We start from the raw sequence: 72,089 nt of genomic DNA on the forward strand, positions 1-72,089 counted from the left end.
ACGGGATTTCTAATGGTATTGACATAAGCTCTCACACCTGCCTGCTCAGAATGTGAATACATATGCCTCAGTCCTCGTTCACTTTCAGAAGTGACAGTGTTGTTTGGTGTCTCAGATGTTAACTGAGTTCTACTAGCTCTGCTGTCTCTCTGAGAATATGCTCCAGAATGAACTTGTCCTACTTCAAGATTGAAGGGTATGGTTGGATATATTTCCCTCATTCCCCAAGATTCACCACTGCTGGTTGAATCTGGAGAATTTTCTCCATGAACGGCATTCCTTGTTCTAGAAGTTTCAATAAGACCGCTATTTTGCAACTCAAATCCAGTCATTTGCTGTGTCAATATTTCTTGGTGCTCAGTTCTAGAAAATCTCGCATTCTCACTTAGCAGAGGCTGCTCAAAATTCTGAGAGGGTATACTATGATTAAGTCTTTGTACAATTTCCCTAAGTGAACGTGGAGGCGACCAACTTTCAATTCTTGCTCTGGTTCTCCGATACTCTGGGCTCCTACTTCTTGCTCTTCTCTGACTTGTGGTAGGTGGGAATTCCATTAATGTTTCAGTTGTATCTTGTTCAGACATAGATGGTCTTGTAAATATTGATTCAGATTGTGGACTTTCCACTTGCCTTTGGCGGTCTTCCATATTTTCTCTTCTGGGAAGTCTTGCAGACGCTACATATTCATTCTCTGGATTTAGACTCCCATTATCAAGGTTAGCATTTATTTCTAAACTGAATATGAACTGATCACTTTTAAGATTAATTTGGCTCTCTTCTCTCCAAGATGGGTTTTCTCTTTGTCCACTTGTCATATTTTCAGTTTGTCCAGAACAGTTAAGCCAGTCTATTAGAGAGTCACCACTAGACACGTCATCTGAAGAGTCTCCTCTGTCTGTTCACAAAAAAAATGGGGAGGGTGTATAAAAGAACCACCAAAATTAGAACCATCATAAAATAGCACTCTGAAACTTTGTTTCAAAAACAAACAAAAAATGAGAACTTAAATACTCAGGTGTTTTCAACTGATTTCACATTTATAGAGTTAATATTTTATAAACTGCACTGTGTAGATTTATAAGTAAAGGTAGAAAAGTTTCGATTCCATCCAAAAAGAGTGAGCTAATCCTAGATAAACTTAGAGAATTTTTTAAAAAGGGAATCCGGAGGAAGTCTATTTTTCAGTATTTCATCATATACACAGCCCTGTGTACCACTGTCGGAGGAATGTCAAGAGACTTTTTTTTCAGTCCACTGTCAAAACACTAATGCAATTAAACAAGGTAAACACCAGTTAAGGTGCAATGCTAGTAGTTTAGTTCAATTTACATTATTGTCTAATTTTCATTAGTCTCCAACATGACTACTTGTAGGCTCTTCACTTATGTGCTTTTGATAATAGATAAGCTGTTTTAAAATATAAGGTTATTGCCCAAACATAAACAAGTTTTATAGGTTTAAAAGTGTTTGCATTTTGAATACTTCTTAATGTTACCAAGATTTTTAATTGACATTAAATTGAAGGTCAGATCAAATGAATAGACTGAACCTAGCATGGTACATATAAGACCATATTCAAGAGCCAAAGTATTATAGTATCCTCTTCATTAGACAGCAAAATCCTCTACTTCACACTGGGAGGGAGGACACCAGACCTGAGGTCCGAGCAGGGTTTCTCAGCCTTAGCTCTACTGACATTTTGGTGCTGGACAATTCTTTGTTTTGGGGAGCTATCCTTGTGCATTGTGGGATCTTTGGCAGCATCCCTGGCCTCTGCCCACTAGATGCTAGTAACACCCATGCCTCCCCTGTGACAACCAAACATATCTCTAGCCATTGTCAAATGTCCCCAGGTGTTGAAGAGAGCACAACTGTCCCCAGTGGAGAATATTTCTGTTTGCTTTTTTTACATGTCTATGTAGAAAAAATAATTCAGGAAGTAGGAGGGACTTTCAGTTGAGGTCGAAAACCAAGAAAAATACAAATAGGCTAGTTTGCACTGTTTCCCAATTAAAACAACCCAAATGTGAATCAGGAAAACAAACAAACATACCTTGACATGCTCACCAAAAATCAAGTAAATGCCAGTTCTTTTTATGAGAAGTTACTTACCAAATTAATGTAAGTCACTTCTGTATAATTTACTCTTTACTATTATGAAGTTACTATTTCCTATTATGAAGTTCCTTATTCATCCCATCCGATTCCCTCCAAAAGCAAAATATACCTGTATTTTCATCTGAGTCTTGTGGTGCGTTTTCTTTAATTAGCTGAAGTCTTCTCAGCAACTCTTCTTCCGTACTTTCACCTGGAATGCCTAGAAGATTGTTGTCTCTCATAAGTTCGTAATCTTCTTCACTCAGATTATTTACGAACCTGGAGAAATCTTCTTCCCGAACCAATCGGTCCGTTTGACTTATGTGTTGGGCCGAAACTCCATCTCCTTCATCGTTGGAATCCGAGTTTTCCACCTTAATAAACAAGTGGAAAATTATCTGAAATTCACGACGTGGTGTTGAAATTCACCAATGGTCGTTTCGTTTTCTTCGCTTTCTACTTCCTGCCAGAGTGTCCGGTTCCGACTCAGTCGGATGACCCTCCGCACAGATTCCTCCCTTCTCCCTTCCCGACTCAGTTCTGTGGCCCCTGGTGACGCAAGAGTTGGGAGCCGCCTCTAGCCCAGAACTTGCTAGACGTTGCCTAGGCACCCATTATCTTCCCCGCTGTTACCGAGTAGGGACTGGATTCAGGTTAGGTTTCATTTCATTCAAAACCAGCCAATGTTACTGAGGGTTTATAGTGTACCAAGCACCGTGCTTCACCTCGTTTCACCCACAGGAGCCTATTCTCAGGTTTTCAGGCTCTGATATGCTCTATTTATTCGTTACATTCCATATGACTGCCTTCTTCAAAATGCCATGCCAAAGTCAGCCTAGTTCAATGCAGCAATTCTCATTTTCAGGTGCCCAGGGACCTCCGCCTTTTCTCCTCATGAATTTCTCAAATCCTAGACTCTCACTAAGAAAGCCCACAATTTTTGATAATTTACCAGGGCCCTGGCTGAGTCTCTTTAGTGTGTCCTCTCCCTTTTAACTGTTAATGGCTTCATCTTGCATTATATGGTCCTTCAGTCTTGTTTCAAACAAACAAGAAACACCAAAACTTTGGCAGCCTTTTCTGCTCAGCCAGGGAATTCCTTCTCCACAAAAGCATCAGGTTCATTTTTGTCCTCCTTTCTCATAAATATTATAAATAGTACTTAAGCAAAACTAGCCAGAACATCACAGGAACTTTTAGGACAGATACATAATAGTTACTTTGTCTGCCACAGTGAGTACTGACTTTGCTGATTTTGTCGCATGTATCACCTGAAAGGCTTGGTGAAAATAAAATAACGCTCATTTGCAATGCTATCTGGAGGAGACCTCTAATTCACTCTCAGTACACAGCTTAGAAGTTGAAGGAGCTGTGTAAATTCACAGTTGTTGTTTTGTTCACGGTCCACAGCAGGCTTTCTTCTTTGTTCTCAAGGAGATGGAAGGATGGTAACTTTACTGGTGTGACGGTGAAGAATCTAAGTCTATGTCCTGCTTTTGACATTTGTTCCATGCCTTGTTTAACTTAAGCTAGAAAAATCAATCTTTCCCCTCTGAATCAAATCTCAGCAAGACTTTGCATGAGAACAGAATCCCCTAGACTACCCTGCCTCCTTTATGGACTTCTGAGTGTATTTGTTATTTTTCACTGAAGTTATTCTTTTCACAGGGGAACTCTGTTGTAAACTTGTTTGCTGTGCCTCAATCAAAACTAGCAGTATTATGAAAATTCAGCGTGATTTGTACTCTTGATGCAGGAAACCCTCACAATCGTTAGTGTTCTTGAGAGTGATTGATTCAGTTTAATTCACTTCAATCAATTCAAGTGTCAAGTATGTTTAGCGTTTGTTAAATGTCAGTCATATTATCGGATATTAAGATACAAAGATGAGTATATTTAAGAATCTGTTGTCATTAGAGTATAACAAACAATTGAGCTACACAGAGGTAAAATTACAGTTTTGAGGAGAAAGTGATTTGAGTGAGAGAGAAAATCGGTTTCACTGCATTTGGGGTTTAAAGGATGAACAGGAGTTTTCTAAGTGAATGAAAGGGGGAAATATTTTCAAAAGTGAGAACAGCCACTGCTAACACTCATAAAACAACAAGGATAGTAGATTTTAATTACTAAAAAAAGACATTAGTTAAATTGGCAGAGCAAGGCCAAAAAATGGAGATCTTTATGACATGTTTAGAAGTTGGACTTTATCATTAGTGCAATGGAAAGATGTTGAAGTCTTTAGACAGTTGATGGTCAAATTTGCAATTTAGAAATAATATTGATAGTAGTGTTGAGGATGAATATGATGGGCAACAGTTCAGATGGGAGGGTCAGAAATAGATAGCGGGCAGCCTAGGCTAGTGATGACAAGGATCTGAATCAGGGCAAAGGAATATGATTAAAATGAAGGACTTTAACAGATCTCTAGGCAGCAGAACTGATTAAACCTAGTAATATGTGGGAAAGAGGGAAAAGTGGGGAGGGGGAATATATGAGGGAAAGGCAGGGGTCAGGATTACTTCTGTATTTCTGTCTTTGCTTAGTGGACAGTGGTACCAATAAGAAGTAACACCTGATTCTGAAGTTGTATGGTTTAGCTTAAGAGGGAGCATGATTGCTTATGATTAGAATAGTATGCAAGTTACCTGAAGATTCAGAAAGTCTTACAGTCTTTCCAAATTTAGGTACAGAAGCACATGAACTATTAATAGCCCCGGATGTTTGGTGTTCCCTGTAGTTGGCTCTCAGTGTCAATGACTCTAGCTTCCTGAACTATTTGTTCCTGGTTATGTCCCAATTCTGGTGCAAGTAACAGGGTATAGGGATCATCATCCCAGAGACCTACTTATTGACCTTGATTATTTAAATAGAAGCCACCAATATAGCTGTGCTTTACACTTAGTTCTCTCATGTCTTGACTTTCCTTCTGAGTATTGCAGTGTAGGTTCAGTAGTTTTTCCTCTGGATGGCAATATTGCTGCTTTGGCCTTTGTTCTATCCCTTGTCTTGATATCAGAAGTCTTCTGAAGATGTTTTTTCTTCACTTCTCATTTCAGAGATGGGAGGTGCATCAGGAAGTCCGGAGGTTGACTAAGCATCACTCGAAGTTGAGTTGGAGGGGAAGAGGTTGAAGATGGAAAGCTGCTTACTTTCAAACAGAGTCAAGCACTTAAAAATTTGGCCAATCCATTGTTTATGATGTGGTGAAAAAATGGGGTGTGTGTGAGCAGATTTGGCTGTTCTTTTATCCTGGTTGTAATAATGGAGTTTTGTAATCAAGAGTTTTCTTTTACTGACTCTGTCCAAGGAAGCTTCTGAACAGATTCTATGACTCAAAGGGAGACTGAAAATAAGCAAGAGATAGCATTCTCCCTGAAAATGGGTAAAAGGAGTTCCGTGGCTTTAGAACTGTAAGAAATGATCAAGACATATATTCCAGATACCTATTGCAGTATAACAGACCATTCCAAAACGCAGTGGTAGATACAATAGAAACCATGCTGTTATAGTCAGGACTTTGTGAGCTAAGAATAAAGATAAAGAATACTGGGGATGGCTCATCTCTGCTCCATCATGACTGGGCCTCAGCTGTGGTGGCTTGAATGATTGGAGATAGATTAGATAACTTGACTGGTGTCATATGTCTGGGGCCTTGGTTCTGGCTAAGTTTTCTTTGAGTCACATCTTTTGGTGCTGAAATGTCCAACCAAGATGGCATCTTCATTCACAAATCTGGGGCTTGAGTTGGGCTGCACAGGCTGAAAAGTCTGGGGCTGGTTTTCTCTCTGTCTCTGTCTTTCTCCATGAAATTTCTCGGTGTAGTTTAGGAGTCTTAGCAACCTGGATATCTCAAAGTAGTTGAACTCTTACATAGTGAGTGGCTTCACCCAAAGTAAACATCTCAAGAGACTTGGCTGGAATCTGTAAGTCTTCCTATGACTTAACCTCACAAGTGCAAGAACACCTTTTCTCTTGCATTCTGTTGATTGAATAAGCCAGTGTATCAGCCCATATTCAAGAAGTGGGACACCACATTCTACCTTTCAATAGAGAGGTAACAAAGATTTTATGGTTGTATTTAATGTACTATAGCACATGATGAAAAAAATCTTATAATGATGACTTTTCAGTTTAAGTAGAAATTAATCTCTCCCTCTGTTTTCTGAATTGCATTATTCTCTGGGTAAAAATAAAAAAAGGGAGGACATAAAATCTGAAGTTCTTTGCATTCAGCTTGATTTTAAAGATACCCGATTAAGGATCTTTTTATTATGTAATAGTTTTCCCACATCAGAGACCATTGGTAATATTAAGAGCTATTTACTGAGCAACTGTAATTGCTAGACACTCTGCTTGTGTTTTAACTTATTTGATCTCAAGCCCCATGCAAGATAGGTATTACTATTCTCAGAGATAAAGGCATTGAGGCTGATGCAAATTAAGTGATTTTCTCAAAGTTACAGTAATAGATAATATGTTTAGATTCAAACAAGGTCTATAGGATGACTCTCCCTGTTTCGCTCTACTCCACTATGTTTAATGAAAACACAATTTTAGACATCATTACACAAACGTAGTAAAATCTCAGTTAAATGAGATGCTTGAATCATGTTTGATCATTTTCGTGTGCCATTTCAATTCTGCTTTGGAGTTAGTCTAGAATATCTTCGTTTTAACTTAATAAATAGTAATTTTAAATCAAGAAGTAAACATAATTAAAGCTTGATAAGATATTTCATATTTATGTCTTTTTCTTTCCTACCAGAAGGATGGGTTAAAAGCTTAAAAGCATTGATGCAGAAAAATGAATATAAATATGCATGTCTCATGGAATCTACTGGAATTGGTTCTTTGACACAAATACTTGTTTTGAATCTAAACACGAAATTCTTGTTAATTGAAATCACACCCTTTCCACTTACATAGGCTTGACACTAGGAATTAGTTTCATCTCTTCCTTATTCTTACCTCTAATTATGGAAATAAAAATGTATTTATTTAGCAAGGTCTCATCCCTCTTATGATTTCCTTTCTTCCTGGTTCTGCTCAGATTTAGACTTTTTTTTTTTTTTGCGGTACATGGACCTCTCACTGTTGTGGCCTCTCCCACTGTGGAGCACAGGCTCCAGACGTGCAGGCTCAGCAGCCATGGCTCACAGGCCTAGCCGCTCCACGGCATGTGGGATCTTCCCAGACCGGGGTACGAACCCATGTCCCCTGCATCGGCAGGCGGACTCTCAACCACTGCGCCACCAGGGAAGCCCAGATTTAGACTTTTGATAGCTTTTCTATTAGTGCCGTGTCAGTGGTTAGTTTGCTTCTATGCTTTCTCTAGTTTTGAGCCATTTTACACACTTTCTCTGAGGCATGCTCCAGGTCTGTTATTCACAAGCAAGTTAGTTCATACTTCTGCACATTTGTTTATTTGTAAAGTCTTACCTCCTAGATTATTGTAATAAATAAATAAACTTACATATACATAAATAATATTCTGTTTGTTTGAAAAGCACTCTGACTTTTTGTGAAAGAGACTCACTTCCCAATTTTACAGCATTAATCTGAGGAACAGGGGCCTGCTGGAATACTCCCCAGGGACAGAGGCTGGCAGGTGCCATCTTCCTGCTCTCTCTCTGCCTTGATAAAACTGAAAGGTGCCATCTTTTTTCCCCTTTTTCCTTTCCTGCAGGTGACAACTTTGTGCTCCAGCCAGCTGGCTCCTTCTTCCCTGCTCTTCCTCTGTCTTGCTCTATATATATTTTTTCTTCTTCTTTTTCTTTTTTTCTTTTCCCTCTTTCCCTTTATTCAAATGGTGTCATCTTTGCACTCTTCCCACCGCCTCACTCAGCCAGTAAGCATCATCTTCACACTTTCCTTTTGATGTGCTCCAGAGACCCAGAATCTCCAAGACAGGAGATCCCATTTTTGTGGCCTCCACTCAGGGGATGCTCCTTGATCACCTGGCTCTGGAGGCCAGGAGGGATTTCTTTTCTGGGTCCCATGGGACTGTAACAATTGGAGAGACAGTTCTTGGCAGGATACCACCCCCAGGATGTACCACTACACATCAGACTGAGACACAGCCCCAGTCTTTACATGAAAAAAGCCTATTTGCTAGTAGGGACAAGACTTAAGAGCAGACTTCAGGTTCAGCACACATCTAGAGGCTACGGATGTGCTCTCGGGGAAGGTAGGCTGGGGGTGCCATCTCTCCACCCTTACTCTGCCTTACTACAGTTCACTGGTATCTCCCAGAATGGAGCTTGTACACTTATGTGAAGCACTGTTTTCTTGTGACTGCTCCCCAGGGAACACCTTCAGATTGCTTGCTTCTGGGGCGCAGCAGGGCTTACACTTGCAATCTCACAAGGCTAAATATATTTGCATTCTTTAAAAGCTGTTACCAAATTTTCTGGCTTCCTATCAACCTGAATCTAGGTACTGCCTGAGATCCTCCACTTTGGGTTGCTCATTTGTCTTGGCACACCCTCAACTGCTGGGATGGTGTGCCAGGTCTATTAAAAATAAACTGCTTAGACAATCACAAAGATTTGAGAGGCAACCAAGAGTAGACAGGGTTAAATGACAAGGTTCATCTGTCACACAGCTCTTCAAGACTGGGAGATGTGGCTATTTCACTTAATGCATAGAAACCAACACAGAGAGTCAAGCAAAATGAAGAAAGAGAGGACTATACTCCAAAAAAAGAACAAAATAAAACCTCAGGGAAAAATCTTAATGAAATGAACATAAGTAATTTACTTGATAAAGAGTTCAAAGTTATGGTCATAAAAATGCTCACTGAACTCAGAAGGAAAATGGATGAAAACAGTGAGAACTTCAACGAAGAAACAGAAGATATAAGAAAGTTCCAAATAGAAGTCACAGAACTGGAGAATGCAATAATTGAACTTAGAAATACAGTAGATGAAGCACAAGAAAGAATAGGTGAACTCAAAGACAGGTCAGAGGAACTCATCCAATCAGAGAATAAGGAAGAAAAAAGAATGAAAATAATGAATATAGCTTAAGGGATTTATGGCACATCAAATGGAATAACATTCACCTTATAGGAACTCCAGAAGGAGAAGAGAAAAGGGGGCAGAAAACATTTGTAGAAATAATATCTGAAAACTTTTCCTAACCTGGGGAAAGAAACAGACATCCAGATACAGGAAGCCCAGAGAGCTCCAAAGCAGGTCAACCTAAAGAGATCCATACCAAGAAATATGAAAATTAAAATGTCAACGTTAAAGATAACAAGGGAATCTTAAAATCACCAAGAGAAATACAACTTGTTATATACAACTTGTTATATAACTACATCAACCTAAAAAGCTTCTACACAGAACAATAAACAATCAACAAAATGAAAGGGCGAGCTACAGAATGGGAGAAAATATTTGCACATCATGTATGTGATAAGGTGTTAATATCCAAAATATATGAGGAACTCATACAATGGCTGTATATATATATATAGATAGATAGATAGATAGATATAGATTCTCAAACAATTCAGTTAAAACTTGGGCAGAAGAATTGAATAAAAATTTTTCCAATGAAGGCATCCAAATCACCAACAGGTTCATGAAAAGATGCTCTACATCACTAATCACCAGGGAAATGCAAATCAAAACTACAACGAGCTATCACCTCAAAGAGACTAAGAGGTAACAAATGTTGACAAGGATGCAGAAAAGGAAACCCTTGTGCACTGTTGGTGGGAATGTAAATTGGTACAGCCGCTATGGTAAACAATATGGAGTCTCCTCAAAAAATTAAAAAGAAAACTACCATACATTAGCAATCCTGCTTTGGGTCTATATATATCCAAAGAAAATGAAATCACTATTTCAAAGAGATATCTGCACTCACACGTTCATTGCAGCATTATTCACAATTGCCGAGAAATGGAAACAACCAAAGTGTCCATACATGGGTAAATGGATATAGAAGATTTGGTACGTACATAGATGGAATATTATTCAGCCATGAAAAAGAAGAAAATCCTGCCACTTGCAACAACATTTATGGATCCTTGGGGCATTATGATGAGTGAAATAAGTCAGAGAGAGAAAAATAAATACTGCATGATGTAACTAAATTGTAGACTCTAAAACAGCCAAACCCAGAGAAACAGAGAATAGAATGGTTGTTGCCAGGGGTTGGGGTTGGGGGAAATGGGGAGATGTTGACCAAAGGGTAAAATATCCAGTTAGCACATGAATTTCTGGGAATCTAATCTACAGCATGGTGACTGAGGTTAACAGAACTGTATTATATACTTTAAAGTTGCTAAGAGAGTAGATCTTACATGTTCTCACCGAAAAAAAAATGTTATTTATGCGAGGTAACGGAGTTGTGTTAACTAGCTCTGCTGTGGTAATCATTTCACAACATGTAACATACCAACAGGTTGTACACCTTAAACTTACACAATGCTATATGTCAATTACATCTCAATAAAGTTAGAAAAATACAGAAAACAGACTGTTGCACAACATTCAAGCAAAAATACTAGTTTTGGGCTGCTTTTTCTTGAATTTAGTCATTGTTCCTTCTTGAATCTGTTTTGTATCACATGATAGCAGACTCATACAGGCAGCTTACTTCTGATCAGGTGCAGCCAAAAAGAAGCAACTGATGGTATATGGGAGTTTAGGGATAAGCTACGAGATTTCTCCCTTTCTTCCTCTACTTTGTGAAGATTCTCCAGCAGCAACTTTGTAACTTCCATGGCTCCAACTCCAATGAGACAGAACTGGTATGGTCTGACATTGATGATCATTTAACCTGGCCCTGGACTCCTTTACAACCCTCTGCTTAACTCTGCCTTTCCAGCATAGGGGTAAAAGTAAATTCCTGTTCCTACTAATCACTCCATTATCTAGGTGGCCCTTCTTTACTTCTCAGAAGTTTCATCACTGGTGTTCTTAATACCCTGTATTAAATTTATTTGCAAAGACTTGAAACAATTTCTATTTTATTTGTTATGGGCAAATACAGTATAATAAAATTTCCAAGTATTAAAAAAAAATTAGAAGAGACATGAAATCTCAAAATGGGGAAATGTTAGCCACGTTTAGGAAGAAAATGTACTAATATTATTGGAGGAGAGAATTCAGGAATTGGAAGAGAACACTAATGAGTTTGGAAGGTATAAGACTGTGGAGAAGTTTGAATGGTGGGCTTCATGCCACAGGAAATAGGGAGTGATTCAAAGTTCTATAAAGATTGTGCTCACTTCAGCAGCACATATACAAAGTTTTATAAGATTAATCTGAAAGTGGTAGGCAGTTTGGAGTATGTGATGGAGTGATGTCAAAGAAAAATTGCACCAGATGGTTACACAGGCAAGGAGTACTTTACTCAAGATGATTCTGTAATAGGGGAGAGAGACTGAACTCCGTTCTGCTGAAACAAAAGGCATGGAAGTTTTTAGATGCCAGGATGAGCTGTAGGAAAAATAGTAGAGGATGCTGGAGAAGAGGTTGGTCAATATAATTAGACCATCTCTGTTTGCTTTGGCTCTTATCAAAGTTAGGCTCCTATACTCCCCACAGAGACTGGGAAGTAGGGGCAATACCTTTCTTGAAGGTTATATTTCAAAGAGCTGACTCCCAGGTCCTTGAGAAAGACATTTCTGGGTTGGAAAAGTATCAAGTGACTAGGAGAAAATTTACATCTCAAAGGGGCAGAGAAAGAATTTACAATTTCAAGTTTCTTAAAGTAAATGTTTTCAGAAAAGGGAGGTTAAGGGCCTATGGTAAAGAAAAAACCTGTCTGAAGTTGAGCCAAACTGAGGGACACATTAAGGCCATCTTGATCAGTAGTTAAAATTAGCATTACCTTCAGGAAGGTTATTTTATAAAGAAAAGCAATGCTTTAGAAACTTTCTCAGAAGAATCAAAAGTAACTGTCTGCTAGTTAGATACAGGTCAGGAATAATGAGAAAGGGCAGTTACAAAGTTAACTCAACTAATGTTCTCTGTGTTGTAGCTTTAATAAAGATGAAATAAGTAGAAAAAAAATAATCCATTGGTACACGGTGAGAGCCAATTGGATGGATTGCCCAATTAGAAATACTTCTTTATTTTCTAGTCATTATCAGTCAAGGATTAACAAACCTACTTTTATTAGATATACTTCTGTCTAGGGATTGAGAAATATCAATTATTTAAACTTAATCACTACTTTATTTCTGTGAGATTTTTAAAAGTATACTTTGGGGAAAAGTAATGGAAGAGTGATATAGCACTAAAACATTGAAGTGAATGACATAATAAGATCCTATCTTTCTCAACTTAAGGAGAAAAAAAGGGAGGGCAAAAGAAATGGGCAGAAAGTAAGTTTACCTACCAGTCATTGTGTCAAGTGTTTTCATATATTTATCTAATTTAATACTCACAAAACAATGAGACATAAGATATTTATCCCATTCCGTAGATGAAACTCTGTTTACAAAGTAATATATCAACCAATTGTAGAGCTGACCCTTGAATTTAAGGCCTTACGTCTGTTGAAATGCAAGAGCCAAACCCTGCTAATACAAGGTGCTTAGAATAGGTAGACTTCAGTGAGCAGGAAAATTAGAGCATGCGTGAACTGATGACAAGTTTTGCTGATCTAGTAGCTTTGTGAGATTTGTCTAGATCCAAAGACCCTTGCTCTACTAAACCATCAAATTAGAGGTGGTCTCCTTCTTAAACAACCAATATTTGCAGAGCTATTCAGACTTTGGGTCATGGTATTTTTTCAAGGATTAACTATTATCACTGGCTTTTCAAATTTTAACTTTAGGAAGTCCTTGCTTTTGTTGGAAGCAATGTTAAATTTTGATGCAGTTGTTTGCAGGGATGAAACTTGGTCGCCCTCTGGAGGCTATTCTCAGGTCCGACTAGCATACCTTAATTTTGAGAAAGAAGTCAGGTCTCAACAATTTAACAACTCATTTTAAATGTGTGGAAATTATGTATATACATTATACTTTTTTAGAAGTTACAAAACATTGAGTTCAAAATGCTCAAAATATTTTAAAATGCTGAATTAAACGTTTTATGGCATAGCATGTTTGGAATTCCTGTTCTCCCTTTGGAAATGGAGATGGTCATCATTCTCCTTTTATCATGCAATATCTATACTGGGATTAAAACCGTTATTTTTTCCTCCCCTATTATAAGAACACATGGGCAATTAGTTCTATAAATTGAATGATAAAACACATGACAATACAATACACTCGATTACTACCAAGATCTTTCATTTTAAGTTTAAAAAAAAATCTCTAAATTTCCAATTAAAAAAAAATTTTTTTCTTTCTCTCAGATATAAAACATCAGAGCTTACAAGAACCCTTAAAAACAGAATGGCTCAAAGGATAAAAATGTTTTGCTCCCTAGTTCATTCTTGTTCAGTTTTCTTGTAGAAGGTGTATTATACCAGTTAGTGTAAATTATACAAGCAAAGTTCTTGCCATATATTGGTGACAGCATTTCTACATAAAGTAAGCATTTATGGGGCTTCCCTGGTGGCACAGTGGTTAAGAATCCACCTGCCGATGCAGGGGACACGGGTTCCAGCCCTGGTTCCCGAAGATCCCACATGCCGCGGAGCAACTAAGCCCATGTGCTGCAACTACTGAGCCTGCGCTCTAGAGTCCGTGTGCCACAACTATTGAGCCTGCGCTCTAGAGCCCATGCGCCACAACCACTGAAGCCCGCGCACCTAGAGCCCATGCTCCGCAACGAGAAGCCACCGTGATGAGAAGCCCACGCACTGCAACAAAGAGTAGCCCCCACTCTCCGCAACTAGAGAAAGCTCGCGTGCAGCAACGAAGACCCAACACAGAGCCAAAATAATAAATAAATAAATAAAATTTTAAAAGTAAGCAGTTATGAGCTGCTATAAGCCTACTGTTTCTTTACTTGATTTAAATGAATTTAATTCTTTAAATAACTGAGCAGGTAGAGAATTTAGACTCAGCCATTATTAGAGGTACCTTATACAGCCAAAGTGGTATAAAAACCCTGTAACATGAAAGTGTTGTGGAGGTCCTTCTGGTCTTCTGAGGCCGGGACACCTGTACCTTTATGTCCCATTTATAAATGTTCCTGTATAATGTTTGGGATGTTGAAATATTTGATGAGATAGATACCTCATGCCTATTACATGCCTTCCCTATATCTCTCTCAACTACATCCCTCTAATGAGTTGGTGCAGCTCCAAGGCTCTATCCAGTAAAAAGGTAGTGTCAGGCAGTGCTTGTTGTACTCAATGGCTTTTAATCCTCCAACTGCCTTGTAATCTCCTCCTTCACACCTTGATGCTTAGAAATGGCATATTTCCTGAGGAAGAGGTTTCTAGGGAGTCCTGGATACTTGCTTGAAATGGGGACAGGAGGATGGAGGAACAGAAGGGAAGATATAGGGAAGATGAACGGATTTTTTAATATATATATTTTTTAATTTATTAATTTATTTATTTATGGCTGTGTTGGGTCTTCGTTTCCATGCGAGGGCTTTCTCTAGTTGCGGCAGGTGGGGCCCACTCTTCATCACGGTGCGCAGGCCTCTCACTGTTGCGGCCGCTGTTGTTGCGGAGCACAGGCTCCAGATGCACAGGGTCAGTAATTGTGGCTCACGGACCTAGTTGCTCCGCGGCATGTGGGATCTTCCCAGACAAGGGCTCGAACCCGTGTCCCCTGCATTGGCAGGCAGATTCTCAACCACTGCACCACCAGGGAACTCCGGATTTTTTTTTATATAAATTTTTCTGCCATAAAAACTATAGGTACCAAGCAAAGCAATCAGGGAAATTTATAGTCATGCATTAATTTACCACTTACAATGATGAGTAGATAGAGGACATTAGATAGATTAAGGAAGTATCTAGGAGGTAAAATGGATAAGATTGATAATGGATAGGATATAGTGGCTGATGCGAGAGGGTGAACTCAAGGATTATTGTTAGGTGCCTGGTTTATACAACTGGGTGAATGGTGTCACTACACACTAAGACAAGTGAAAATGAAGGAGGAGAGATTCGGCAGTTTAGGGAGACCATGAGTATTTAGCTTTATGTATATTTTAAATGAACAGATTTAGATGTTAAATAAGCAACTGGATTTACAGAATTCAGATTAGAGGTCTCAGGTACACAAATGTCCAAACTTTATGGAGTTGGTAACTGAAGCTGTGTGTTTCTGTGAAATCATATTATGAGTTCTAGAGTGAGAGGACATAATGGCCTAGAACTGAATTTTGCAGAATTTCAACATTTAATGTCTGAGGAGAAGGATACGTACCTGCAAAGAAGATAGAGAATGAACTGCCGCAGAGATTAAAGGAAAACCAGAAGAGTTTTTGGGTCAAGGAAAATCAAGTCTCAAAGACAGAAGCAAATCCTACTTACAGGTCAAGTAAGTAGGAGATAAAATTTTCACATCGCATCCATGGATTTGGAAATAACTTATGAAGTACCTTTTTATTGGAGTAATAAAAGATGGATTCTATTGGGAGTGGGTTGAAGCATGAGAAGGAAGTAATAAAGTGAAGATATCAAATATAGAGAAACATTTTTAAACAGCTTTATGGAGGTACAACTGATGCACAAAAAATGGCACATGTTTAATGCATACTATTTGATGAGTTTGGACATATGCATAAACCCATGAGACAATTAACACAATCAAGGTAATAGACATATCTGTCCCCTCCAAAAGCTTCCTTGTGTCCCATTTTTTCTGTGTGTGGTAAGAACACTTAACATGAAATTGACCCTCTTAACTAATTTTAAGTGCTTAACACTATTGTTAACTACAGACACTATTTGTACAGCAGGTTTCTTGAATTTACTCATCTTGTATAACTGAAAATTCATACCTGTTGAACAACAGCTCCCCATTTCTCCCTTTCCCCAGCCCCTGGCAACCAACATTCTATTCTCTGCTTCCATGAAGTCTGATTATTTTAGATACCTCATATAAATGGAATTATGCAGTATGTGCCCTTCTGTGACTGGCTTATTTACTTAGCATATTGTCCTCCAGGTTCATCCCTGTTGCCACAATGGTAGAACAACCTTCTTCTTTTAAAGTTGAAAATATTCCATTGTAAATATATACTACATGTTTTGAACCATTCATCTGTCGATGGACATTTTGGGAAAACCTTCTTGACATTGATCTTGGCAATGATTTATTGGCTATGACACCAAAAGCACAGACCACAGAAGCAAAAATAGACAAGTAGAACTACATCAAAATAAAAAGCTCCTGCACAACAAAGGAAACAACCAACAGAATGGAAAGGTAACCAATGGAATGGGAGAAAATATTTGAAAATCATATATCTGGTAAGGGGTAAATATCCAAAATTTATAAGGAATTCCCACAACTAAGTAGCAAATAAACCAAATAACTCGATTAAGAAATGGGCAAATAACTTGAATATATATTTTCCAAAGAACACATATGAATGGCCAAAATGTATATGAAAAGGTACTCAGCATCGCTAATCATCAGGGCAATGCAAATCAAAATCACAAAGAGATATCACCTCACACCTGTTAGGATGCTTAGTTTCAAAAATACAGAGGTAACAAGTACTGGGGAGAATATGGAGAAATTGGATCTCTTGTACACTGCTGGTGGGAATACAAAATGGTATATAGTCACTATGGAAAACAGTATGGAGGCTTCTCGAAAAATTAAAAATAGAACTATCATATGATTTAGCAATCCCACTTCTGAATGGATATATGTATATATATATATGTAGATATATGTGTGTGTGTTTATATATATATATATATGTATAAGAGAACTGAGATCAGATCTCAAAAAGATTGCACTCTCATGTTCATTGAAGCATTATTCACAATTGCCAAGATATAGAAAAACATTTTCAAGAATTATTTTAAAAACTGTGCCTTTGAAGAAGAGATAGTGTGGTAATTAGTAATAGAAGTCAGGTGGAGAAAGGTGAGTTTGGTTTTGCTTTTCTTTTTTGCTTTACTCTTCTTTATTATTTTTCCCAATTTGGAAGATTTTAGAATGTTTAAAAAAGATAGTGGAAAAGATCCAGATTAGAGAAGGTATTGAACAAAATAAGGATCCTTAGAGAGTACAAGGTGATGCAATCCAAATCAGGAGTAAGGGAATTGGGTTTAGTAGGAATAGAGCTTCTGTTCTGTTAAATTACCAAAGGAGATAAAGATGGCAGCAGATGTAGTAACTCTATTATGTTAATTAACAGGAAAGTTCTCCTAATGTTTTTTTTCTTTTCTGTGAATTAAAAGAGATTATCTCCTGATATTATAGCAAATGGTGGGGACATGCCATTTAAGAATAGTGCAATAGCTGAATCACTTTGTTATACAGCAGAAACTAACACAACATTGTAAAGCAATTATACTCCAATAAAGATTTTTTTAAAAAAACAAAGAATAGTGCAGAAAGAGAGAACAAAGTGTAAAGAGTGGGAAATGATGGGTCCAGATTAATGTAGCAGAATTAAAGGGCAATATTAAAGGACCTTTTAGGTTAGTGATCATGAATTTATAAAGGAAACAATCTAAACTATTACACACTTTACTTGGGAAGACTTTGAAAGCTGGAGATCAAGAAAAGAGAAAGCAATGGTTTGGGTTGATCCAGCATAATTAAAAGACACTGGAACAGGGCTAGGGACAAACACACTATTAGATAATGGACATTGGAATGTAAGAGAGTAAGGAGAGATACAAAGGCAGTATCAGGAGAAAGCAAGGGAGTAAACAGACTTGCGTCAAAGTACTATCATAGTGGTGGGGTATTTGAACAAGTGAACTGGAATGTGAGAAGTTATCGTAAAGGGATGGCATATTTGTGTGAATAATTTTTAAAGACTATTTCTCTTTTTCCAGCTCTGATTTTTATTTTAGAGGACTGACTCCTGAAAACTCGGTTTCCCAGGATTCATTGGCAACTAGCTTCCAATTAATTTTGAGTAAAGGAAGGACTGGTGAGAGTTTGGAAGAAGGGGATAGGGGAGAACCCAGAATGCCCTCTTTCTTTGAGTTGTACATACAACTGAGGCTTCGTCTCCCTCATGCGTCCAATTCCTGCTCAAGGGCTTCTCCCTCCATGTCCCCAGCACCCACCAGCAGTCTCTACATTCATTCCAGTTCTGCTTAGGGGATTCAGTCTTTCCAAACTCTAGGTTGCCTTCCTATTTCATTTGACTCCAGATTTTATAACTTTTGAAACAAGCTCCTTTTATTAAAATCTACTTTCTAAACTTCCTGAAGCAGATTTCCTGTCCTGCATGAGTAATCCCAGGAAAAAGATGCTCAAGATGGGACTCTGGAATAAGGTTTTGAGCTTGAATGTAGTAGTGACTCCATTGCCAATGCAAAGACAAGTACTTCTTCCGAGTAGTGGAAGCCATAAATAAATTACCAGCAATATTTGCTTTGAACATATTGCCAGTTGAAGACAATACTTTTACATGTCAAGCGGCAGCTGATTTTGTCTATTACAGCAGTAATAACTACAAGCACCACGGGGACCATTAGCTGCTTCTTATAGCACCAGAGAGCTTACAAAATGAAAATGTTTACACTTAATGTTAAAAGATGTTAGGTGTTTAAACTCTCAGATCGAGGCATGGGAAGACACAGAGAGCCACACTGAGGGCCTTAAAATTTTCTCACGTCTTATAGCCACACAGCAGACATGGCTGAGGATCAAGTTTCAAATCTAAAAGTGTGAGTTGCAGAATTAAAATGCAAGTTCAAGGTACATCTGTGCTAAGTCTCACAGATTAATATCAGGACATTGATCAGGAAGAGCTGGGTATTAAGATAAGGATATATTGAGTATTTAGGATAAGTGCAGGTAGGCAGACTCAGATTAATATGAAAATTTTTAACCCAAATCTTCCTGTGGTTTCCTCGCCAAAGGAAGCCACCCTTCTTCCTCCCCATTTGAGGAAACTAACCTTCCCTTACTTAACATATCTCTAAAGACCTCATCTAAATAGGTTAGTTTTCAAGGAAATTGCTACTTTTCTCAAGACCCATCCACATCAGCACTTACTGCATCCTAAAAACTACAGTCAGATTCCACCAGGCCCCAGGAGGCAAGTATAATGTCCACCCTGGTAGGAGTTAGCATATATATCAAAACAAATGCTATATCCTGCTAATGTGTATCAGCAGAAACCTGTAGAATGTGTGTGTGGCATATGGTTTTTTGGGTTTTTTTGTTTGTTGTTTTGCAGTACGCGGGGCTCTCACTTTTGTGGCCTCTCCCGTTGCAGAGCACAGGCTCCGGATGCGCAGGCTCAGTGGCCATGGCTCACGGGCCCAGCCACTCCGTGGCATGTGGGATCCTCCTGGACCGGGGCACGAACCCGTGTCCCCTGCATCGGCAGGTGGACTCTCAACCACTGTGCCACCAGGGAAGCCCTGGCATATGTTTTACAAGTGCTAGACTGAGAAAGATGGAATATAAAGTTGGAAGGGGTTGAATTTATTATAAAAACATACCTGAGATTCAAAGTATTAGCTCTAGCTGATGGAATTGGCTCTAATCACTGGCTTGTTTGGCTGACTGATACATAGATTCAATAGTCAGCAACATTCAAAGAGGGCAAGATGCCATAATTATCTGACAGAATGTGGACAAAGGAATCCATGCACTTAAAATGAGAATGTTGGAGTGGATTAATTATGTAAAACCCACTCAACTATCCCACAGTTATGCCCCCACAGAGGTCATCGATAACATTCTTCTTCAAGACATTAAGACATTCTTTGATGAGAGAAATACAAGCATCCTTGAAAACCTCTGTGGAATCTGTCTTCTGGGGGCTAATGATGACAATGCGGGATAGCACCAATGAAATGGCCCCCGTGCTTTTAACAGGAATATGGGGTTACAGAGTAGCAGAGGTTAAGTGGTAGCATTTAATATGAGAAACAAGGTGAGTGCAATTATCATAAAGGTCAGCAGGGCAGAGTGGCACTATTTTCACCCAAAATGACTTCCAGCAGTAACAGATTAATCACATTTACACTGGGAATTACATTGATGAGCAGGCTTGACTGTATAAATGAAAATAAAATTCAAGCACAATGAGCAGAAACCTGCATTGATTTTCCAGGAATGAAAATTACAGCCTCGCCCAGACCTAAACCAGAGATCAGGTGGCTACAATAGCTTCAGAAACTTTGCTGCAAAACTGTCAAAAGTATAGAGTGTGATTTTTTTTTCTCCAGGTCTACCTCAAAGGGGTTTACAATTTTCCAGGGGGAATGTTTAGAAAGAAAAGTGGAAAACTCAGAATTTTTCAGAGGTTATTAAGATAAATTTACACACCTGAGGTTCCAAAACATCACTGTGGTCTTCAGGTCATAATAGGGCTTATGGAAGCCATGTGATAATTGAAATTTTGACACAAGTTCACCTCACTAGAAATCTTGTGCAGTGACCTACACTATATTTCCCCATATCTGAATGTATTTTTGGAGTACACATACTTGGAAAATGACAGAACTCTCAAACAAGGTAAGTGCTATTAAGAACGGCTACTGCCTGACACCCATAAGGATAGCTATTATTAAAAACAATAATAAATAACAAGTATTGGCATGGATGTGTAGAAATCTGAACCCTTCTCCATTGCAGTTCCTCAAAAAATTAAACAGAATTACCATACGATCTAGCTATTCTACTTCAGAGTATATATCCAAAGGAATTAAAAGCAGGGACTTGAACAGATGTTTGTAATTTCATGTTCTTAGCAGCACTATTCACAATAGCCAAAAGATGGAAACAACCTAAATGTCCATCAACAGAGGAATGGATAAACAAAATGTAGTATATACATACAATGGAATATTAATGACCCTTAAAAGATAAAAAATTCTGACACACACTGCGATACGGATGAACTTTGAAGACATTATGCTAAATGAAATAAGCCAGAACCAAAAACACAAATACTGTGATTCCAGTCATATGAGGTACTAGAGTAATCAAATTTATATAGACAGATAATAGAATGGTGATTGCCAGGGTCTGGGTGCAGTGATGAATGGAGAGGTTTTGTTTAATGGGTACAGAGTTTCAGTTTGGGAAGATGAACAAAGTCCGGGAGATGAATGGTAATGATGGTTGCACAACAACGTGAATGTACTTGATGCCACTAAATGGTACACCTAAACATGGTTAAGATGGTGTCTTTTATGTCATGCATATTTTGCCACAACTGGAAAAAAAATACATAGGAAGGGCCAAGTGGAAGCTCCTGGAACTGTCCCTACATGAAAACAATACCAAAAATTAGCAATAGCACATATCTGGGGAATTTGCAGAGACTAAAATAACCATGCAGATGGTAATCTCCATCACCTGCCCCATTTAAATAATCTGTTTGGCCTGTAAAAAAGGCAAATAAGTCATGGACAATGATTGTTCATTATCATAAGATAATGAGGTACTAATTCTAATCAGAGCTGCTGGATTTTATGGGCCTTTTTTTCCTGGAACAAATCAAAACATCTCTAACTCCTGATATACAGCTATTGATCTGGCGAATAGTTGTCTCCACATCAAACAGCAAAGGTAATGGAGCAGTTCACTTCTACCTGACAGAGACAGAAGTACACTCAAACTCTGTCTTACCTGAGTCCTATGCCAAGTCTCCCGATGTCTATAATATTATAGTCCATAGGGAGATTAGTCATCTGGATATCACAAAAGCATTATGATAGTCCCTTGTATTGATGAGTTTATGGTGATTGGACATGAGAAAAAGTAGGAAGTACTCAAGTTGTGTCAGTAAGATACATAGATGTCAGAGTGGGAAATAAACTCCATGAAAATTTAGGATGTCAAATATATCACAGCCTAGGTATGATAATGCACACAAACAGAAACCAACCTGCAGAAAGCACTGAAGATCATGTTGATTTGTTTTAAAGATGGAGGCAGCACACAGCTAGGATTCCGAACGATTTTTTACACACTCCCTTTCCTAAATCCCATTCCTGATAGTGACTGCTCTTTCCTTTTACCTCTTCTCTCCTGTCCTCACCCTTCCTTTATTGTTCCCTATCCTTCTTACCCCTCTTCCCTCTTTCATTCTTCCTCATAGAGAATAGCCTGGGCTATTATTTGTATTCTTTACATTCTTTGTATCTCTCTCCCGTCCACCCCCCACCTCAACAAAGGCCTTGTACCAATTAAGAAAGTAAACATTTCAAGTCTTCAGAGTATTGAGTGGAGAAAGGTTATGGGGAAATAGCAAATCCTGACAATTTAACTATTCTCTATGTATCACGTAAGTATATTTATCGTAAATAAATTCATACATGCAATAATAGTACAAACAGAAAATATTCACAAGCTACCAGACTGCCAAATTCTGAATGAGATACAAAATCACATACCTATACTATCTGCTTTTCAATTTATAATTAAAACCACGTTACCTCAGAATTTTAAAAATAGCATTTTGATAATTATAAAAAAATTATAACTACATTAAAATTTTAAATTTCTGCACTTTTAAAGACACCATTAGAAAATGAAAGGGCAAGCCACAGATTAGAGAAAATATTCATGAGATATAGATATAGATATAGATATATACATAACATAGACTGGCATCCAGGATATGTAAGATGATCTTACAACTCAATAGTGAAGTAGTATTCGGGGGAAATACTACTTCAGAATTATAAGAAACAAATATTTGTGTTTAAGCCACCCAGCCTATAGTATTTTTTATTGAGATATAGTTGAAATATAACATTATGTAAGTGCAAGGTGTACACTTGTTGGTTTGATACATTTGTATATTGCAGTATGATTACCAACAGTAGCATTAGCTAACACCTCTATCATGTCACGCAATTATCATTTCTTTTTTTGTGGTGAGAATAATTATGATCTAGTCTCTTAGCAACTTTGAAGTTTATAGTACAGTATTGCTGACTGTAATCACTATGTTGTGCATTAAATCTCCAGGGCTTATTTACCTATCACTACCAGTTGCAAGTTTATATCATTTGACCAACATTTTTCCAATTTCCCCACTCCCAGCCCCTGGACCACCATTCTACTCTTTGCTTTTATGACTTTGGCTTTTTTAGATTCCATATATAAGTGATATAAGACAGAAAAAGACAGTCTATGGTATTTTTGTCATAGCAGACCAAACAAAGGAGTATTTGGGAGATGCCATATCATGTAAGCTTTTTAGTCAATGGTGAGAAATATTGATTTTATTCAATTACAATAGGATAGTGCAATGCAGAGTTGGGTTTGGAGGCTTAAACATGGGAGAAAAATGGTCTAATTTATTTTTTTAAGATTATGTATTGGGGGCTGCTTCCCTGGTGGCGCAGTGGTTGAGAGTCCGCCTGCCGATGCAGGGGACGTGGGTTCGTCCCCCAGTCCAGGAAGATCTCACATGCCGCGGAGCGGCTGGGCCCGCGAGCCATGGCCACTGAGCCTGTGCATCCGGAGCCTGTGCTCCGCAACAGGAGAGGCCACAGCAGTGAGAGGCATGCATACCACACACAGACACACACACACACACACACACACACACAAAAGATTATCTATGGGGAGTTTCCTATAGACAAGTAAACAAGGATTCAAGAAGAAACTTTAGAAGGCCCTTTATAAGAGTCCAGGTAAAGGATAGCAGATTAAGGTGGTAAAAATAGAAAAACATTAACTAGCAATTAACTGAGAAATAGATTTTCAGGAACTAACCCCCACACATTTAGATAATTCATCTGAAATATGCTATTTGAAAATATACCTTCTTAGGATGCATCATATCTCTGAAGGAAATGCTAAAATACCAATGGGTTGATAGTCCAAGCAATGAAGATTTACTGAGTGGTGTGTGTGTGTGTGTGTGTGTGTGTGTGTTTGTCATCCTCAACTGTCCTAGGTTCAAGGAAAGGCAAATAGAAATAAAACCTTCATGTTGGAATACTGTCCCACAGTGAGTAAAGGTATCATGTACTTATAAATTATATCTATTTAAACAAAGCCTAATATAATGGGAAAAATAAACTAGACCTGGAATCAAAAGACCTGAGTTTGAATCGCAGCTTGATTAATTACCAGAATATTAAGTTCGGGCAAGTTGTCCACATTTGATCAATTTCAGGTTCCTTATTTACAAAATGGTAGGCTGGATGGAGTGATCTCTAGGCTCCCTTCTTGCATGAGATTTTGTTATTCTACAACACCATACTGGTATTCTCATTAAAGTGAATTTCAAGTGTTTGGTCAAGAAGAGACTCATTTATTTACTTCTTTTATTTCAAATTTAATAATAATGTAAGCCCTCATCCCATCAGGCAAAGAAGAAACTCTACCAGTTTGTCATCATTCAAGAATCCATTTCTTTCATTAGGTCACATGAACATTCTAGAGGCTTAAAATAACCCTAGAAAGTGTGGTAGAGGCTCTGTATTTGGGCCTTAAACAAAAGATACATCTTGTTGAACTTTCATGGTGGCTTTAAATCTGCTGACTCTACTGCTTCACTGATAAACTGGAATCACAGTAAAGTTGGTGCCTGAACCCATATTACTTGCATGAAGTGCATAACCACTGTTTCTGAAATCTTTCTCTATCTCTGGAGACATGCCCTATTTTCACATTGCCATAGTGAATGTTTAAGTTTTCTGCTACATGAAGATATGTCCCTCTCTCCAGCCTCAGGGACATCTATCCCTCTTCCTTTGGAGTCTCAATGGCTCTCCTCTTTTTCCTCTCTCTCTCTCTCTCTCACCTAACATTATTCTTTCAAAGTATTTGTGCTTTTCAAAGAACAAAGGAAAATCTGTCAATTCCAGGAAACACCAGCTTTTCACCCTAACACAAATCTCCCCTGAAGTAATTAACAGCAAATGTTAACTACCATCTTGAAGTGGTGGTAATAGAGTTATTGGGGAAAATAAACACAAATTAAAGCTTCAGTAAATTATACTGCCATAACTACAAATAATTAGCTCTTCAAGAAAACAGATTTATATATCGACAAAATCCTTGTTTTGGAGCCTCCTCACCAAATAGCCTTAGTCTTTAAGGGAACAATCAATGATCTGAAATCTATCCCTCACCAAGCATACTTTGAAAAGTTCATTCTACTATACAGCTCATTAGATCGAACTTGCAATAAATCTTAACAGACTCAGAGAAGAAAATGTTTATTTAAAGTGGTAAATTTTTCAAAACTTCACGTGGAGCCTGACTGTGTTTCCAAAGATCTGATTCCAGCATTTCGCTTCAGATCATCCCCAATCATTAGAGAGATCTCTAACCAAAAGGTATGTAAATCTTCTATGTTCATGTTGCCATATCTGACTACATATATATTCTTATTTAACACACACAAAAACTCATGCACACACTGTCTCTCGCTCTCTCACATACATACAAAAACACACACACACCCATCCCTTCAGTTCATATATTTGTAAACCTACATACTCTTTTTGTAACTGCAATTTATTTTTTAAATCCACATTATGTTATTATGATCCACCCATGTTAATACACACAAAGACATTTCATTCAATTTACCTATTGTATAATATAATACTTTTGAAAACAAACCATAATTTATTTATCAATTACCTTTAAGAAGGTAATTTAGGTAACATCCACCTTATTATAAACAGCACTACATTAAGATTCCAATGCACCTAGCTTCTAATGTAGATAAATAAGAACTTCCTTAATGATAGAGAGGCTGACCTTTCTATTATAATTTTCGTGGCCACCCAGATGTATTCTTTTGTGTTTTTATTTGTCCATTTGTCTATACTGCTGTGGAAATGTTTCAATATTAATGTCATATAATCTGTTCAGCTTTTCTTCATACTTTGTGATTGTTTAAATGTTGTCTTTAAGACACCTTTCCCTAACCTGATTTCATAAAGCTATATCCATATTTTGCTTTTAAAGTATTAATGTTTTTTTCTTTCATATTTAATTTTTGATTTGAACTGGAATTTATTTTCTCATTTCTTTAAGATAGGGGTCTAACCCTTTGTCCATATGAATTTCCAATAATCTCAACACCATTTATTAAAAGGTTCATCCTTTCTCCACAAATCTGTAATGTTACCACATTAGTCTTTTTTTTAATCTATCTATGTTCCTGGGCCCTATATTCTGTTCAATTTTGTTTGTCTATACCTTTGCTGTGCCAGTACCACACTGTTTTAATTAATATGACTTTAAATGTTTATATCGGGTAGCATAGGTTGCCCTTTCTTCATGTTTCTTAATGTTTTCATATCTTCTTCAAAAATTTTTGGCTACTTTCAACTCCCTACTTATACCTAATGGTCACCTTGGCTAAGACACGGTAACCAGACATTTAGTCAAACATTATTCATGATATTTGTGTGAAGAATTTTTTAGATGAGATTAACATTTAACCCAATCAGTTGAAAGTCTTAATAGAAAAAAGACTGACGACCCCTCAAAAAGAGGGAATTCTGCCAGCAGACTGCCTTTGGACTCACACCGCAATATCAGCTCTTCCCTGGGTCTCCAGCCTGTTGCCCTGCCCTGCAGATTTTTTGCACATACACATGTCCTATTGGCTCTGCTTCTGTTTCTCTGGAGAACTCTGCCTAATACACTTCTCTCCCATATAAACTTTAGATTTAGCTTGTCATGGCTTATGAAAATATCTATTGCAATTTTCATTGTAATAGCAATGCATACACAAGTTATTGCCATGGTCAATTATAAGATATTGATTCATGTTTTCAAAGAATATTACAAAGTGTTCCATTTAATTTTTTACATCCTTTAAGAAAGCTTCATTTTCTCTATGAATATTTGACTCACATTATATTTATTCTCAAATACCTGATATTTATTGTTTTATTGTGAATGATATTTTTACTTAATAGTAAAAGTATTAATGGAATAGTATTTACTAATAGTAGTACATTTTCTTACTGGTTGTTGCTAATATTTTAAATTCTTATTGGTTTTTGTACATCAGTCATCCAGCAAGTTCAGAGATTAGATTTTCTTGTATTTTGTATGCAGACATTTTCCACCTCTTTTTTTGTTTTCACATATATTTTCCACTGGCTTTTGCTTCGGTACATATAAATTAATCTTGTGTTAATATTTTATTTGGAATAGTTTTATTGATTTCTATAAATGGATGTGTTGTATATTTTATTTATTTATTTGTTTTGGTTTGGCTATTGTATATTGAAAAAGTGAGTATACCCTCTTGTTTCACTCTCTGAAAAATTTTATATAAGATAAAGGTTAATTTGAGCCCTGAAGGATTTGCAAAGTCACTTTTAAAATGTCTGGTCCTGGTGTTTTTGTTTGCTGATTTGTAGACATTTGACCAGACTATCCTATTCATGTAAAAGTTGTTAGTATACTATGTTTCTCTATTTCCTCTTAAGACAATTGTGCTAATTTTATTTTTTAATTCAATTTTTTATAAATTTTCTTATTAATGGCATAATACTCTTTATTCCTATAATTAGTAAAACTTCAAATATATGTAAATAAAACCCCTTTTCTTTCATAGTTTTGTTTGTGCCTTCCTCTTCTATGAACATAAAAAAATACCATTCTTTATATTTTCAAAGAAACAAAATTGAAGTTTACTGATCCTCTCTATTGTCTATTTAGATCCCATTTTTTACTGACATATAATTCACATACCATCGAATTCACCTATTTATATATTTCAGTGATTTTGAGTATGTTCTCATATAAGTGCAACCATCATTACAGTCAATTTTGAACATTTTTATCACTTCAAAAAACAAATCTAATATTCTTTAGGCATCACCTCCCTATATTCCCACCCTACTTGCCACAAGCTCTAAGCAACCACTAATCTATCTTCTGTCTCTGTAGATTTCACTATTCTGGACATTTCATAGAAAGAGAATCATACAATATAAGGTCTTTTGTGACTGACTTTTTTACTTAGCATAATATTTTGAAGGTTCATCTAGGTGATAGCATGCATCAGTATTTCATTCCTTTTTATAACCAAGTAATATTTCATTGTATGGACATACCAATTCTGTTCATCCATTTATCAGCTGATGGACATTTTGGCTGTTTCCACTTGTTTGCTACTATGAAAAATGTTGCTATAAACATTCTTCTTCAACTGGTGTGAACATATGTTTTCATTTCTCTTGGGTATACATCTAGGAGTAGAATTGCTGGGTCATATGGTAATTTCATGTTTAATTGTTGGAGGAACTGCTTAGATGGTTTTCAATTGAGTGACGCCATTTTACTGTCCTATCACTATTTTTTTAAATAGTGTGAAGTGTGAGTCCTCCTACAAGTTGTAGATTATTGATACCCTCTAAAGTTTGTTTTCTGTTTGTCCTACTTGTTTTATTAATTATCTCTTCTTCGATGGCACAATCTATTTAATTCTTATGTTGCAAACTTAGCTAATTAATTTCTAATAAGTTTCCTTTCAAATATGTGTGTGTGTGTGTGTGTGTTTGTGACACAGATTACAAGTATTGATTTACAGGTTTCCAGCAAGGGTTTTTTTTTCAGCTCTAAATATTTAGTAAATTCTGACAGAAATTGTCATTAAATAATAAAATAGAGCTTACAGTTTCAAACTTAATAAAGTAAAAGTAGACTGTTATAAATATTTCATGATTCCAGAAGAAAAAGAAAAATATGAAAGAATTTAGACAAGTAGGAAAAAAAGGAAGATTTAAACCAAATTAGTAACTACATTTAATGCAAATGGATTGGCTGCTCCAAATGAAAAGAAAATAAGTGTCAGATTGCATAAAATTACATGGAACTATGTGCTCTCTTCAAGAGACATACCCAAAGAAAGTGGAAGAAGTAAATAATAAATGCAAGAGCAGAAATTAATGACATAGAAAATAAACAACACAAATTCAAAAGCTAACACTTGGCTCTTTGAAAATACTAATAAAAATGGCTATCTACTTGAGAGGCTTCTCAAGACCAAAAAAGAATAAAAAAAGATAGAAAGCACAAGAAACCAATATCAGAAAGGTAAAAGGGTCATATATCACATACATGTTACAGACTTTACAAAGGAAAAAATGAACAAAGTGTTTTCAAATAAATTTTAAATTTTATAAAAGTCACAGTCCCCTAGAAAAATATAACATCAAAATAGATTCAAACAGAAATAGAAATTTATACATACATTTATACATTACAGACATTGAATCAGCACTCACTACTCTCACCATGAAGAAAGCTGAAATCCAAGATTTTTCACTAGTGTGTTCTAAAGAAAGGAAGAATTCCAGTAGTACACAAACTCTTTGAGAATAGAAAGAGGGAACACTATTCAGCTACTTTTGAATATTTTCTTCATTTCAAGACAGGAAAGGGTAGTATAAGAAAGCATAATTAGAGGTGACCTTACCCAGGAAAACAGATGATAAATATAATATAAGCAAACTGAGTCCAATATAAAAAGCTAATTTCATGACAGACAACCAAAATTATTTTACACAACAAAATTAATAAAATTAAACATACAAAAAAATTAAATCAAAAGTTTCTTATAATTTCAGCAGTCATGTATGATTTTACAAAAACCTGCAGCTAATCTTATCAAAGTAGAAACAAACTTTCTTAAATGAAAATTAGCAATCTACCATAGAGGAACATTATAGATACAGGTGAGATGATGAAAGATTTAAAGATCAGGAAGAAGACAAGGATGCCCCCTGTCACCACTCTATTCAGTATTGTACTTGAGAGTTTAGCCAGTGGAGAAAGTCAAGAAAAAGAACTAAAATGTCTAAGGATTAGAAAAGAAAACACACAACTTGTTCTATTTATGTATGATATGGTTGTGTACAGAGAAAATACAAAATAATGTACAGGAAATTGCTAGGATTTGTAAGAGAGCTTCTTAAGATTTCTAGATAAAAATCAATAAAAATAAATTGTGTTTTTATATAATAGCATCAAACAGAAAGTGATAGTAAAAAGAAAGAAATCCTTTTAGATAGCACCAAAAAGCTGAAGTAGCAATAAATCCAATAAGATATACAAAGCCTTTACAGACAATATTATAATAGTTTTTCAAAGACCTTGAAGATTTCAGAAATGAATAGAGATATATTTTGTGTTTATAAGTTGGATATCTTAATAGTGAAAAGATGTTAAGTCTGTAAAGATTAAGTTATAGAGTAAGCAAAATCTAAGTGAAAATGCCCAAGATTTTGTTTTGGACCTGAAAAACTTCTTTAAAAATTTATACAGATTACAAAAGCCCACCACACACTTGAAGAAAAATATAAATGTGAGAAAAGTTGTTCTACTGAATATTCAGTGTTCTTATAAAGCTATAGTAACAAAGAGGGTGCAGTTTTGATATAGAGACAAACAAATGAACCAAAAGAAGACTTAATAGAGACACAGAAAAACAAACCAAAACATATATTATTAAAACAAAATCATATGTATATATATGTACACACACACACACACACATACATATGGCACCTCTGTATAACAGAGGTATCACAGCACCTCAACAAAGACATAACAAACTTTTCAATTAAAAAATGCTGAGCACTAAGGTATCCATAAAGAAAAAATAATTAAAATTGTATCATATTGTAAACAAAATTATTTCCAGATGGATTAATGACCTATATGTGAAATGGTACCAAATATATTTTAAAAGACAATATAGGAGGCTATCTTTAAGCCACAAAGTAGAAAGATGGAAAAAAGTATAAGCTTTAAAGGAAAAGATTGATGTATTTACCCACATTAAATTAATAAATATTTTCCAACAAAAGAAAACACAAAGATAGTTAAAAGAGAGGTCATGCCACAGAGTTTGAAAAGATCATTGCAACATATAAAACCAATAGAGAGACTACTATTCAAAATATGAAAAGAACTTAGAAAGAATAAAGCTGGAGGTATCTCACACCCTGACTTTAGACTATAGTACAGACCTACAGTAAACAAAACAGTATGGTACTGACACCAAAACAGACATATGGAACAGAATACAGAGACCAGAAATAAACCTATATACACTTATGGTCAATTAATCTAAGACAAAGGAGGCAAGAATGTTCAATAGGAAAAAGGTCTCTTCAATAAGTGGTGCTGGGAAAACTGGACAGCTACTTGTGAAACAATTAAATTAGAACACTTTCTCACATCATATACAAAAATAAATTCAAAATGGATTAAAGACCTAAATACAAGATCAGAAACCATAAAACTCCTTGAAGAAAACATAGGCAAAACACTCTGACAAAAATAATAGCAATATTATTTTGGATCTGTCTCCTAAGACAAAGGAAACAAAGCAAAAATAAACAAATGGGACCTAAATAAACTTAAACGCTTTTGCACTGAAAAGGAAACCACTGACAAAATGAAAAGACAACCTACTAAATGGCAGAAAATATTTGCAAATGATATGACCTATAAGGGGTTAATATCTAAAATATATGAACATCTCATAAAACTCAATTTTAAAAAACAATTAAAAATGGGCAGAAGACCTGAATAGACATGTTTCCAAAGAATACATACAGGTGGCCAATAGGCACATGAAAAGATGCACATCACTAATCAACAAAGAAATACAAATCAAAACCACCATGAGATATCACTTCATACGTGTCAGAATGGCTATCATCAAAAAGACTACAAATAACAAATGTTGGCAAGGATGTGGAGAAAAGGGAACCCTAGTACACTGCTGGTAGGAATATGAATTGGTGCAGCCACTATGGAAAACAGTATGAAGGTTTCTCAAAAACTAAAATTAGAACTACCATAAGATCCAGCAATTCCACTCCTGGGTATATATCCAAAGAAAACGAAAATACTAATCCAAAAAGATGAATGCACCCAATGTTCACAGCAGCATTATGTACATTATTTACAATAGCCAAGATATGGAAGAAACCTAAGTGCCTGCTAACAGCCAAATGAATAAATAACATGTGGTATGATACACAAACACACACACACACACACACACACACACACACACAGAGAGAAATATTACTCAGCCATGAAAAAGAAAGAAATCCTGCCATTTGCAACAACATGGATGGACATGGAGGGTATTATGATTAGTGAAATAAGTCAGACAGAGAAAGACAAATACTGTATGTTATCATTTATATGTGGAATCTAAAAAATAAAATGAATGAATATAACAAAACTGAAATAGACTCACAGTTATAGAGAACAGACTAGTGGTTACCAGTGGGGAAAGAGAAGGAGGAAGGAGCAAGATAGGGGTAGGGGATAAAGAGGTATAAAATGTGTAAAATAAATCAGCTACAAAGATATATTTACAGTTCAGGAAATATGGCCAATATTTTATAATAACTTTAAATAGAGTATAATCTATAAAAATATTGAATCACTATGTTCTACATCTGAATGTAATATAATATTGTAAATCAACTATACTTCAATTAAAAAATGAAATAAACTCTTAAAAGCAAGAATAAAAAGGCAAATAACCCAATAGAAAAGTAGGCCAAAAATTCAATAGACCCTTCAAAAAACAGCAAATCCCAAAAGCCAATAACTATATTTAAAATTGTAAAATATTTATATTTTCACTAGTAATCATGAAAACTAAAATTCACACCATAATGAGGTACCACTACACACAGATTAGATAGGAAATATTAAAATAAATGATAACAACTAATGTCAAGGAATTTAAATATCAGTCACTACCACTGTTGGAAGTGTAAGTTGATTTGACCACTTGTCATTATGTTGTGGTTTAAGGACATATATTCTCTGTGACTCAGCATCTCATGCCTGAAACTTCCCTATAACTCAGTAGTTCACTCCCTAGAGAAATGTGTTCTCCTGTGTACTAGGATACATATATAAACATGTATCTTGTTCAGCATTGTTCATGACAGCCATAAATAGAAAACAACACAAATATCTATCAACAGTATTACAGGAATGTGCACATAAGTAATAAATCTACAAAGAAAAACAATGAATGGGTTAACATAAAAGTTAGGTAAGTGGTTATTGTTTGTGCTATGGGAGTGTTTTGTGATGATGCAAGGCATGGAGGGGATTCTTGGTTGTTGCCAATGTTCCATTTCTTGACCCGTGTGATTGTAACAATTGTTACTGCTTCATAATTTTCATTAAATGTACATAGAGTCTATAGATTTTCCATCTAAACTCACAAAGAAAAACAGCTATTGTGCTTACTACCTAGGGAGTTAAGTACACAGGACTGATGCTACAGATGAATACTTATGTCTCCACAGCGATGCTTGCTGGCCACAAAAGCTAAAGCACCAGGATAACTGCCTTTCCTTATTTTCAAATTCCAAGTCTCACATAAATGCACTGAGTTTGTGGAATTTCTTTTATATAAAGATCCCAAGCTGAAAGAGGGTTTGGGATTTTTTTTTTCTTAACTTCTATCCTCTGCCTTAGGAAGGTATACTGGAAAATGCAGTAGCCCCCTTATCCTCAGGGTATACATTCCAAGACCCCAGTGGTTGCATGAAACAGCAGATAGCACCGAATCCTATATATACTGTGTTTTTTCCTATACTTACATACCTATGATAAAATTTATAAGATAGGCACAGTAAGAGGTTAACAATAGCTAATAATAAAATGTAAAAATTATAGCAATATGCTATAATAAAAGTTATGTGAATGTGGTCCCTTCCTCTCTCAAAATATCTTATTGTACAAACTTAATGCCTTTTCCATCTTAACTAAGCACTTATCATGCACTGTGGCCATAACTATTGCAAATTGAGGTGTGACCGCAAAACTAGCATGAATTTATTTTTCCTTCTTCACAATTTCACATACAGAAGATTCATTCTTACCATAGATCTTAGAAACCTCAGCAAATGATTTTTTCTTTCCTTATTAAACCAAGAACTTTCACCTTTTCACCTAAAGAAAGTACTTTACAGCTTCTCTTTGGCATATCCAAATTGCCAGCATCACTCCTCTTTTGCTTTGGGGCCATTATTAAGTAAGATAAGGGTGACTTGGACACAAGCACTGTGATACTGAGACAGTCAGTTCTATAAGGAAGAGGGCTACTAAGTGACTAAGGGGTGAGATAGGCCAGACAAAGGGATGGTCCATACCCCGGTGGGTGGATGGATGATACAAGATTTCATCACACTACTCAGAAATTTATGAATTGTTTATTTCTGGGAGTTTCTATTTAATACTTTTGGACTTCGATTGACCGTGGGTAACTGAAACAGCAGAAAATGAAACCTCGAATAAAGGGAAATGACTATAGATCAAATAGATGCTGAATGCCAATCCACTTATTTCACTCTAGGAGTAATCTTGGATGAATCAATTATAATACCATCTGAACTCTCCAAATATCTTTAGTTCTTTCAGATTGGTAAGAAGTGGTCTTGTTAATGAGATAAGTAATTCTTTTTCCCCTTGTCAATAAACAACATGGTGCACATGTTCACTGAAGTGTGTCAAAACTCACACCTTTTAAATGACATTTTCAAATTAACTTCCTTAAGGTGATCTTGCCCTTAGAGAAGTAACTTTTCTTGCTTTTTCAGAGTCCTTAACTCCAAGAATCAAGTTTATTATTTAACTATACCTACACTTCCAAATACTCTCACCAATAGCCACTGTCCCCAGAGTTTAGACTCTAGTGTTGCCCTGAAGCATTTTTTCAAAGGAAAAAAAATCTCCCTAGAAAAAAGTATTTATATTCCCTTTAGGTTTAGTCTTCTTATGGGTATCAAATAATATTCACTCCTTCCTTAAATCTAACACAGACAAAAAAATTCCTGAATCTATACCATGCCAACTTCTGAATTCTGAATTTGGGATATAGTAAATTAATGATTAATAGTTTCTTCTTCAACTTCCTTTAGTACAAACACACACACATCCTAATTTTCTTAGTCTTTTAAAATACCATCACAATTGAATAAGATTACTAACTTCAGTACTATGATATCATAATATAGGATTTCCTACTATGGTACCATAAAACATTGATCTCTGATGCTCAATCACACTGAAAAGCTCTACAAACTCTAGGGTTCTACAGCTGTAGTTCTCTTTTTGCACTGCTTATTGAGAGGAAAAATTTGTATTCATACCTTATAACTTCTCTTTAAACTTGCCTTCCATTCTTAGGTTACTTAAGATTTTGTATATTCAAATCTGTCCACAAATTGGAGTCAAATATTACTCCAATATTTGATTAGGTGCTAAAATCAGTGGAAAATATTGTTTAAGGGACTAAAGTCAAAATTACCCTTGAAAATCTCTTAAATCAATCATAATATACACTGTCCACTAAATAATTTATATCAGTTCCTCTAAAGCTTATTTAATCAATTTCCCTTACCCATCCTCTCAATTAATTATTCAATGAATTATTTGAGAATGGCAGAGAATCATGAATTCCTAAAGAATGCATTCTTCTTCTCACGTACCTACTGGCTGTCTTCTCACTAGTTTCAAGCCCTGTTTCAAATGTAGCTGGAGCCAAATACTGTATCAACTGCATTGCCCCCATCAATATTGCCATATCATTCAGGGACTTTTCCTCCGTCTTCATAAACAATCTAATTTCCCTTCTATCATCCATTTTGGATGATGCAGATACACAAATGACCTTCCCCAGACTTCTTCCCTCTCTTCATAGCCTGATAACAGCTTGTGAAATTTTCCTATGGGAAACTAATAAACTCACTAGAAAGTATTAACCTAGGCATTCATGTTAAACCATGCATTCTCAAACTTGACACTCGGCCAGTGCTTCCAGGCCAAGATTACTACTTTTCTCAAGTTACTCCCCTGCTGAAAGAGTATTCATTACATCAGTTTACAAAAGCTGTGAGCACTCCCCTTCCTCAGCAACAATCTGGTAGTTTAGATAAACGGTGGAGTATTTCTTGGCTAATTTCTATGGTAGTCTTAGATGGAGGCACAGCCGTATGTTATGTCACAGTACAGTAATCTCAGACAATACCACAAGTATATAAATCCTCATTTATGTCGACTTGAATATCTGGAAGAGCATGAAAGTGGGTCTGTTACTAGAAGAAAAGCCTACTTTACAATACAAAACACATAGAGAACAGTGGAGAGCATGGATAGTGTTTTCCTCTTCTCCATTTAAAGTCTATACAGGTTTCAGCTTAAAGCTGCATCTCTGTAGGTTCTCCCTAACTTTTCTCCTCTTCACCATGACCTTGGTTTTTTTTAGCTTTCTTCTTACTCTGAAAGACTTGATTAGCAGTCAATAGGCTCCTTTCATCTTCTCAGCAAGATAGGCTGTGGGAGAGGTCAGGTACCTTGAAGGTCCTACGGAAATATGTTTTAATCTTTAGGTTAAACATCTACAATCAAAATTTCTCTTTCAAATGTTGATAGCCTTTATTTGGTGTTATGATAATAGAAACTTTCTTTTCTCATCTAAGCTAAGGCTCTCTTCTAGGTGGGGGAAATGACCAAAAAAAGGGAGGGGGGACTTGGAGAAAACAAATGTTGTCTTACTGCGTAACACTGAAGACAGAGAACAGAATTATATGGCACTTTTTCTTGAGGAGATGATGACATTGCACTGTGGTATTCATTTTTCTTCTTTAATTAATTAATTTTTATTTATTTTTGGCTGCGTTGGATCTTCATTGCTGCACGTGGGCTTTCTCTAGTTGCGGCGAGTGGGGGTTACTCTTCATTGCGGTGTGTGGGTTTCTCACTGCGGTGTCTTTGCTTGCTGCAGAGCACGGGCTCTAGGCACGTGGGCTTCAGTAGTTGTGCCATGCAGTCTCAGTAGTTATGGCACACGGGCTTAGTTGCTCTGGGCATGTGGGATCTTCCTGGACCAGGGCTCGAACCCATGTCCCCTGCCTTGGCAGGCGGATTCTTAACCACTGTGCCACAACGGAAGTTCTGCACTGTGGTATTCTAATGAGAGAAGTGGAATTTTTTTAAATTGTTTTGCATAGAGGGAATTTACCACCGTAGTGGTGATATCTGACTTCTCTTATGTCTTAACTTCTGAGACCTAAAGCCATTCAACAGTGTTTTCTTGGTAGCTCTTGAAATACCAGACTGTAGTAGAAGAAATTACAGACCTTTGTCCAATGTCTAAAGCCAGTTTATTAAGCAGAAGCACAATTTAAGGACTCTGTATTTCAAATAAATCAAATCCTTATAGTCTCTAATTTATACATAATCTTTCAGTTCCATTATTTTTCATTTCCAAAGATAATTCTTTTTAAATCCACTAGACTATATTTTCTACCTAAACTATATGTTCCATTAAAATAAAAGTATGGGGGTTGCTAAATGGGCCAAGATCCTCTCATGTTCTATCATGTATGTCATTAAAAATAATTTAGAAAACAATGCCATGTTTATTATCAGATTATGTGTCTGTTATAAAAGATACATTGGAAAACCAGGTTAATCATATGTGGTTTGATTGAGAAATTCAATCTTGATGAAGTAAAAAAATTTAAATGTTTAATTTTTTTTCAGTAACTGCTACAAGGGAAATTTAATGCTTTTGCAGTCTAGAGCAAAAATTACATCCAATTTTAAAGAATTCGTGTAAGTAACTATATGGACATTTCATGTACCACTATTATTATGTTATTATTTTTATTGGGGGGATATTTGTTCAAAGCAACAACTCCAAATAGCCAAAAAGCTTCCCACATGCTCTTCTCTAAATTCCTGTTTTGTTTAATTATAACCCTGAGTTTAGAATTAAAAAGAAAAAGGGGAAAAGAGGGAGACCCTCCTCTGACTACAAGCACAATTAGCTGCCCATTAGCAGTTATGATCCTGGTCTTCTGCCTCTGATATCAGTGGCCTCTAATAACATGGAATGGGTTCACTCTGTGGCTTCAGCATGGGAAGAGTTTATGGTTCATCCTCATTCTTGACTCTTTTACAACGGAAGAACCCCACCAAAGTGGAAGCCATGTCATACTTTTGTCACTTCCAGCAATAACCCCCTCCAACTTATTCTCTGGGCTACTGTTCGACCACACTGAGTTCTCTTTTAAGCTCTCTGACAGTGACAGTGAACTAACCGGAGTACTGGTATTTTCATCATCTCTTACCCAGAAACACTGTTTCTTCTACCAGGTCTGACTGGTAGAACAAATGAAACAAATTTTCAAACAACAAAGTTTCAAACACACAAAACCTATCAAATGATTTGTTTGTTGCTTTGTTTTAATCCCAATAACTGTAGCTTTCATCTCTAGAAGTTAAATTTGGTTCTTTTATATATCTTCTATATTTCGACATAACTTTTTTTTAACATGTGTGGTACAATTATAAAAGCTATTTTGACTTCCTTATCTTCTCATTCTAACATCTGTGCCAGTTTGGGGTCACTTTCAAGTGATTATTCTTATTATAGTTCATCTTTTCCTGTCCCTTTGTATGCCTGGTAATCTTTGGTTGGATGCCATACTTATTAATTTTGCCTTGTAGTAGTGATGATTATTTTTGTATTTCTATAAATATTATTGAGTTTTGCTCTGGAACATAGTCAAGTTACTTGGAAAGGTTTTCACCTTTTTGTGTCTTGCCTTTAAGATTTGTTCTGCTCTCAAAAACTTTATTAGTTAAATGTTTTATATCTATTGTTCAGATGATGAAAATGAAATTCCTAGAGAAAATGTAAAAGCCATGTACCTGGCTGTGGTAGGATCTCAAAAATTATCATTGAATAATTTGAATTCATATCCCTCTGATTCTAAAAACACCATGGTGCCACTCTTCACAACGTTCCTCTGTTTTAAGTTAACTCACTTATTAGCTAGATGAAAAGTCCCTCAAAAGTTTCTTAAATATCAAATTTAAATACTGTGCTAAAAAAACAATATAATAATTTTCTTACCACTGGCTGTAACAATTTACTCATCTAATTCAGGCTTTTCAATTAACAGTAATTATATATGGTTATAATATGTGAGAACATGCAACGAGAACTTATGTTGGAAAAATATCTGTTCTTACACTTCATATTATAAAAATGTTTTCACTGTACAGGAAAAGCCAGACATATTCTAAAATATTTATTTGCAGGAATGTCTTGGATATATATTTTCCTTTAATAATTAATAAAACTAAGAACTGACAATAGCATTGATTGAGAAAGAGTATAATTTTGAGATTCCTGCCTCAGAGATGATGTTAATCTTCATGTTCACATTTCATGTAGTTTAGTTCAGAAAAAAGTTTTCATTTTCCTCTTTGTAACTAAAAGGATCCCCATTCTGCATTCAGAACAGTAACAGTAAAAAACAAAGGCCTACTTTATATAAAGTCAGAATTTATAAAGACACACACACCCATATATACATATATGGATGTGTGTGTGTGTGTGTGTGTGTGTATATAAAACTTCCTTATTCTTGTTTCCAAAATATTATTGTAAAGAAAATTATGACTTCTGTGGTATTTATTCATGAATAAACTCTAATGGAGAGTTCTACTCCTCGTTCTTGTCCAGTGTGTGAACCCATATATAAATTATGGAAATCCCCATCTTATGAGGAAGAATCTGTCTCTCGTTATACAGACTGAAAATGCCACCTACTTAATCTCTGAGTATCCTTTAAAGCCATAGGCTAGCATATGACCTTAGTTCTGACAATCAGTTATGTCCATTCTGGAGACTGGACTAGAAGCTACTGACAAGAAGAAAAGACTGCTTAGAATATATTCTGAAAGTGGAAAGCACACACTGTTTTCAGTATCCAGAACAAATGTATCAGTGATTCATATTACTGTATTTAGCATCCCCTATCATTGATATTTGTAGTTCTAGCTGAAGTGTCTCTGCCCAGTGACTCTTGCACTAGGTTGTTCCCTGGACCAATTCTACAGCATGATTCCTAGACATAAGTTTAAACTTCCAAACACCAATCCTGGTTGTTGAATCTTTTATTTAGAGATTCCATAAACTGTCCAATATCTTTTTAATAGTTTATTTTCTACTTAATTAACCCAGAGTAAGTCACCGATTGCTCTAACATAAAAATTGATACCAGGAGAGATCAGAGACAACAGCTCATTGAGGATATAGGGGAAATTGCCATCAGTTATCTAGCTTGGTTGGCACTGGAGACAGTAAATCTCTAGTTGGCAATAAGAAACAAATTGAGAAAAAATTATCCTTAGAGTGTCCTGCAACTTAAAGCCTACTAGTGACCTGACTAGGGAAAATCAAGTAGTAACTCACATGTAAAAGTATGAAGGTTCTGGGACTTCCCTGGTGGTGCAGTGGTTAGGAATCCACCTGACAGTGCAAGGGACATGGGTTCGAGCCCTGGTCCGGGAAGCAACTAAGCCCACGAGCCACAACTACTGAGCCCGTGTGCCACAACTACTGAAGCCTATGAGCTTAGAGCCTGTGCTCCGCAACAAGAGAAGCCACGGCAATGAGAAGCCCACACACTGCAATGAAGAGTAGCCCTCACTCGCCACAACTAGAGAAAGCCCGTGCACAGCAATGAAGACCCAATGGAGCCAAAAATAAATAAATAAATTTATCTTTTAGAAAAGTATGAAGGCCCTGAGTATTCCAAATCTGTAGGGTGTCATGGTTACTTCTAAGGGCACTGGGAGAGCCTCCTTTCCCAATTGTATTCTTAGCTCCCTTGTCAATGATCAGTTGGCTGTATATGCATATATTTATTTCTAGTCTCTTTATTCTGTTCCATTAGTCTGTCTTTTTGCCAGTACCATGCTGTTTTGAGTACTGTAGGTTTGTAATATATTTTTTGAAATCAGAAATTCTTATGCCTCCAACTTTGCTCTTTCTCAGAACTGACAAATGGTGTTGGTGAAATTGGATATCCACATGCAAAAGAATGAAACTGGACTCTTGTATCATACACAAAAATCAACTCTAAATGGATTAAAGACTTAAACATAAGATCTGAAACTGTAAAACTCCTAGAAGAAAACATAGGGGAAAAGATCCTTGACACTAATTTTGGCAATGATGTCCTATCTATATGACACCAAAAGCACAGGCAACAAAGCAAAAATGGGCAAGTAGAACTACATCAAACTAAAAACCCTCTGAACAGCAAAGGAAACAATCAACAAAATGAAAAGGCAGCCTATGGAATAAAAGAAAATATTTGCAAACCCTGTATCAGATAAGGGGTTCATATTCAAAATTTATAAGAAACTCCTATGACTTAATAGCAAAAAACCCCCCAAATAACCCAATTTAAAAATGGTCAATGGGCTTGAACAGACACTTTTCCAAAGAAGAAATATAAATGGTCAACAGATATATGAAAAGGTGCTCGACATCACTAATCATCAGGAAAATGTAAATCAAAACCACAATGAGGGAATTCCCTGGTGGTCCAGTGGTTAAGACTCTGTGCTTTCACTGCTGAGGATGCAGGTTCAATCCCTGGTCAGGGAACTAAGATCCCACATGCCACACAGTGCAGACCAAAAAATCCCCCAAAAAACAAACAAACAAAAACCACTCAATGAGATATCATCCCGAACCTGTTAGGATGGATATTATAAAAATAGAAAAATAAAGTATTGGTAAGGATGTGGAGAAATTGGAACTACAGTGTACTGTTGGTAAGAATGTAAAATGGTACAGTTGCTATGGAAAAGAGTATGGAGAGTCTTCAAAACCTTAAAAATAGAATTATCACATGACCCAGCAATGCCACTTCTGTGTATATAGTCTAAAGATTTGAAACCAAGATCTAAAAGATATTTCTGCACTACCATGCTCACTGCAGCATTATTCATGATAGCCAAGATATGGACAAAACCTAAATTTCCATTGATGGATGAATACATTTTTAAAATGTAATATATACATACAATAGAATATTGTCCAGCCTTAAAAAAGAAGGAAAATCTGCCATGTGCAGTAACATAGATATACCTGAAGACGTTATGCTAAGTGAAATATGCCAGTCACAGAAGAACAAGTACTGCATGATTCCACTTACATGAGATATCTAAAATAGTCAAACTCGTAGAAACAAAGAGTAGAATGATAGTTGCCAGAGGCTGTATTATACACTTAAAAATTTGAGAGTAGATTGCATATTGTTTTCTTACAACAATAAAATTTCTTTTCATAAACTAATAAAATAAATTAAAAATAAAGACAACAGGATACACCAATGTAATAAGAATGTAATATTCCAGTCTTAAATTCCCAGCTCAAGGTAATGCCAAATATCATTAACTTTCTGTGAATATGGTAAAAGTCTTACTTCTTGCATCCACAGGTTGAGATAGAATAACTCTAAACATTTAATTCTGATGACTCTTTATTATGAGAGTTTAATTGGCATTTTGGAATGGGGCATTGACTGAAAAAGAACTGGACTTCTTTGTAGTGGGATGAGGATATAATGGTAGATTCCAATAAAGAAAGGACTCTCCAACCCTCACTTGCCATCTTTCTAAGGAGAAGTCAAGTTTACAATATATAGTAACATTTTTTTTGCCATGATTGGAGACATGTAATGACTTAGCCAAGAAGAGTTACCTAGAAAATGGAAGTCAATTTTTCCCATCCCAACCTCTTTAGCCTTCCCTGTATTGATTCTTGGTACTTGCAATACCACTATTCTCCACTAGTCAGGGTGGAGACATGAAGATGAAATAATAAATGGCAGTTTGACTTAAGTCTGCCTCCCAGTAGGACTAGTAGGATGCCCCAAATGTCCATAAATATTTCATTAGTTTCTTAGTATATCATTAAAGTAGTACACTCAGCCACAAGCAGAATCACCATCTTGGCTGCATGTCTCAGGGAATAATATTTTTTTAGGAAGAGCCCACTAAAAGCCCCAAGAGCTTCCTCTATTTATTATAATAATATGTCAAAAGCATGATTAAATCCCTAAGAGAATCACAGTGATTAGTTTCACTACTGAAGATTTTACAAATTTAGGATTGGTGATTTCTATCATATTCCCTTTTAAAATTTCAATATGTCTAGTGTAGAAGTCAGAGTATTCAGGAGTAAAACAGAAGATTGTTATAAATTTGATCAGCTAGAGACAGCAAATTGAGACCGTTGTTCTATATGTGGTCTCTTCACTAGAACAAATCAACAAGGTTCTAAGGAACCTGCTTTGCTTTCTAAGTAATCGATAGCTATTGATTAGGCACATGCTTTTATTCCTTTACTCTGAAAAGCTGAGAACATCAGAACAATTTGCTTGCAAATCACAAGGCAGCAGTATTAATTTCACTGTATTGTCTCAACTTTTTCATTCTATATCACAGCTTAGCTCATAGGGACCTTGACCTTCCGACATCACACTTATCCTCTATTTTAATGACATCATGCTCAGAGAACCTACAGATCAGTAAATAGACTATCCAAAGTGTCTTGGCAAGACCCATGTCTGCATGAAAGTCATAGATAAATTGCATGAACCTTGTCCATTCCCTATGTTTTAGGAATCTCCCTCTTTATGAGGCGAATCCACCTTTCACCATAGAAGCTAAACATCTCAAGTGCTTGTTTTCTCAGCCTCCTCTGAAACTAGGGCATTAGCACAAAAACGGAATTCTATCAGTTGGATGCATATGCCCCAGATTTGCAATTAAAAGCTGCCAGTGAGAGAGTGGAAAACAGCAATTGTAGAGTCTATACTGGTCACACAAAAGAACCCTAGTGGAAGCAATATCCTCTTTCCAGCAGCGTCTGACGTTCTGTGTTTGTGAGCTCAGCATTATAATCTGCAGAGTAATCAAGTAATCCAGCAGTAGTGGCAATCTCATCTTCACCCCATCAGACCATGAAATAAGTTTAGACATTTCTCCTGGCTGATAGTTTAGACCCACGGTTCTCTGACTCTCTAAACCATTCTGTGAGCTACTGTATATCATTGTAATAAATTTCTTTTCTTAAAGTTATCTAAGTTATATCATGTTGCTTAAAACCAAGAGTTCTGCCAATACACCCAATTAGCATTTAGTAAGCATCTTCAATTGGCCTTATCAGACCCTAAAGGAAACTAGATAAATAGGATACAAACTCTGTTAGTGCATATGCTTGTGGGGGAAACTGTGATGGTGTTAGAGTACACACATATATAATAAACCATGGGAGTATACCTAAAATTTTGCTTTTCTTAGGCTAATTGTGATTTCTACTTTGTGGATTATTTTTTTTTAAAACCCACATTTGTTTATTTATTTATTTTTGGCTCTGTTGGTTCTTCACTTCTGTGCGAGGGCTTTCTCTAGTTGTGGCAAGCGGGGGGTCACTCTTCATCGCGGTGCGCGGGCCTCTCACTATCGAGGCCTCTTTTGTTGCTGGAGCACAGGCTCCAGATGCGCAGGCTCAGTAGCCGTGGCTCACGGGCCCAGTTGCTCCGCGGCATGTGGGATCCTCCCAGACCAGGGCTCGAACCCGTGTCCCCTGCATTAGCAGGCAGATTCTCAACGACTGCGCCACCAGGGAAGCCCCTTTGTGGATTATTTAAGTAAAATGTTTAATTCCTGAACATTTGGATCTATTTTTAAATAATTTTGGTTACTGATTTCTAATTCAACATCTCAATGGTCAGAAAGCATATTTTATTGTATTTCAGTCTTTGAAATATGTTGAGACTTGCTTTATGTACAACCATATAATTAATTTTGTAATATAGTCTATATATACTTGTTAAAAGTGTGATTTCCATCATTGTTGCATAGAGCGTTTTATATATTTCAAATTGATTGAGTTTGGTATTTGTATTAAAAATCTTCCATGGACTTTTGGCTGGTTGTTCTACCTACTACTGAGAGAGTTGTGTTAAAATCTCCCACAAAGGGCTTCCCTGGTGGCGCAGTGGTTGAGAGTCCGCCTGCCGATGCAGGGGACGCGGGTTCGTGCCCTGGTCCGGGTAGATCCCAGATGCCACGGAGCGGCTGGGCCCGTGAGCCATGGCCGCTGAGCCTGCGCGTCCAGAACCTATGCTCCACAATGGGAGAGGCCACAACAGTGAGAGGCACGCATACCGCAAAAAAAAAAAAAAAAAAAAAAAAATCTCCCACGATGATTGTGGATTTACATATTTATTCTTCTTTTCCTGTCAAGTTTTGCTGTATGACTTTTTAAAAACATTATTGTTTGTATGAAATCTTAGATTTATTACATTGTTTTAGAGAATTGATCTTTTAATCATTATGGTATTTGAAACAAATTCTACAGGTAAGCCATTTGAATAAGATAATTTAACAAGGTTGCTGAATCCAAGGTCAGTATTTTTAAAAATCAATTGTATTTGTACAGACCAACAACAAATAGGATATTCAGAAAATGATGCTCTTGATGGTAATATCTAAAAAGTGAAACACATAAAAATAAATCTAATGAGAGATATGGAGATTTCTATATGCAAAATTATGAAACACTACTGAGAAAAATTAAAGAATACCTAAATAAAGGGATATACCATGTTCATGGACTGAGGGACTCAACTTATTAGAGAAATCAATACTTCACATATTAATCTCAGTTTCAATATAGTCAAGTCCCGTTAATTTGGGGTTTTTTATTTTTGTTTTTGTGTTTGGCTGTTATATTTGTTGCATATTTGTTTGTTTGGTTTTTGTTTCTTTGTGGAGATTAACAATGGTTTTAAAATCACTGGGAAGTGTGTCCTCCTACAATTTAAAACTGCTACTCTCTTCCTCATTGATGCTTAAAATTTCATATTTAGATATATATTCTATAACTTTACCTTTCTTTGAACCTCTTAAATCTAACTCCTCACACTTCCCTGGGAGAGGCAGCACCTTAAAGCTTGTAAGCCATTTACATTTCAGTACAAGTTTGGTATAAGTTTCCTAGAAGAAGTTTTGGTAGGAGAAGGAGAGAACAGAGATAAGAGGCACCTAAAAGGGCAAAGAAAAAAGAAAATGAGTTCAATAAAGACAACCACATATTGGAGAAAGACCAGCCTTTTGCTATTTCTCAATCCTTCTTAGAACAGCTGTTTATTGACATTCAGAAAAACAGATGACTGCAGTATTTCTGCTTATTGATTTACTTTATATTCCAGTATAAGCCACTACCAATCAAGCAGTCATCATCTGCTTAATCCAAAGTTTTATTTTAAAATTGTTTTTTATGTTGCTTTTTAAGTTGATATGACATCTGGATTCTAAAACATGACATTCTGTTCTCTTTTGGATACAGGAAAAAATATTTTGATGTTTGAGACTGTATGATTAATTTTCCAAATGGTGGAAAGAGTACTGGATTGAGAACAGAGATTTTAATACTTCTTAATATTTAATATGCAATCATCTATCTTTGGTAAATTGCTTAGCTAAGCAGGCTCATAGTTTTCTCATTTGTAAAATGAAGGGACTAAAATATCTCATGAACAACGTGTTCTCAACCCCTTTAAGGGTACATTACTCTTAGTCACATGTTCATTGGATTACTCCGGAAATTCTTTCTAAGAATAAGACAGTGTAATTTTATTTTATTTATTTTATTTTATTAGTTTCTGCTTTATAACAAAGTGAATCAGTCATACATATACATCTGTTCCCACATCCCTTCCCTCATGCATCTCCCTCCCTCCCACCCTCCCCATCCCACCCATCCAGGCGGTCACAAAGCACCGAGCTGATCTCCCTGTGCTCTGCGGCTGCTTCCCACTATCTATCTACCTTACGTTTGGTAGTGTATATATGTCCATGCCTCTCTTTCGCTTTGTCACAGCTTACCCTACCCCCTCCCCATATCCTCAAGTCCATGCTCAAGTTGGTCTGTGTCTTTATTCCCGTTTTACCCCTAGGTTCTTCATGACATTTTTTTTTAATTCCATATATATGTGTTAGCATATGGTATTTGTCTTTCTCTTTCTGACTTACTTCACTCTGTATGACAGACTCTAAGTCTATCCACCTCATTACAAATAGCTCAGTTTCGTTTCTTTTTATGGCTGAGTAATATTCCATTGTATATATGTGCCACAACTTCTTTATCCATTCATCCGATGATGGACACTTAGGTTGTTTCCAGCTCCGAGCTATTGTGAATAGAGCTGAAATGAACATTTTGGTACATGTCTCTTTTTGAATTATGGTTTTCTCAGGGTATATGCCCAGTAGTGGGATTGCTGGGTCATATGGTAGTTCTATTTTTAGTTTTTTAAGGAACCTCCATACTGTTCTCCATAGCGGCTGTACCAATTCACATTCCCACCAGCAGTGCAAGACTGTTCCCTTTTCTCCACACCCTCTCCAGCATTTATTGTTTCTAGATTTCTTGATGATGGCCATTTTGACTGGTGTGAGATGATATCTCATTGTAGTTTTGATTTGCATTTCTCTAATGATTAATGATGTTGAGCATTCTTTCATGTGTTTGTTGGCAGTCTGTATATCTTCTTTGGAGAAATGCCTATTTAAGTCTTCTGCCCATTTTTGGATTGGGTTGTTTGTTTTTTTGCTATTGAGCTGCATGAGCTGCTTATAAATTTTGGAGATTAATCCTTTGTCAGTTGCTTCATTTGCAAATATTTTCTCCCATTCTGAGGGTTGTCTTTTGGTCTTGTTTATGGTTTCCTTGGCTGTGCAAAAGCTTTGAAGTTTCATTAGGTCCCATTGGTTTATCTTTGTTTTTATTTCCATTTCTCTAGGAGGTGGGTCCAAAAGGATCTTGCTGTGATTTATGTCATAGAGTGTTCTGCCTATGTTTTCCTCTAAGAGTTTGATAGTTTCTGGCCTTACATTTAGGTCTTTAATCCATTTTGAGCTTATTTTTGTGTATGGTGTTAGGGAATGATCTAATCTCAAACTTTTACATGTCCCTGTCCAGTTTTCCCAGCACCACTTATTGAAGAGGCTGTCCTTACTCCACTGTACATTCCTGCCTCCTTTATCAAAGATAAGGTGACCATATGTGCGTGGGTTTATCTCTGGGCTTTCTATCCTGATCCACTGATCTATCTTTCTGTTTTTAAGCCAGTACCACACTGTCTTAATTACTGAAGCTTTGTAGTCTAGTCTGAAGTCAGGGAGCCTGATTCCTCCAGCTCCATTTTTCGTTCTCAAGATTGCTTTGGCTATTTGGGGTCTTTTGTTTTTCCAAACAAATTTTGAAATTTTTTGTTCTAATTCTCTGAAAAATGCCAGTGGTAGTTTGATAGGGATTGCATTGAATCTGTAGATTGCTTTGGGTAGTAGAGTCATTTTCACAATATTGATTCTTCCAATCCAGGAGCATGGTATATCTCTCCATCTATTTGTATCATCTTTAATTTCTTTCATCAGTGTCATAATTTTCTGCATACAGGTCTTTTGTCTCCTTAGGTAGGTTTATTCCTAGATATTTTATTCTTTTTGTTGCAATGGTAAATGGGAGTGTTTTCTTGATTTCATTTTCAGATGTTTCATCATTAGTGTACAGGAATGCCAGAGATTTCCGTACATTAATTTTGTATCCTGCTACTTTACCAAATTCATTGATTAGCTCTAGTAGTTTTCTGGTAGCATCTTTAGGATTCTCTATGTATAGTATCATGTCATCTGCAAACAGTGACAGCTTTACTTCTTCTTTTCCAATTTGGATTCCTTTTATTTCCTTTTCTTCTCTGATTGCTGTGGCTAGAACTTCCAAAACTAGGTTGAATAAGAGTGGTGAGAGTGGGCAGCCTTGTCTTGTTCCTGATCTTAGTGGAAATGGTTTCAGTTTTTCACCATTGAGGACAATGTTGGCTGTGGGTTTGTCATATATGGCCCTTATTATGTTGAGGAAAGTTCCCTCTATGCCTACTTTCTGCACGGTTTTTATCATAAATGGGTGTTGAATTTTGTCGAAAGCTTTCTCTGCATCTATTGAGATGATCATATGGTTTTTCTCCTTCAACTTGTTAATATGGTGTATCACATTGATTGATTTGCGTATATTGAAGAATCCTTGCATTCCTGGAATAAACCCCACTTGATCATGGTGTATGATCCTTTTAATGTGCTGTTGGATTCTGTTTGCTAGTCTTTTGTTGAGGATTTTTGCATCTATGTTCATCAGTGATATTGGCCTGTAGTTTTCTTTCTTTGTGACATCCTTGTCTGGTTTTGGTATCAAGGTGATTGTGGCCTCGTAGAATGAGTTTGGGAGTGTTCCTTCCTCTGATATTGTTTGGAAGAGTTTTAGAAGGATGGGTGTTAGCTCTTCTCTAAATGTTTGATAGAATTCGCCTGTGAAGCCATCTGGTCCTGGGCTTTTGTTTGTTGGAAGATTTTTAATCACAGTTTCAATTTCAGTGCTTGTGATTGGTCTATTCATATTTTCTATTTCTTCCTGAGTCAGTCTTGGCAGGTTGTGCATTTCTAAGAATTTGTCCATTTCTTCCAGGTTGTCCATTTTATTGGCATAGAGTTGCTTATAGTAATATCTCATGATCTTTTGTATTTCTTTTTTTTTTTTTTTTTTTTTTTTTTTTTTTTTTTTTCCGTACGCGGGCCTCTCACTGTTGTGGCCTCTCCCGTTGCGGAGCACAGGCTCCGGATGCGCAGGCTCAGCGGCCATGGCTCACGGGCCCAGCCGCTCCGCGGCATATGGGATCCTCCCAGACCGGGGCACGAACCCGTATCCCCTGCATCGGCAGGCGGACTCTCAACCACTGCGCCACCAGGGAGGCCCGATCTTTTGTATTTCTGCAGTGTCAGTTGTTACTTCTCCTTTTTCATTTCTAATTCTATTGATTTGTGTCTTCTCCCTTCTTTTCTTGATGAGTCTGGCTTATGGTTTGTCAATTTTGTTTATCTTCTCAAAGAACCAGCTTTTAGTTTGGTTGATCTTTGCTATCGTTTGCTTCATTTCTTTTTCATTTATTTCTGATCTGATCTTTATGATTTCTTTCCTTCTGCTAACTTTGGGGGATTTTTGTTCTTCTTTCTCTAATTGCTTTAGGTGCAGGGTCAGGTTGTTTACTCGAAATGTTTCCTGTTTCTTAAGGTGGGATTGTATTGCTATAAACTTCCCCCATAAAACAGCTTTTGCTGCGTCCCATAGGTTTTGGGTCGTCGTGTCTCCATTGTCATTTGTTTCTAGGTATTTTTTAATTTCCCCTTTGATTTCTTCAGTGATCACTTCGTTATTGAGTAGTGTATTGTTTAGCCTCCATGTGTTTGTATTTTTTACAGATCTTTTCCTGTAATTGATGTCTAGTCTCATAGCATTGTGGTCGGAAAAGATACTTGATACAATTTCAATTTTCTTAAATTTACCAAGGCTTGATTTGTGACCCAAGATATGATCTATCCTGGAGAATGTTCCATGAGCACTTGAGAAAAATGTGTATTCTGTTGTTTTTGGATGGAATGTCCTATAAATATCAACTAAATCCATCTTGTTTAATGTATCATTTAAAGCTTGTGTTTCCTTATTTATTTTCATTTTGGATGATCTGTCCATTGGTGAAAGTGGGGTGTTAAAGTCCCCTACTATGAGTGTGTTACTGTCGATTTCCCCTTTTATGGCTATTAGTATTTGCCTTATGTATTGAGGTGCTCCTATGTTGGGTGCATAAATATTTACAATTGTTATATCTTCTTCTTGGATTGATCCCTTTATCGTTATGTAGTGTCCTTCTTTGTCTCTTCTAATAGTCTTTATTTTAAAGCCTATTTTGTCTGATATAAGAATTGCTACTCCAGCTTTCTTTTGATTTCCATTTGCATGGAATATCTTTTTCCATCCCCTTACTTTCAATCTGTATGTGTCTCTAGGTCTGAAGTGGGTCTCTTGTAGACAGCATATATATGGGTCTTGTTTTTGTATCCATTCAGCCACTCTGTGTCTTTTGGTGGGAGCATTTAGTCCATTTACATTTAAGGTAATTATTGATATGTATGTTCCTATTCCCATTTCCTTAATTGCTTTGGGTTCGTTATTGTAGGTATATTCCTTCTGTTGTGTTTCTTGCCTAGAGAAATTCCTTTAGCATTTGTTGTAAAGCTGGTTTGGTGGTGCTGAACTCTCTCAGCTTTTGCTTGTCTGTAAACGGTTTAATTTCTCCATCAAATCTGAATGAGATCCTTGCTGGGTAGAGTAATCTTGGTTGCAGGTTTCTCTCCTTCATCACTTTAATTATGTCCTGCCACTCCCTTCTGGCTTGTAGAGTTTCTGCTGAGAGATCAGCTGTTAACCTGATGGGGATTCCCTTGTGTGTTATTTGTTGTTTTTCCCTTGCTGCTTTTAATATGATTTCTTTGTGTTTAATTTTTGACAGTTTGATTAATATGTGTCTTGGCGTATTTCTCCTTGGATTTATTCTGTATGGGACTCTCTGTGCCTCCTGGACTTGATTAACTATTTCCTTTCCCATATTGGGGAAGTTTTCAACTATAATCTCTTCAAATATTTTCTCAGTCCCTTTCTTTTTCTCTTCTTCTTCTGGAACCCCTATAATTCGAATGTTGGTGCATTTAATGTTGTCCCAGAGGTCTCTGAGACTGTCTTCTGTTCTTTTCATTCTTTTTTCTTTATTTTGCTCTGCATCAGTTATTTCCACTATTTTATCTTCCACCTCACTTATCCGTTCCTCTGCCTCAGTTATTCTGCTATTGATCCCATCTAGAGTATTTTTCATTTCATTTATTGTGTTTTTAATCGATGCTTGATTCATCTTTAGTTCTTCTAGGTCCTTGTTAACTGTTTCTTGCATTTTGTCTATTCTATTTCCAAGATTTTGGATCTTGGATATAGAATCTTGGATCAGCTTTACTATCATTATTCTGAATTCTTTTTCAGGTAGACTGCCTATTACCTTTTCATTTGTTAGGTCTGGTAGGTTTTTATCTTGCTCCTTCACCTGCTGTGTGTTTTTCTGTCTTCTCATTTTGCTTATGTTACTGTGTTTGGGGTCTCCTTTTTGCAGGCTGCAGATTCGTAGTTCCCGTTGTTTTTGGTGTCTGTCCCCAGTGGCTAAGGTTGTTTCAGTAGGTTGTGTAGGCTTCCTGGTGGGGGGGACTAATGCCTGTATTCTGGTGGTTGAGGCTCGATCTTGTCTTTCTGTTGGACACGTCCGCGTCTGGTGGTGTGTTTTGGGTTGCCTATGGCCTTATTATGTTTTTAGGTAGCCTCTCTGCTAATGGGTGGGGTTGTGTTCCTGCCTTGCTAGTTGCTTGGCATAGGGTGACCAGCACTGTAGCTTGCTGGTCGTTGACTGAAACTGGGTGCTGGTGTTGGGATGGAGATCTCTGGGAGATTTTCGCTGCTTGATATTATGTGGAGCTGGGAGGTCTCTTGTGGACCCGTGTCCTGAAGTTGGCTCTCCCACTTCAGAGGCACAGCACTGACTCCTGGCTGCAGCACCAAGAGACTTTCATCCCCCTGGCTCAGAATAACAGGGAGAAAAAGTAGAAAGAAAGAATTAGTAGAAGAAAGAAAGAGAGAAGGGAAGAAAGGAAGAAGGGAAGAAAGGAAGGAAGGACGGAAGAAAGAAAGAAAGGAGGGAGGGAGGGAGGAAGGATGGAAAGAAAGAAGGAAAGAACAGAGGGAGGGAGGGAGGAATGAAAGCAAAAGGAAGAGTGGATGGAAGAAGGGAGGGAGGGAGGTAGGAAGGAAAGAAAGAAAGAAAGAAGGGAGGGAGGGAGGAAGGAAATAAAAAGAAGGTGGAAAGAAGAAGGGTGGGAGGGAGGGAGGGAGGAAAGAAAAAGAAAGAAGGAAAGGAGGAGCGGAGGGAGGGAGGGAGGAAGGGAAGGTAGGAAAAAAAGAAAGATCAGGTAAAGTAAAATAGAATAAAGTATTAAATATAGTAGCGTTATTAAAATTAGAAAGTAATTATTGAAAAAAAAATGGACCGATAGAACCCTGGGACATATGGTGGAAGCAAAGCTATACAGAGAGAATCTTACACAGAAGATTACACATACACATTCACAAAAAGAGAGCAGGGGGAAAAATCAAAAATCTTGCTCTCCAAGTCCACCTCCTCAATTTGGGATAATTCGTTGTAAAAAGAGGAAAAGGGCGAGAAGTCTGAAATCTTGCTCTCTAAGTCCACCTCCTTAATTTGGAATAATTCGTTGTAAAAAGAGGAAAAGGGGGGAAAGTCTTAAATCTTGTCCTCAAAGTCCACTTCCTCAATTTGGGATGATTCACTGTCCATTCATGCACTCCAGAGATGCAGGGCACATCAAATGGACCGTGGAGCTTTAATCCGCTGCCTCCGAGGCTGCACAGAGAGATTTCCCTGTCTCTTCTCTGCTCTCACAGCTCCCGGGTCTCAGCCTTGGACCTGGCCCCGCCTCTGCGCGTAGGTCGCTGGAGGGTGTCCGTTCTTCGCTCAGACAGGACGGATTTAAAGGAGCCGCTGATTCGGGGGCTCTGGCTCACTCAGGCAGAGGGGAGGAAGGGGCGCGCAGTGTGGGGCCGGCCTGCGGTGGCAGAGGCCGGTGTGACATTGCAGCAGCCCGTGACGCTCCGTGCGCTTTCCCGGGAAAGCCGTCCCCGGGTCTCGGGACCCCGGCAGTGGCGGGGTGCACAGGACCCCCGGAAGGTGGGGCGGACAGTGACCCGCGATCGCACACAGGCCCCGCGGCGGCGGCGGCGGCGGCGGCGGTGGCGGCGGCGGCGGTGGCGGTGGCGGCGGCGGCCCACGCCCGTCTCTGAGGTCCGCGCCTTACCCGCGGCTTGCGCCTGTCTCCGGCGCTTCCCCAAGCAGCCCTCTTAATGCCCTCTCCTCGCGTACCAGGAAACAAAAGGGAAAAAAGTCTCTTGCCTCTTCGGCAGCTCCAGACCCTTTCCCCGGACTCCCTCCGGGCTAGCCGTGGTGCACTAACCCCTTCAGGCTCTCTTCCTGCCGCCAGCCCCAGTCCTCTCCCTGCGCTCCGACTGAAAGCCGATACCTGAGCCTCAGCTCCCAGCCCCGCCCGCCCCGGCAGCCAAGCAGACAAGCCTCTCGGGCTGGTGTGTTCCTGAGGGCACCGGTCCTCTGTGCCAGAATCTCTCCGCTTTGCCCTCCGCACCCCTGTTGCTGTGCTCTCCTCCGCTACTCCGAAGCTTTCCCCCTCCGCCACCTGCAGTCTCCGCCCGCGAAGGGGCTTGTAGTGTGTAGAAACCTTCCCTCCTTCACGGCTCCCTCCCACTGGTGCAGGTCCCGTCCCTATCCTATTGTCTCTGTTTATTCTTTTTTTTCTTTTGCCCTACACAGGTATGTGGGGAGTTTCTTGCCTTTTGGGGGGTCTGAGGTCTTCTGTCAGCGTTCAGTAGGTGTTCTGTAGGAGTTGTTCCACGTGTAGATGAATTTCTGATGTATCTGTGGGGAGGAAGGTGATCTCCGCGTCTTACTCTTCCACCATCTTCCTCCGGGCCTCGATATTAGTCGACAGTGTAATTTTAGATGACACCTTTCTTTTAATAACATCAATTAATTTTTTCTCAAAAATTTCCAGTTAAGCAGTAGAGATAAATATCTTTTAGATATGGGGATATCAATAAAGTCTGAAGTTTTACTAAGCTTACAGAGTTGAAAGTAAAAGGATAAGTATTGTTAATATGAATATTATCGTTTAGAAAATGGTTTTTACATCCTATAGGCTTAGTTCAGAAACAAATAATGTTTTAAGTCATCTCCAAGTGCTCAAAGGGCAAATAATCTATTCTATATATGACAACCATAAAAACACAATACTTTGATTCCTTAAATATGATTTCTAATTCAAACTTACCCCTCATTTATTATAAAAAGTTCATTCTTTTGATCTAAATTAATTTACTAAAATAGATATAAATTGTCTGTGCTAGATAATATTTTCAAATGTAACTTCCTTGTCTTACAATACCCTCATTTGAGACAGGAATATAATAGATGCATTATTAACATGCCTGCTCTTTCTACAATCTAATGGTTTTCAAAATGACTTAGTCAATCAATAAATACTTATATCAAAAGTTACTGAGACCAGGAACTTCCCTGGTGGTCCAGTGGGTAAGACTCTGTGCTCCCAATGCAGGGGGCCCGGGTTCAATACCTGGTCAGGGAACTAGATCCCACATGCATGCTGCAACTAAGAGTCCACATGCTGCAACTAAGATTCCGCATGCCATAACTAAGACCCAGTGCAGCCAAATAAATAAATATTAAAAAAAAAAAGTTACTGAGACCAGTGGTTTTTAAATTGTAGTTCTTGGAGTTTGGGGATTTTGTCAAGGACACTTATGAGTTTATGAAAGAGTGGAGGATACAAATAATCAAAGCCACACTTATTGTGTATTTCATAAAGTTATTGGGATTACATGTAAAATTTTGTTTGAAAGATGGGATATGTTGTATTAAACATTTGGATGTCACTGACTGTACAGACGCTTTTCAAATGTAGATGTTAATAGTAATAGTAATAATGCATATTGAGCATTCATTAAATACCAGGCACTGTTTGAGTGCTTAAGAGGCACTAAGTTATTTCATCCTAACATCAATCCAATGATCATTATCTCAATTTTACAGATGTAGAAATCAAGGCACAGAAAAATTAAATATCTGTCCCAGTTAGTAAATGAAAGAACAATAATCAAACTCAGGCTGTTTAACTCCAGTACGTTCACTCTTACCCACAACATTAATTCACTTTCTTAGGACCTCCTTAGAATAGAAAAATGGACAATCTTAAAAGTCTGAAAAAAAGAGACAAAATAGACTAAATGAAGTTTCTGATCAGAAAAGTAGCAATACAAAAGTGGTATTAAAATATTTATCTGGTAATTAAAGTAAAATAAATAACAGGAGAACCTAACAACTTTGGGTATTTGGGCTCATTCATTTATTAATGAATATTAATTGAGCTAGTTATCATCTTTTGTGATTAGGCTACATTAATGAATAAAGCATAAAGAAAATTCTGCCCCCTTGGACTTTCTAATGGATCCAGAGACTAGTTACCTTGGCCCAAAGACCTGGCCTAGGAGGATAGCAAGGAGCCTACAGAGTGTTAGTTGAAAAAACATTCAATTTTTTTTCTATCTAAAGGCTACGGCAGAGATAGAAGAATGAGAAAATCAGAAAGTGGGACTAGGTTTGGAGAGAAAAAGGATTTTGAATAGCTATCTTTCAAGGAATAGCAAGAAATCCATTTATGAATATTTAGAAGACAATTAGCAATACAAAGTTGGGCCTTTAGTGAGAGTACATTACATGGATACCATAGCCATTTCCCACTGAGGTAATAGCCAATCCAATGACAAGTTTTAGCTGGAAACATAAAATTGAATCAATAGTCTGATAGAGGAGAACCAGCACACAAAATACAGAAGTATGGTGAATTCCCAAAATAATGGAATGGGAAAAATCAAAAAGAAGCACTCAAAGTAACAAACTGATTTGCTAAATATGTGAAAAGTGTAACAGGTAGTACATAGTCAACACAATTACAGCAAAAAGATGAGTCATCTGTGAGGAGCAAAAAATCAAAAGCAATTGAGATTTTAAGGTAAATGAGACAGAAGAAGAACCTTTGAATTTGCAAATTATAAAGCATTACTGATGTGGAAAATAAAATCTTGGTGCAACGTGGAATGAAAGCAGGGTGAAAAGAGAACATAAAGTGTATATGTCATTTATTTTGCACATATAATACAAGGAAGGGGAGGAGTAGACCATTAGGAAGAAGGGCATGCTTCATTTTGGTGGTAACTGCATCAAGAACACTACAGGATTTTGAAACCACAAATTAGCTGAGGATTAGAGAAAACTTTACTTAGCTTTGGAAAAGCTGTGCTTCAAATAGCTTACGGATAGCCCAACTAATTCCTTAGTCTTTCCACTACTATATGCTGCTTCCAATAGAGTAATACAAACCTGTCACTTGTTTTTAATAATGCTTGCTCATTTCCCCAGCAGTTTTCTCTTAATCTACTATCTTTGACTTCCTTGCCTTAGCTTACAGTAACACTTTAATACAGGGACTATAACAATAATGCTGGACTCATTTATAATTCCATCTCTTCAAACACATTTTCCCACATGAAATGTTGTTAGGATTAAGTAAAAAGAAAGTAAAGTGACAAATAAGAAAACCCTCTTTTAAAAAGATTTTTAAAAAAACCTTTGCTCTGAAAGGCAGATATGAATCACTGACAGCACACATTTGGGTATTAGCTAGGTGTAATAAAGTTCTCACACTCTTTCACTCAAGCTTTGTTTCAGTCCAATTGTGCCCTCTACAGTCTTATCAAGTGAATGAAGGTGACTTTAGCTTGAAAGGAATCTGATAAGTCTCTGATACTCAGTCCACACTTTTCAGACACGAAAGCAATATTTGATTCTTTATAAAAATTTCCGACCTATTTAATTTGGGGGAACTCTCTAAGATAAAAGGTAATTAAATTTAACAAGTGGATACATTTGCTTGGCTGTGTGATGACCACTGGAAAAGAAAATAAAGTTTTATATAATCTAATTGTGTCCTTCAACACTGAAAACTATTATTAGTGACAATGTTGAATTTTACCTGACCCTTCGAATCCTGGAAAACAGCAAAAGTTAAGATATCTCTCTGCCATTTGTGTTGTGGAAAACAGCTTATTCCTAAAAACCACCCTTCCACAGATGCCTCCTCGTGTTTACCGATGGCAATGACAGACAAAGATATTCCAAATTGCCATTTTTTTGTCTCATAAATTATCAGCTGAAGTGTTTATTGCTACTAATCAATTGGAACAAACTGCTAATTAATCAAACTGTAAAGTTTCACTCCTTGCTCCAGGCTCCAGAACTCGGACTCACTGTCAGACTGAGTCAACATATAATCTCTCCTAAGAACAGGCTGACCTCAAGGTAAAATATTCTCTGATCTACCATCCACTCAAGCTACTCTTTTATCCCATTTTCCCACAGCCTACCCTTAATACCCTTGTTACTTACTCTCAAGAGAAGAAAAACCCCTTTTGATTAACCACTGAGAGGCTTGCAGATCTTAGGGTCACAGCATTCTCCCTAATGCAATACGTCTCCTCCCCCAATTGCAATAGACCCCTCCTCGCACTTAACCGTTTCAGTAAAGTTTCTCCTTACTATGCTGGTATTGTTTGGTTTTTTTTTTTTAGTTGACATTGGCAACTGATAGAAGAAGTAAATATTGCTGCATCTGGATATATGTGATAATGGGGGATTGAAAACTCTAAAATTTTTAATTAATTTTTATTGGAGTATAGTTCTTTTACAATGTTGTGTTAGTTTCTTGCTGTACAGCAAAGTGAATCAGTCATGCATATACATATATCTGCTCTTTTTTAGATTTCCTTCCCATTTAGGTCACCACAGAGCACTGAGTAGAGTTCCCTGTGATATACAGTAGGTTCTCATTAGTTACCTATTTTATACATAGTAGTTATATATGTCAGTCCCAATCTCCCAATTCATCCCACCCACCCCTTCCCCCCTTGGTAACCGTAAGGTTGTTCTCTACATCTGTGACTCTATTTCTGCTTTGCAAATAAGTTCATCTCTACCATTTTTCTAGATTCCACACATAAATGGTACTATACAATATTTGTTTTTCTCTGTCTGACTTACTTCACTCTGTATGACAATCTCTAGCTCCAACCATATCTCTGCAAATGGCACTATTTCATTCCTTTTTATGGCTGAGTAATATTCCATTGTATTTATGTACCACGTCTTCTTTATCCATTCTTCTGTTGATGGACATTTAGGTTCTTCCACGTGCTGGCTATTTTAAATAGTGCTTCAGTGAACACTGGGGTGCATTCATCCTTTCGAATTATGGTTTTCTCTGGATATATGTCCAGGAGTGGGATTGCTAGGTCATATGGTAGCTCTATCTTTAGTTTTTTAAGAAACCTCCATACTGTCCTCCATAGTGGCTGTACCAATTTAGAGTTCCACCAACAGTGTTGGAGGGTACCCTTTTCTCCACACCCTCTCCAGCATTTATTGTCTGTAGATTTTTTGATGATGGCCATTCTGACTGGTATGAGGTGATACCTCACTGTCATTTTGATTTGCATTTCTCTAATGCTTAGTGATGTTGAGCATCTTTTCATGTGTTTGTTGGCCACCTGTATGTCTTCTTTGGAGAAATGTCTATTTAGGTCTCCCACCCATTTTTTGATTGGGTTGTTTGTCTTTTTGATATTGAGCTGAATGAGCTATTTGTATCTTTTGGAGATTAATCCCTTGTCAGTTGCTTTGTTTGCAAATATTTTCTCCCATTCTGAGGGTGTCTTTTCATTTTGTTTATGGTTTCCTTTGCTGTGCAAAAGCTTTTAAGTTTCATTAGGTCCCATTTATTTATTTTTGTTTTTATTTTCATTACTCTAGGCGGTGGGTCGAAAAAGATCTTGCTGTGGAAAACTGTAAATATTAAATGATTTGGTTCATTCAGTGAATTATGAGTGTTAATGAACACATTAAACAGTCCACAAAGAGAGAGTCCTTTAAGCATCTGCTGTGTGCTAGGGTTTCCTCTACTAGGCCACAATTAGAAAAATCTGTTTGCTCAAAAAGCACATAGGTCAGTACAGAAGACTAACATAAAACCATCATGAGATGCATTGATAGAAATGTACACAGAGTGCTATGTTTACATTTGATAAAGTCATTTACTATGAGTGCCTAAGGTTTATGGCAGGAAAATAATGTGACAAGAAAAGTTCTATAGTAAAGGTGATATCTGAGAAGACCATCAAAGAATAATCACAACTTTGTCAGATGAACAAACTGTGAAGAATCTGTATTTGGCATTGGGAACAAAGTGATCACAAAAAGCCCAAGTAATACCATGGTTCCTCTGGAGAGCAAAAGTAGTTGGAACTGACTCAGCTGTAGCTCACATATGTAAGACAACTGAAGGGGAGCTGGAAAGATGAGCAGATACAAAGCAGCACAGCCTTTTACAACTATGAAAGTTGGGGACTGCACAACTCCAGAGGGTACCATTCATAAAAACGTCAATGTGAATGACACATGCTGGAGTTGTGTACAGCCCTGAGCAAGACCTCTGAGCAGGTACCAAATTAGTAGAGTATTTTTATGCCAAGTGTATAAGTTAGGATGCTTTTGGTAGCAAAAAATGGAAACCGAATCTGTCTGTCCTCAACTTTAAGAGGATTTTGGAAAGAACATCAGGGCTCATGTAACAGAGGAGGACCCTATGGGGCCTTCCTAGGACAGACCCCTCCCCCATATCCTCTACTTTAGCTCCTCTCTGAAGTACATAGATCACAGTATTTGATGCACATTTCCTGCTTTACAGATGCTAAAACCCCCACCAAATGGAAGGTTAACTACTTAATGACCATAAGCACATAGCCCCCAGGCCTACTGGAGCCAAAGTATTGATGACCTTAACCCCTGGGACACTGTCCTGTAACCTCACCATCAACCAAACAGAGAGCTGTGCACAAACTGATCACATACCTTGGGACTCCCCTCCCTCACCTTGCCTTTAAAAACACTTTGCTGAAACCCATCAGGAAAATGAGGCTTTTTGAGTACTAGTTGTCCCGGACGCTTTGTATGGCGCCTTACAATAAAAACGACACTTTCTTTCACCACAACCCAGTGTCAGTAGATTGGGTTTACTGCATGTGGATAAGTGGACTCAAGTTTGCTTCAGTGACACTCACAGTACTGCTATGGGGCCTTTGCACAGCAATGGAGACCATAAACAAGACGAAAAGACAACCCTCAGAATGGGAGAAAATATTTGCAAATGAAGCAACTGACAAAGGATTCATCTCCAAAATTTATAAACAGCTCATGCAGCTCAATATCAGAAAAACAAACAACCCAATCCAAAAATGGGCAGAAGCCCTAAATAGACATTTCTCCAAAGAAGACATACAGATTGCCAACAAACACATGAAAGGATGCTCAGCATCACTAATCATTAGAGAAATGCAAATCAAAACCACAGTGAGGTATCACCTCACACCGGTCAGAATGGCCATCATCAAGAAATCTAGAAACAATAAATGCTGGAGAGGGTGTGGAGAAAAGGGAACCCTCCTACACTGTTGGTGGGACTGTAAATTGGTATAGCCACTATGGAGAACAGTATGGAGGTTCCTTAAAAAACTGAAAAAGAGAATTACCATACGACCCAGCAATCTCACTACTGGGCATATACACTGAGAAAGCCATAATTCAAAAAGAGTCATGGACCACAATGTTCATTGCAGCTGTATTTACAATAGCCAGGACATAGAAGCAACCTAAATGTCCATCAACAGATGAATGGATAAAGAAGGTGTGGCACATATATACAATGAAATATTACTCAGCCATAAAAGGAAACGAAATTGAGTTATTTGTAGTGAGTTGGATGGACCTAGAGTCTGTCATACAGAGTGAAGTAAGTCAGAAAGAGAAAAACAAATACTGTATGCTAACACATATACATGGAATCTAAAAAAAACCCAAAAGGTTCTGAAGAACCTAGGAGCAGGACAGATATAAACACAAAGACATAGAGAATGGACTTGAGGACACAAGGAAGGGGGAAGGTTAGGCTGGGACGATGTGAGAGAGTAGCATGGACATATATACACTACCAAATATAAAAAAATAGAGAGCTAGTGGGAAGCAGCCGCATAGCACAGGGAGATCAGCTGGGTGCTTTGTGACCACCTAGAGGGGTGGAATAGGGAGGGTGGGAGGGAGATGCAAGAGGGAGGGAATATGGGGATATATGCATACATATAGCTGATTCACTTTGTTATGCAGCAGAAACTAACACACCATTGTAAATCAATTATACTCCAGTAAAGATGTTTAAAAAAAAGAAAAAGAAAATAATGGCGGCTTTGTAAAGAAAAGGGAAAAGCCAAAAAGTGCTGGATATAATTGAGGATTTCTGTATTAGAGATTCTGCAGCACTGAAGTACAAGAAAATTGAGTAGGGGGATGAAGATTTAAGAATGTTCAACTTTTTATGAATTTAATTCCTTTCACCTTTTTTTATGAGTAATGGTTAAAATTTGAATTGCTTTATAAATTACTTTTGGGTGATTAACTGTGTTTTTTAAAATGCATCTCTGTACAAAGACTCTCTCTGACATTTATTACGGTGGCCTAAATAAATAAATACATCTTGAAGGTCTTAGTGGTAAATCACCATGTTTAATTCCAAGAGAATTTAAAAGGTAAAGAAAAATTAGTTTCAAAAATATTTTCAACAAGTTGACATTTATGAAAAAATTTGAAAGATGAGCAGCTATGGGCATACCACCTTATTTTAGCTGATGAACTAATGAATATAGACTTCACACATTTTCAAAGTACTGAACTGCCTTTTCTTCTATAGCAATCCTCAACCTATACCAGGTTAAAAAAACTAATAATCTTAAATCATGATTTCTTCCCTAAAATCCCCTTTCTACTCTTTTATAAATCCTCCTTAACATTAATTTTTTCCTATCATATTTCTTAGCCTTGATTATTTCATGTATTTGATGTACAAATATACTGAACACTTACAATATATACAAGATACTTTCTTTTAAAGCTACATGTTAGTTGACACTTTTGTGCTTGGCACTGGAAGATACACTGTTGGAAGATTCAGCCCCTGCACTCAATTTTCTCACAGGTTAAAGAAGATTCAGACAAGTAAATCCACAATTCAACACTCTGCTATAAAAGATATGAGAAAGGGTTGCCCAGGGGGTTTTGATTGTAAAGAGCAGGAGAAACTATCTTTTCCTGGGTATGGGAGGATTCCTAGAGGAGATGTTACCTGAGAAAAGGAAGATGAAAAGAAATTGCCAGGTGAATAAGGGATATTTTTTTAGCTTTTATTTCTCTTCAATTCTCACCAAAAAAGAAAAACTCAAAAAAAATAAATGAAGGTATATGACTCTCAGAGCTCTTTAGGCTCTTTGGTATCTATATTTGTAGCTGGAGATACATGTGCCACAATTATGTTCTAAGTTAAGGGAGTCTGCGTGTGTCATACATCAAGCATGTAGCGCAAGCTCATGTTAATAAAAATAAATAAAAATTCAGGTATAATCAAGGTAGAAAAGCAACAACTCACTACATATTCACTGATACCTTTCCTCTAGTCTCCTCTCCTGTGTTCCTTTCACCCACCCAAATGTTTTGGTGTGTAAGCTTTCCTCTCAAGACAATGGAGTCCACAGCATGGCCATCACAAGTTTGAGTGTTGAACAATAGGTGAGATCCCTAGTGAATAATTATACCCAGTTGGAGAAGACTGAACAGTGCTTGGAGCCAGGTGAGAGAAATAGCGTTTGGCTTATCTGCTCTGAAATAATATCTGAAAGACTCAATCCATAAAGTTTCCATATGGTTGAAAACAAGTTGAAGAGTGAACCCTGGGTCTTAACGTTATGTGTGTGTGTGTGTGTTTGTGTGTGTATGTTCTGATTCATCAAATGTTAGGGAGAAACATTTTGTGATAGAAAGAGCATTGGCCCCAGAGGCATGGGTTTAAAGTTCTATATCTGTCACTCTCTTGCCAGGAGGCTTTTTTAAAAGCTCATTTAATGACTCAGTTAATGCTTTTTTACATTTGAAAAAGCATGAGGCTTTTTCCAACTTTAAAGTTTGATGATTTTATGGTCACTTTTATTTGCAGCTTTTAAGACTCCCCATCTAAATAAACTCTTAGGCTCCGTGACGTGTGCCCAACCTAGACATGCCGAAGGGGCTTTGAAATCCTGGCCTGCTTTCAGCCAACTTTATCCATTTATATCAGCTGATTTGTTACTTGATAAAAATGTTCAGGATAATGCAGTCACTTTTTTAAATGCTGTAGAAAAGACCACTTCAGAAACAGATTAGAACAGCCATGATAATGGACCGGAGTCCTGAGGCATTGAGCTGAGAATTCCATCTCCCCCCTGCATGAGAGAGGCAGATCGTTACCCTCTACAGCATCTGAAGTTGGGCATTTGCTCCCTACCCCCCTAACTCTGGCTAACAGCTTCCCATCAGCCTACCATCTGTGAATGAATCTGGACCTGCAGATTTATAGTCTCAGTTGGTACCCTGTCTTAGGATGTGGAGGACAGCTTGCTTTATTTTTCCCTAATGCTGCTTCTTCCCAATCTTAAGAGCTAACTCAAGATTTAGTGAATAATCTATACACACGTTACATGAGCTACTCAGATTCCCTCCCACTCCCACATCGTGTCTTCCAGACTGAGGAGTTCTTCCAACCGCCTATTCTCAAACGGAAGTTCCTCCTCTCCCTCGATGGTTTTTGCTTCCCTCTGTATTTTAAGGTGTACTTATCAAAACTTCCTAAGAACTTCTAGGTTCAGACAAATTTCTATTTTGTCCAAGGGTAAGACAATACCTTTCACTTTGTTTCCAATATCCTTTGTGATAATGTCCAACAAATTTGGTCAGTGTTGGTTTCCTGGTCGTAATCTTAGACTGAACCTTCAGGCAACGGAGTCCTTAGGTTTTCTTCCGCAGTGATAATCAGTTCTCAGAGGCTTCCATCTCATAGAAGAGTTTCAATGATTTTACCTGAACTGTTTCTCCCTGCTCTCATTAGAGCTCCTCTGCTCATTTCAACTCCTGTTCATCCTACTTTGATGATCTTTTTATTACCTGGAAGAACTTAGTTCTGTGCACAAATTTGGAAATTCTCCCATGGTACTTCTTATCTTGATCCCTTGAAAAAAATGTTAAATAAGGCCAGTTCAATATGCCTTCTTAGGGGTTCCTATTATAAACCCTTTTCCTTCCAGAGAAAATGATCATTTATCCCAACTCTTCATTTACTCTCTAAGATAATTCTCTCTCCATCTCAAAACATTGTCTCTAATCCCAAGAAAACTCAATTATTTAGCTTTAGTGAGGTGTAATTGATATATAATAAACTGTACACATTTAAAGTAAAATAAATAAATAAACTCAACTATTTCTAAACTTCCAAGTATATATAGATAGCTGATTACTTGTGACCTCTCACCGATGGGCCTATTCCACTCAACTAAAGACAACTATGCCGCAGAAATGCACTCAGTCTGTGTAGAATACAGATCTAAATGTCTACCCACTTACGGTGTAATAATGTATACTTAATAAAATGCTCTGTAATATTGATGACTGTGGTCTTTAGTGTCCCATGAACCTAAACATGTTGATTAACGGAGTAAAATGTAGATTTCACTGTGTGTTATTTACAGGAGCTTTATTTTTATTAAGGTCATTGCTAGAAAAATATGTTTCTGCTAATAGTATTTATACTATACATCAAAAGTTAAAGTTATTATTTTGGCAAGATCAGACTCCTGATACTCACTTATTTAGTACTGCCCAATAAATTTTCAATATTGGAATTCTTTATCGATGAAGAATAAAGAATTTATGATACTTTTATTATTCACCTTTTACATTTGTATCCACTAAGAAGCATTTTCACAATACATGCATATGAATATTTGTGGATTACTTTAATGTATCTTTCACAATGTTAAAATCTCTTTCAAGACCCATTTGCTGTTAAGAGGTCTTACCTCTTTAATAATAGATGATAGATGATTTATTGTCATATTTGCCAATGAAAAGGAAAACCATGGCCAGAATTTGTGATGTCACTCTATGTAGACACATATGCATAGAAATAACCTGTAGGTGTTACACACACACATATATAGTCCTATATATATAAGTATATATTTTTATATGTATATATTGTGCATACATATGTATGTATATGTATATGTGTGTGTATGTACTCACTTATCTTTCCACCCACCCATACATGCATCCATTGATCTATCTAGCTATCTTCCAACACACAGTACCCCTACAATGATAAAATAGGATCAGAGTTTCATAGAAATATAGAGCCCAAAAGATCCTTAGACATAGTTTAAAAACAAAGAATGTTATTCTTAGAGGTGTAACTCTCCAAGATAGCACCAGGAGAAAGAACTCAGCTGGAACCTAATCCCCATATTCCAATTACAAGTTCAGTTTTCATTCCACCATACCACACTGTCTTTCGCACAGATATCTGTTATACAGATGGATAGATACTGATCCTTAGAAGACAGTGTCAGTGCTGAAACTATTTTCTGTACTGAACACCCTGCTGTCAACTAAATTCTCGTTTGAGTTTTGAAGTTTACTGATGGTTTCTGTCAGTCCCAAGCCCTCCTAGGCATTTTTACACATAATCAATATGAGGGGAGCTTCCTGTCTGGCATCAATCAGTTCTTTAAACAACAATTATCTATTAAAATATTGTTCTTAAGTCAGGAAAAATGGATGTTAGTGTCAAACACAGCTTTGCTCACTCTCACACACACACACACTCACGCAAATTACAAATAGTATTCGACTGCTCTATATTTCAGGCTATTCAATAACTAGATAAATGAAATATACTTTCTGTCTACATAATTTTTTTTACTATGCCAAGGCATACACACTAGTTGTTCCCTGCAGTACCTGCCGAATGCAACTAAATTTGCAACAGAGTTAATCACTGGTGCAGCTGAATATTTTAAGAGATTTATCCTCTAGTAGGAAATTCATCTTTTTTCCAAGAAAAGGGCATTTACCCACTCCTTCATCTCCAACTGAAGTAGTTCCGTGATTTCCTTCCTTTCTCTGATTTCCACACTCCAATTCCCAAAGACAAGCTCATTTCTGATGACCTTTCAGTCTATGAGTATTTGGGGTAGGAGTGGGGGTAGTGCACAGTTAAAATAAACTTTGTATACAATCACTTTCTATGTTGTTATGAAATTATTCTAAGCTTCCCTAATAATAAACTTACAAAGAAACCATGCAAATGATTCAGATGTGCATATGGAGATAGCTATTATCTAGAAAGCATCCAGATTTCTTAAAAAGCCAAAAAACAAGAGACTGACTCACTCAGGATATATGGAAATATAAGTGAGGTAGGTGGGCTAGAGTGTATGTCATTATCAATAAAGCCCTAGGAGAAAATCATAATTTGAAAAGATACATGCACCCCAAAGTTCACTGTAGCACTATTTACAATAGCCAAGACATGGAAGCAACCTAAATGCCCACCAACAGATGAATGGATAAAGAAGATGTGTTCCATATATATATATATATATATATATATATATATATATATATATATATACACACACACATACACACACACATACACACAATGGAATATTACTCAGCCATAAAGAAGAATGAAATAATGCCATTTGCAGCAACATGTATGGACCTATCATACTAAGTGAACTAAGCCAGACACAGAAAGACAAATATAATATGATATTACTTATATGTGGAATCTAAAAAAAATTATACAAATGAACTTATATATGAAACAGAAAGACTCACATACATAGAAAACAAACTTATGGTTAGCAAAGGGGAAGGGGGTGAGGGATAAATTAGGAGTTTGGGATTAACATATAAACATGACTCATATAAAATCGATAACCAACAAGGACTTCCTGTATAGCATAGGGAACTATATGCAATATTTTGTAATAACCTATAAGGGTAAAGAGTCTGAAAAAGAATATATATGTATATATATGTGTGTATATATATATATACATACATAACTGAATCACTTTGCTGTACACCAGAAACTTATACAATATTGTAAACAAGTATACTTCAAGAAAAAAATTAAATTAAATAAAAAATAAAAAATAAAATAAACACCTAGATATATATTTGCATAACTGAATTAAATTCTTAAAACCCCCAAAATGAATGTTTTAACTGAATTTGAGAAATGAAGACTAAATTAAATCTTGGGTTTAGAATTAATTTGATTCATAATGGAAGGAAGTTAGAAAATAACATTTATTAAGAACAACACTGTTTAGCAATCCTATATGAAGATATAACACACAAAATATCTCCTATTACTTCCCTGTTAGAAGAGCTCTTTGCTTTAATACTTACACTACAGAGAATTTAATTAGTTCTCAATCAAATATTCTTCAGCCAGTGATTATACAGCAGTAAAACATATTTGCATCTGCAAACTCAAGGTAACTTTTATAAGAACACAGTGGTTGGAGAAAATCTTGAGTTACATTCCAAATACATTGGGTAAAACTTCAGACTCCTGTGTAGACATTTTGAAAAGCCTTCAAAGTGTCACAGAAGAGGATGTGCAACTCTGATGTTACTGGGGTTAAGAGAGGCCATGTTACTGCAAAGCAATGTTTGTTAAAACCATATTAATTATTAAGTGGTTAGGATATGATGATTTTAAATATCTATATTATAACAATTTTTTGTTTCTTTGGTTTCATTGCGTTTCAGGAAATTTGTTGGGGTTGTTGGGCTAACATATAAAACATATTAAAGGTTTCCATTAAAATAATAGGACATTTTTTCCTGGTTACATTTTAACAAAACTGCTTGATTTTTACAAATGGATTCCTGACCTCAAGCAGGAGACACCTTTACATATAGTATCACATTTACTTTATTTTACATAGAATGTCACTAAAGTTTACCACAACCCATTTAGTTATCATTGCCTTTTACAAATAATGAAACTAAAACTGAGAGATTAAATAACTTACCCAATGTCACACAGCTCATGAGCGGGGGAGATCAGAGTCCAATTCAATAGCCTTTGAATTTTTCACTATATAGTAGGACCATAGTTCAACTAATCCGGTATTTATTGAGTTTCTAACTGTGCATAACATTTGGTGTTAGGCATTAGAGGGGCACATAATGATGCCTACTTCTTGCATCACTACAGTTTACAATCTAGTAGAAGGCAAGTGCACACATTGTTCTATTTAAGAGTCTAAGAGGAAGCAGGAAGGTGAAAAATGGCAAATATTTATGCAAACAGGAGTTTTACAGGCCATCTTGAAGGGCAGTGTATTTAATACAGGACTAGAAGGGTACAGATATTACAGAGAGGTTTGATATGAACTAGGGCATAAAGGGTAGGACATTGCAAGCACAGATTACAATGTGAACAAAGGCGTGGAAAAAGTGACAGCACATGCAGAGAGATGTAGGTAAGGAAAGCCTTGAAGGTATTGAAGAAAACAAGTCTACATGATACTTGTTAAAGATAGCAAGGATAAGTCAGGGAGACTACTACAGAGGGGCTGTGTAGTAGGAGAGGGAGACGGGGCTCAACTCCTAATATAATAAGAACAAGTAGAGATATAAAGGCAAGGAGCAGGGTGGGGGTCAGTAGAAAATTACTAAGAGGAAACATCAGGGGTAAGGAGAATTCTGGCTAAATCAATTTGACAGAAGTTTTTTCTGTAGTCAGGCTAGGGTGATAAGACATGAAGGGTGAGGGATAAAGAGTTTGATCATATATCAAGGGTAGAGGATTTTTGCTAAACTGACCCACCAGAATTCATGCTAATACTAGTCTAAATGGGCCAAGGACAGAGCCTAAGGTCAGGGACTAGTTAGAAAGAGGACTCAGAGAAGGCTGACTCACGTTTGGTCAAAGAAGAGTGCTATGGTCTGAATATTTATGTTCCCTCAAAATGTATATGTTGAAATCCTAACCCCCCAAATTGGTGGTATTAGGAGGTGGAGCCCTTGGAAGGTGATTAGGTCATGAGGGTGGCACCCTCATGAATGGGATTAATGCCTTTTATTTCAGATTTTTTGTGACTATTATTATTATTTTCTTTGAAATATAGTTGGTATACAATATAAGCTACAGCTGTACAATATAGTCATTTGCAATTTTTAAAGGTTATACTCCATTTATAGTTATCATAAAATATTAGCTATAGTCCCTGTGCTGTACAGTATATCCTTGTAGCTTATTTTATACATAATAGTTTGTACCTCTTAATCCCCTACCCTCTCCCCTTCCCTCTCCCCACAGGTAACCACCAGTTTGTTCACCACATCTATAAGTCTGTTTCTGTCTCGTTATATTCACTTGTTGGTTGTATTTTTTAGATTCCACAAATTCCTTCATGAATGGGATCAATGTCTTTTAAAAGAGGCTCCAGAGAGCTCACTAGCCCCCTTCCACCATGTGAGGACACAGCAAGAAGGTTCTGGCTATGAATCAGGAAGAGGGCTTTCACCAGAATGAGACCATGCTGCTATCTTGATCTTGGACTTCAGGCCTCCATAACATTACAAAATAAAGTTCTGTTGTTTATAAGCTACCCAGTCTGTGGCATTTTGTTACAGCAGCCAGAATGAAAAAAGACAGAGAGAGAATCTTTGTCCTTCCTTCCTCCCTTCCTCCCTCTGGCCTTTCTTCCTAACTTTACTTATTTCACTCTCCAACGCATATTCATTTAGTATCTACTTTAAGGAACTGAATAGATGGAAAACACAGGTTGAGCTATAAAGATCACTATTCTTATAGTATACAGTTTATTGGAGGAAGAGATAAGCGTCTGTGACAGAGCATGACATGCACAATTTTATTTTAGATAAACTGGTCAGGAAGACCTTTCCATGGAAGTGACATTTAAACTGAAGTTTGAAAGATGAAAATGTAGTAATGTTGGCAAATCTAGAGTGATTTTTGTAAGGACTTACTACACATTTTACTTTATTCTATATGCAATAAGTTGTCAAATGTGTTTGAAGATAGAGGATGCATTCTAATAGTGTGGATAAGAGCTTGCATTTAGCCTGAATATTAAAGAGGCCCCAGGAAACCCGACCATAGGGAAACCCAAACTCTGCTCCCAATACAAATGCTACTTTTTAAAGAACTTTCACCCTTTGGTCAACCTACTGTCCATTGAATTTGTTGAGGTTTGTGGATATTAAAACTTAAGCAAGAGAGGCAACTTGATTATAGTACAGTAGTTTGAATTTAAGCAAAATGGTATGCCTGAAATGTAGGGGCCTTTTTGTAATGTAATTTGAAAATGTGGTGAGTTTCTTTGAATAGGCAACCCAGACTGACCATTCAGTGACTCTCCATAAGAGCGACTACAACACCCAATTAGCACCATAAAAGGGAGAGTCGACATGACAGAGATGTGAGGTGACCATTTTTACCCACACCACACGCTGCCATTGTGGTTACACCTACTGGTGTAAATACTTGGTGAAAGAGGCAGTGCACCTCCCTGTGACTGCAGGCTACTGAACAAAATCACCAACCTCCCTTCAATAGGAGCATATAAAATTCTAGGCCTGGAGAAGAACAAGTAATAAAGTAACTATTTACTCTCCCCTGAGTTCATTATCCTCTTCTCTTCTCCCTACTGGGTCGAAGGAAGGCAGAAGATAGCATTAAAGCTCATTTTCAGGGTCTGCATGTTCAGTTGTACAGGTGGTGCACTGCATATTTATAGGAGTGTCATTCACTTTCTTCTTTACATGAATGGTGCCCCCTGGGAATTTTAGAGTGCACAACCTGTGAATCTGTATACAGCAGGCCTGCTTAATTTGGTTTTGCTCATATATTGTGAGCTTTTGTGTTGCTTATTCATTTTGTGTTCTCTGTGTTCATTTGTTTTGAGAAACAAACCTGATATCCGTTTCATCCTTGGAACCGTAAAATTCATCTTTAAATATATCTATATAGGTAACAAACAGAATATTATTTATGTATGTGTAAGTTTATTTATTTATTACAATAATCTAGGATGTAAGACTTTACAAATAAACAAATGTGCGGAAATATGAACTAACTTGCTTGTGAATAACAGACCTGGAGCATGCCTCAGAGAAAGTGTGTAAAATGGCTCAAAACTAGAGAAAGCATAGAAACAAACTAACCACTGACACGGCACTAATAGAAAAGCTATCAAAAGTCTTGATCAGGGCTTCCCTGGTGGCGCAGTGGTTGAGAGTCCGCCTGCCGATGCAGGGGACATGGGTTCGTACCCCGGTCTGGGAAGATCCCTCATGCCGCGGAGCGGCTGGGCCTGTGAGCCATGGCCGCAGAGCCTGCACGTCTGGAGCCTGTGCTCCGCAGTGGGAGAGGCCACAACAGTGAGAGGTCCACGTAACGCAAAAAAAAAAAA

Source organism: Mesoplodon mirus (genome assembly GCF_964341445.2).
Source record: "Mesoplodon mirus genome assembly, chromosome: 1".
Lineage (NCBI taxonomy): Eukaryota > Metazoa > Chordata > Mammalia > Artiodactyla > Ziphiidae > Mesoplodon > Mesoplodon mirus.